At 49.7% G+C, this 71,159-nt stretch overlaps 5 protein-coding genes across 5 annotated transcripts; 3 read left to right on the top strand and 2 right to left on the bottom strand.

Moving 5' to 3' along the window:
• Nucleotides 1-35,598: 35,598 nt before the first annotated feature.
• Nucleotides 35,599-38,239, bottom strand: LOC112588330 (uncharacterized). Its single transcript, XM_025297861.1, has 5 exons — nucleotides 38,133-38,239; nucleotides 37,232-37,688; nucleotides 36,521-37,008; nucleotides 35,972-36,410; nucleotides 35,599-35,823 (listed from the first exon to the last, which is right to left on the bottom strand). The coding sequence occupies exons 1-5, from the start codon at nucleotides 38,237-38,239 to the stop codon at nucleotides 35,599-35,601; spliced, it is 1,716 nt and encodes a 571-aa protein (XP_025153646.1).
• Nucleotides 38,240-38,469: 230 nt separating this feature from the next.
• LOC109503972 (cellular nucleic acid-binding protein-like) lies at nucleotides 38,470-38,940 on the bottom strand. The gene has a single exon (XM_019842034.1). The coding sequence runs from the start codon at nucleotides 38,938-38,940 to the stop codon at nucleotides 38,470-38,472; it is 471 nt and encodes a 156-aa protein (XP_019697593.1).
• A 13,778-nt stretch (nucleotides 38,941-52,718) lies between these two features.
• On the top strand, nucleotides 52,719-53,459 carry LOC105189010 (uncharacterized). The gene has a single exon (XM_011150809.1). The coding sequence runs from the start codon at nucleotides 52,719-52,721 to the stop codon at nucleotides 53,457-53,459; it is 741 nt and encodes a 246-aa protein (XP_011149111.1).
• Nucleotides 53,460-54,299: 840 nt separating this feature from the next.
• Nucleotides 54,300-55,172, top strand: LOC105189009 (uncharacterized). The gene has a single exon (XM_011150807.1). The coding sequence runs from the start codon at nucleotides 54,300-54,302 to the stop codon at nucleotides 55,170-55,172; it is 873 nt and encodes a 290-aa protein (XP_011149109.1).
• Nucleotides 55,173-55,181: 9 nt separating this feature from the next.
• Nucleotides 55,182-56,376, top strand: LOC105189008 (uncharacterized). The gene is made up of 2 exons (XM_011150806.1): nucleotides 55,182-55,541; nucleotides 55,645-56,376. Exons 1-2 carry the CDS (start codon nucleotides 55,182-55,184, stop codon nucleotides 56,374-56,376), a joined length of 1,092 nt encoding a protein of 363 aa, XP_011149108.1.
• Nucleotides 56,377-71,159: the final 14,783 nt, after the last annotated feature.

Here is a 71,159-nt window from a genome sequence, read left to right as displayed (position 1 = left end):
CAGCTGCCGAACACCAGGGTACTCCCTTTCGGACGGATAACCCCCGACTGTGTGCTCCAGATTTCCCGGACACCGGGTGTTGTACCATTGATCGCATGCTGAATGGTGGGTGGTGAACCTCATCCATCCCGCACGCAATTCCGGCACCGTAAATGTCATGCCTTTCGGCATGCGCCAGTCGAACTGCTTCCGGTCGCGGTATCGTGTGTCCGTATACACCCTTTACAGGACCGGTCAAGGCACAGGGACGACCAGCTGCGGGAGTCTCCCAGTCCTGCAGTAGTGCATCCGAGAGGTTTCATCACCGCCACCGATGCCACGCCGCCACTCCACCCGGGCCGGACAACCAGGCGCCAGACCGCCAAGACCCGGAAGGGTCAGCAGTCCGACACCCGCCCAACCCGCCCGCACGGCAGGCGCCGCAGCACCGTCTCTAATGGCGGAATACCTCCACGACCCATACGCCCGTATCAGCCGATCAGCACCTTTTCCATGAGGGCGAGACTGGGACACCGATGAGTGCATCCCCCAAGTTTCCTCAAGGAATGCCCACCCGGCACCCAGAAAAACCCTCCTTCAGAGGTGACCTAAGCTCGTTCATTCGACGCACTTATTCTCTCCGGCACTGTGACGAATGTGACTAGACTAAGATGAGGCCGCCTCCCCGGGTTTGTTCTTTGAAGTTCTTCCCTCCTCTTCGGTGGACTGGGAAATCAGTCTAACGAGTCCGAGCACCCGACCGGTTTGTTCACGAAGTTACCTCTCCGGTTTGGTCGCCCCGGGGCTTGGTGAGTCCCAAGCACCGCCCCGGAACTAACGAGTCCAAACACCCGACCGGTTTTAATCGGAGTTTTCCTTTCCGGTTTAGTTACCATGCTGCTAACGAGCCCAAACTCTCGAGTTTTTACTTTGGATTTTCCTTCCCCTCGTTTGGCGTCTGTTGAACAGACTAACAGGCCCAATCGCCCGGGTTTATTATTCGGGGTTCTTCCTCCCCTAGTATCGGCTGCCTGGACTGCCAGACTCATTAGCCCGAACGCCCGGTTATTCTCAGATTCGCTCTCTGTTGCAGTTGCCCGAAGGCTGTCGAGCCCGCATGCCCGGGTTTTTACATTGGGTTACCTTCCCCTGGTTCGGTTGGCTGACTCCACCAGCGTAACGAGTTCGATGACACGGGTTTAGCATTGGGGTTCTTCCTCACCTAATAATAGGTTGCTTGCCCACGAAGTCAAACTCTCAAGCTCCCGCCCGGGTTTGATATCGGAGTTTCCAATCTCCGGAATAGGTTGCACAAGGCTAACGAGTCCACTAGCCCGGGTTTTTACAGTGGGTGTCCTTCCCATCGTCGGGTTGTTTGGCAACCTCCCAAACTAACGAGTTCGATACCCGGGTTTTCGTGGGTTTTCCATCCCTCGGTTTTTACATTGGGTTTTCCTTCCTCTTGTTCGGATGTCTTGGAAAATTAGACTCACTGGCCTGATCACCCGGGTTTCTTAGTCAGGGTTCTTCCTTCCCTCTTGTTCAGGTGCTAGTCTGCAGACTCGGGCCTGAAGCCCGTTTTTCGAGTTTTTGTCGTTTGATGTCTGCTCCAGACTCACGAGCCGACGCCGTTTGTGCGAGTTTTCTCTCCGTGCTGATCCCTGCTCAGCCCCCCGGTTTTAGTCAGGGTTCTTCCTTCCCTCTTGTTCAGGTGCCTGGATTGCCAGACTTACGAGCCCGAATGCCCGGTTTGTGCGGAGTTTTCTCTCCGGTGCAGATGCCTTCAGGCTGACGAGCTGCACACCCAGGTTTGGTATTGAGGTTCTTCCTCCCCTAATAATAGGTTGCTTGCCCACGTAGTCAAGCCCTCGCCCGGGTTTGATAACGGAGTCGCCAATCTCCGGAATAGATTGCACAAGGCTAACGAGCCCACTAACCCGGGTTTTTACAGTGGGTTTCCTTCCTCTCGTCGGATTGTCTGGCAACTTCCCAGACTAACGAGCCCGATGCACGGGTTTGGTATTGGGGTTCTTCCTCCTCTTCACATAGGTTGCTTGCCCACGAAGTTAAGTTCTCAAGCCCTCGTCCGGGTTTGATAACGGAGTTTCCAATCTCCGGAATAGGTTGCTCAAGGCTGACGAGCCCACTAGCCCGGGTTTTTGCAGTGGTTTTTCCTTCCCCTCGTCGGATTGTCTGGAAACCTCCCAGACTAACGAGTCCGATACCCGGGTTTTTACAATGGGTTTTCCGTCCCCTCGTTGGGTGCCTGGAAAATAGGCTTTTTTTTTTTTATAACGCAGGGGAAACCCATTATGAGTACCCTCCACCCCCTGGGAGGGGCGGAGGGTTATATGAGACTCTTACTCGCTAAAACCCCTGCGGGGCGTCTACCAGTCGGACCGAGATGGGGGGAGTCAGGGGAACTACGCCAGTATTCCCTCCCCGACACCCCGGCCCCAGGGCTCTTAGTCGAGCCCCACGCCCAGTTACCGCGCCCCCCTCCCCTTAGAGGGAAGGTTCGAGGCGCGGCGCCCCAGTCGGCTGTCGCCGACCGGGTTGGCCTTCCGGTGATCTCTCGGGAGAGGGGAGACACCTACCTCACCTCCCCGCTCCCACCCCCTAGAGTTGCCACTTTAGGGGGGAGCGGGGGAGCGAGGCCCTTTCCCAGAGAGCCTCGCTCCCCCCTGTCCCTACCTAACCGACGCGCAAGGGAGTGCGGGAGGAGGTCATTCACCTGCCTCTCCACATCCCTCCCCCGCGCTTCCGAAGCCGACACCGAGGCGGCCGGGGGGGCCGCGGAGCCCGGGTTGCCGGTCTCCGCCGCCTCCTCCCGGCCGGCGCCACCTCGGAGTCACTATCTTCACCTCCCGGGGAGCGCCGTCTTCTCCGACCCCCTGCACTACGCAGTCCGGGTCGGGTCGGCGCTCCCCCTCGGCGGCCTCCTTCTGGGACATTATGTCCTTGCAGAAGGAGGCCGCCGCCTCCCATACCTCCTCGCTACCGCACATGGCTCACACCATGCGCGGGAGCGAGAGGTCTTCCATCCTGCACCCCACCGCCCGGGCCAGGACATGGCGCTGTTCGCTCCACGCCTCACACTCGGTGAGGGTGTGCTGCGCCGTGTCGTTCGGCTCCGGGCAGTGGTGGCACTCGATGGTGTTCTCCTTACCAATCCGGTGCAGGTACCTCCCGAAACAGCCGTGTCCGGTCAGTATCTGCACCAGGTGGAACGATAGTCCACGTCCCCTCCTGCCCACCATTTCCGGTAGGCAGGGGCGGACAGCCTCGGCCGTCTGGCGACCGAATCCTCGTAGGTCGGCTAATTCAGCCGACCACTTATCGAGGACCTGGTCACTAGCCTGGTTTCTCAGGGCCCTCAGGTCCCTGGCCGATGGGCCCTCCTCCCTTTGACAGTGCTCCTTTATTCGTCAATAAAGGAGGCTTCTCTCCTCGGCGAGGAGCTCTACCGGGGGGGAGCCTGCCAGGGAGGCCGTCGCCATGTGGGAGATGGTGCGGTAACCCCGGACCGCCCTGATCAGCACCGCCCGCGTGGCCTGCCTCAGCAGGGCCACATTGCGGGCGGTAGCCAACAAGCGGGGCGCCTATATGGGCGCCCCGTACAGGGCGACCGAGTGTACCACTCCCACGTAAAGGCGGCGTGCCCGCCATCCAGGGCCCCCCTGGGTCCGCATCAGGCCGGCCAGCGCCGTGCCTATTTTGCAGACCCGGGGGGCCAGACTCCTGAAGTGGGCCCCGAAATTCCACTGGCTGTCCAACGTCAGGCCCAGATACTTCATCGTGCGCCCGACGCGGACGCGGACTCCGTCCACAAGGACCCGGGCTTTTCGCGGCCCCCCTCGACCCCGTCTATGGAATAGCATGGACTGGGTCTTCTGGGGGGCCACTCTGAGCCCCAGGTCCTTGATGGTATTCACCACCGAGTGCAAAGCGGCTTCCACCCTAAGGTGAGCCTCCCGCCAAGCCTTCCCCTCGGCTAAGACCAGAGTGTCCTCTGCATAGCAGACGACATGGCAGCCGGGGGGGAGGGGAGTACGCAATACCCGGTCGAACGCGATGTTCCAGAGTAGGGGTCCCAGTACGGACCCCTGTGGAACACCGCGCTCCATTAGGCGCCGGCCTTGGACCCCGCCTCTTCCCGAGTAGGCGAGGTCCCTGTCCCTGAAGTAATCGGCCATTATGCGCCGGAGATAGGCGGGAACACCGTGGCGTTCTAGCGCCCGTCCTATCTCCGGCCAGGGCAGGGTGTTGAAGGCATTCGTTATGTCTAACGAAACCGCCAACAACACTCCGTCCTCGACCTCCACGACGGTACGGGACAGGTCCCGGACGTGCTGGAGTGCATCCAGCGGAGAGCGTCCGGGCCTGAACCCGTACTGGTTGTCGTGGAGGTCCGGCCCCTCCAGGGATGGGTGCCGGACGAGGCGGTCTGCAATGATGCGCTCCAGCATCTTGCCCGCCTCGTCCAGCAGGCAAATCGGCCTGTAGGCCGGCCGCCCGCCGGGTACCCTGCTCTCCTTGGGGAGGAGGGCCAACTTGGCCCTCCTCCACTCTTGGGGGAAGACTCCCTCTCTCAAGCACCCTTCCAAAGCCTCCCGCGTGGCGGCGGACAGGCTTCCGTCGCCAAGTGCGAGAGCCCACGCTCGGCCAGAAATCCCGTCGGGGTCTGGGGCTTTGCCCTTGGCCTCGAGCTTTTTCCTGGACCTGGTGAACTCCTCGGCCGAGATCCCCAGGTCCTCGTCCCAGTCCCCGTCCTGGTCAAGAACGGGGATTCTGGGTGGTCCCCCCTCGGCCCTCGGGAAGAGGGTGTCGTGGAGGTCCCTGAGGTCCCGGGGATCCATGGACTCCGTAGGTGGGGGCGCCCACGGACGGATCTTCCCGACCGTCCGTTTGTATGGGCGCCCCCACGGGTCCTCGTCCAAGGAGTCCACCAGGCGCTCCCATGCTCTCGCCTTGGCGTCGTCAATGGCGGCCTTGAGGGCCTTCCGCGCATTGCGGTAGCCCTTTTGTGTCCCCGCGGCGTCCCCGCCGGTTCGTCGGGCCTGGGCATACGCCCGTCTGGACACAGGAGTCGCGGAGTTCCGCAAGCTCCTGCGTCCACCACGTACGTCCACCAGTACGCTGCCCGACGCCAGCGAGGATGGGACTGGGGCATCGCGACGTCGCAGGCCGACGTCACGATGCCCACTACCTCCTTAGCCCCCTCAAGGGGGGGCAGAGGATTCCTTGTACCTAGCTCCTGATCAAGGTGCCAGGTCGCCGCGAGGACGGTCGCCTGAAACCTGTCCGCGTCCAATTGACCCAAAGCCCATCTTTTGGGGAGGGGACGGTCCCCCTCCCCTGAGCGGCGGTCCAGTCTCCGGAGGGGGGTGGGGAGTCGGAGAGTCTAAGCCACATATCTGTGGTCTGATAAGGACTCTTTCTCCTTCTCCACCACCCACCTTCGGAATAACCTGGCGGCCGAGGGGAAGGCCCACGTCAGGTCAATGACCGACTCGCCTCCCCCCCCCGGCCGCACAAAGGTGCTGGCCCCTGTTTAACAGCACGAGGCCCAAACCCGCCGCCCAGTCGGCTACGGCGTCGCCCCGAGGGTCCTTCTGCCGGGGACTGCACCCCCACTCCTCTGAGTGGGCGTTAAAGTCCTCGGCAACGATCACGGGTCGGGGGTGGCACTGGCATACCACATCCCCGACCCTGTCCAGGACCCTCACAATGCGAGCGAGTTTGCCGAGGCCCGACTTATTGGTCGCGGGGGTAAATATACCCCCAACCGTGATGGGCCCCAGGTCACCCGCCACATACGAGCGTCCCCTCTTCCTGACTTTACAGGTGGGGACGCCCGTTGCGGGTCTAACCACCATGGCCACTGACCCACACTTGCTGTCCAGCCAGTTTTTATTTCTGGCCGGAATATAGTGCGGCTCCGTGACCAAACCTAGGCCTGCGCCCATTTCCGCAAGCCTCTGACACCAGAGGTCTTGCGCACGGGCGCCTCGACCCAGATTGGCCTGTGACACCCGGAGGAGCGTGAAAGCCAGGCCTTCACGCCTCCTCCGGGCGTTCCCCCTCGGTACCACTCGGAGGGATCTCAGGCGGCGATGACGCCGTCCCCGTCTCCTTCGAGCGGTCCTTGGCCATAGTGGCGGCTACTTCTACAGGTGCCTGAATGGTGTCAGCCACTTCCTCCGTTGGTGCGATGGAGGTTCCTACTTTGGAGGTTCCTACCTCCACCTCCCCCTCCTCTCGAGAGTACGAGGGGGGCAGGCTGTCCGGGGGAGTCGGGGGTGGCGCAACCTCCAGCTTTCCATCTAGGGTGGTTAGGGGTGGGATCTCCACCCTTCTTACCTTATCCAACCTTTCTGGCGTCGCAGACTCCTCTCCAGTTGAAGCCTCCGCCATTGAAGCCTTTGGGAGGGCCGCCTCCATTGCCGTCCTCCTTCTTTTCCCCCTCTGCTGTTTCGGCTCCTCCTCCATAGGGGTAGTGGTGTCCAGGCTGCGGCTAGTTGCCGTCACCACCTGCATTTCCTCCTGCGTTGGGGGAGAGACCGGTCTGGTCTCCCCCTTTCCTTGTCTCCACTCTTTCCTGGATCCGGAGGAGTATCGGTCATCCCGGGTCCAGGTTGTCTCCTCCTCTGGGCTTCTCTTCTCCTCCTCTGTCTCCCAGTTAGAGATCTGCACGCCGGACCCCCGGCCTTATAGCCAGCAGATTTTCCCGCATCTGCACATACGGGGCAGTGCACCGTGATCGCCGTGCAATATTTGGCGCGGTGGCCGGGGTTACCGCAGCGATAACAATTATCGCTGCGGTCGACGGCGCTTCTGCACTGCTCGCGCACATGACCCTGTTCCATACATTTGAAACAGAGCTTCGCGCGAGCAGGCAGCGCCGTCACCCCGGCTCGGGTCCAACCTACCAGGACCCGCCCCGCGGCAGCGACCTTGGAGGCCGCCGCCAGCGGGCACCGCACCACAGCTGTGGCTGTCCCTCGCTGGGTAAACCGCAGCTCACCCCCGGACACGTCCGTGGGTGGGCAGCCCCCAGCGAGGGCTACCGCGGCCGTCACGTCTTCGGCCCCGACTGTCGCATCCAGTCCGGTGAGACGCAAAGCTGCAGTCTTCACCGGCCTTTGGATGTTGTAGCCGGGGCCTTTCTCCGCCGCCAACTTGCAGAGTTCTGCGGCAAGCCGGTTAGCGGAGGGCCCCGCGTTGAAGCCAGGCACCTCAATTAGTAGGGCCCCGGTACGGGCCGTCCTGATTTTTAAAGCGCCTGGTATGCCAACATCCGCGGGTTTTATTCGGCACCTGGCTTCAACCATAAACTCCTTATAGGAGTCTTTGGGGCATGTGATCGTGACGGCCGCAGATCTTGGCGGTCGCGATACTACTGCCTCCTTTCTCCTGGCCTTGGCAGGCTGAGGAAGAGGAGGCTTGGGGGTTTTTCCCCTCTTCTCCTCCTTCTTCTGCTTCTTTCTATTCCTCGTACTCCTTACTAGAGTCCATCCTTCCTCTTGCCCTTTTTACTCTGGAAGTGTAGTCCGGAGTTGTCTGGAGGACTGGGCGGCGTTCACTATCGGCTGTCGGCCGCTTCTCCCTTTGTCCTCCATCCCTGCAACTTTCGTTATTTGGGCATACGTCATACCAACCTGTTTACTGGGGGGAGCTGGCCTTGAGTTTATCCGTTCCTCTCCCTCCCCCTCCTGTTTCCTGTTGTTGGCTTCAGCTTTCCTTCTCCTCAACCTCTCCTTCTCCTTCAGCTTCTTCTTCCTCCTTTGGGCCGATGTCCCCCTGGCCTTAGGCGCTTGGTGCCCAACCCCGCCCTACGACCGGTTTGGCTTTCACCTCTCCATTCGGAGAGGGAGTGGGATCCGGGGCAGAGGCCCGCGTCGTCAGCCCGGAAGACACCTTCCCAGGTCCCAATTCCATGATGACCGCTTTTGCTGTTGTTAATCTTCTGATGGACGCAGTGACCGCCCTGTGATCCTCCACCTTCGGGTCCAGTTCAGCCCTGACGTCCACCAGCCTCTCCAGTTCCTGCGTCATCTGGGTGTATTTATCCCTGGCCTCCGGATCCATGTTTTGGAATGCCAGGGATTCGTCCAGATCCTTCTGGACTCCCTTCAATGGGGGTCTTTTGACCGCCACCGGAGCGGTGGCCTCCTCCCGCCTATGGAGGTCTAGGTTGTCGTCATAGACAACAATCGTGTTTGTCTCCACGGAGGAATTGGAGGAAGGCTCCAATATTGGAGCCTTTGTTACTTTCCTTCTCTTCTTTTCCCTCATCCCTCGCTTCGGTATTTCCTTTGTGTCAGCGTCCGAGGCCGAGGAGCTGCCACCTGCAGCCTCTGCAAATGTTTTGCGATGTTGGTGCAGAACGGGCTGAGAGAGGAGCGCGACTGAGGAGGACAGCTTAGCAGCGTTCTTCTCCTCGAGCAGCTTTCCGTTTTCCGATCTTAGCTTTTTGTTCTCCTCCCTCAACCCGTTCATTTCCGCCTCCAGATTGGACCGTTCGTCTGTCCTGCTGTCGGTGGCCGCAAACCTAACCATGAGGGTCTGAAGAATGGCCTCGGAGGAGCCTACCGCCCGGTTCATGAGGGACACGAAGGTCCCCTTGAGGGTATTTGACCTTCGTGCCACTAATCTCAGAACACCGAGCGCACGGCCTGCCTTCGAGGCTAATTCTGACGTGGAGGCCTCCCTGAGGAGGGTAGCGGAGCAGGCATCCTTGAACATCTCCTCCATAGGACTTCTGTCCGCCAGTGACCCCAATATGCTTGTATTAAGGAGGTTCTCAATATCCTTTTCCAGGCATTTATCTCTTTCCAGCCTTTTTCGAGCTGCTTCCGCCTCCCTTTTTTCCCTTAGGCCCACCCCCAGACCGGTGGTGGGCTTCCTACCCCTTGGGTCCCTTTTTCTGTTAAGGACAGGTACCGGGGTGTTCTGCCCTGGTTAAAACCTGGAGGCAGCTGCCCATCCAGGAGTATTATGGACGCTCTTAGTCTGGTCCCTCTGTACAGGCCACCCCGGCATGATAGAACCTGCCAGGGGTCGAAACCCCCGCCGGTACAGCCCTGTACATCATTGGGACACGCAAGCTCCCCCACCACGACAAGGTGGCGTCCACGAGGGAGCCCGGAAAATAGGCTAACGGGCCCTCATCGCAACGGGTTTTTATGGGTGTCCTTCCCCTGTTTGGTTGCCTCCCAAAGGCGAGGCTAACGAGCCCAAACGCCCGCGCTGCAGGGTCCTTCGTGCCGCTCTAGAGCAGCCCTCCAGTCCCTTAAGAGGCAGCTGCCCATCTCGAAGCATGTATTGGTCGCTCTTAGTAGCCATTCTCCTCGGTTCACCCTCGAACTTGGAATCCTGAGATTCCAAGTCGAGTCCATCCCCTTGGGTCATTGTGGCCATCAAGCTTCTGCACCATGACAAGGTGGCGACCATCCGCAGAAGTTTATCACTTAACCTGCAGAGAAATGCATAACATCAAGTGGAAATAGCACAAGCAACAGTAAAATGCATTATTATACACTGTCTACGTACAACCAGATTACAGTTCATCAACGTTATTACTTTATTTGTGGTAAACCAAAATGTATAATTCATTTAAATACAGTGAGCACAAGAAACAACAGTTCACAAATTTCAATGAATTATCACAGTAGAATTCGGAAATAGAATTCAACTAAATGGATCAAACTTCAATTTGAAGACGAAGTCGAAAAAACAGAGAAGTTTCCAGTAAGTTAAGAAGAAGCGTTCAAGACATGTTTTGCAGCATAAATGAGTCTCTATGCTGTTCCAACATCGCTTACTTAGGCATAACATTTGTTAGAAAAGTTTATTTTCTCCCAGGGATGCATTAATATGTGACAAATATACTGAAAAACCGCAGAGAAAAAAATGTTTGATTCATACAATATATACTGCGACGCTCTTCACTAATCGACCAAGGAGATCCGCGCAAGAGTTGCCGTCGTAAGGAATTCCGTCAGTAGCGGGACACGGCGGGTCCGATCCGACCCAAATCATAATTCGCTCAAAATGCCACCAAATTTGTAGGCGCCAGGTACGGAGGCGACCGTACCACCGATCCTCGCCAAAATTCACCAAAGTTACCGTCGGATCGCGATCCCCGCTGCCCGCCCCGTGCGGGACCGACCAGCTCCCGCACGGGGCGGGAGCTGGTTATTTAAGTTGGAGGTGGGCGTGTCCGTAAAATAGTGTTGCGATCACTCTTTAACTAGCAACACTCACACCACGCACTCGAGGAAATAAGAATACTTGTGTAAAAGAAAGGAAGCTTTACTATTTACAGCTTTGTACAGACTCTCGCATAAATAATTCTCCGAATGATAAATCTCGCGTCTGTCTATCTTGACAGCTTTCCAAGAACTCTCCGTCTGCTGTTGTTATTTTTCGTTGCTAGGGACTCTCGATCATAGCAATGTGAACACACCTCGATACTTTGCAAAAGCACGGGCGCAACAATAGAGTATTACTACTAACCCGGTCTCGTCTGTTTGTTTCAATATGCAATATATTTACAAATTAACCGACGCAGCGGGCGAGACAGCTAGCCTCCGCTCGCCCGATCGTTTCGCACACACAAAGAGCTCGTTGGTTCGAGCCGTCGACGACTTCGCCGTCCGACGGACCCCGCCAAGGAACGCCACTGCCACACGGTGATCGACACCAACGTTTCGGCTCGCGATCTCCGGAAGGGAGATCCGGCCACCCTCGCAATAGGCAAACAGGTCGTGTGAGCTTACGCAGCGGCTTCCTCTTGCTGGTCCGGCTCCATGGCAGCGGACGTATCCGGCGCTTCGCCTCTTTCTCGCCTCCCTGCTTGCTCACTCGCCCTCCTTGCTCTCACTCTATCGTCCGTCTGTTCGCTCGTTCGCTCGTTCGCTTGTTCGCTCGGTCGCTCGCTCGCTCGCTCGCTCGCTTGGGATCCCAAAATGGAATAGGACGACTTCTCCCTGTCGTCGCGGGGATATCGGCTCGAAGGCTCCCCACTCGCGGGACCTTCCAAGGAGCCTTGCGCGGTCCTGCCGCCGTGCCCCACCGTCTCGTCGAATCTTTTCCTTGCCGCGACTACTGTCGCGTCTCACCCCGAATTCGCGGACACCCCGCTCGCACGGGCATTCCGCCGCCAATTACCGAATCCAGCTTCGAATACTTGCACCGTAACGGGCGCTCCAAGCTGCCACGTTACAATATGTTATACAAGGTGCCCCTTTTTAAGTGTCCACCACAAACATCTCTCTTATTTCTTTATTTTAGAGAAAAATGGTTCAGACACGTTTAATATAGTTTCGAGGGGGTCATAAGATGGTACCATTGATTTGACTTTCAAAAGTCATTTGAAGGTCAAGTGAAGGTTACCTTAATTTTTAGATGGCACCTCCTATTTTTTATTACATATTCTTGTATATTCTTGTAGCTGACCTCAAAAGCTTCCCAAAACACCATAATCAAATGTTTTTTGGTGAATTATTTTTCGAGTTATAAAGCTCCAAATTTACAAAATTTTGATGAAAATACAAAATATTTCGTAAAACATTCACTTTCCGATAGTCTTATCTTACATGGTCCAACCAGTCAAGGCAAGATCTGAGCATGATCCAACCAGTCAAGGCAAGATCTGAGCATAATCCAGCCAGTCAAGGCAAGATCCGAGCACGATCCAGCCAGTCAAGGCAAGATCCGAACATGATCCAGCCAGTCAAGGCAAGATCCGAGCAAGATCCAGCCAGTCAAGGCAAGATCCGAGCAAGATCCAGCCAGTCAAGGCAAGATTCAAGCATGATCTAGCCAGTCAAGGCAAGATCCGAGCACGATCCATCCAGTCATGGTAAGATCTGAGCCTGAACCAGTCAGTCAAGGCAAGATCCGAGCATGATCCAGCCAGTCAAGGCAAGATCCGAGCATGATTCAGCCAATCAAGGCAAGATCCGAGCATGATCCAGCCAGTCAAGGCAAGATTCGAGCATGATCCAGCCAGTGAAGGCAAGATCCGAGCATGATCCAGCCAGTCAAGGCAAGATCCGAGCATGATCCAGCCAGTCAAGGCAAGATCCGAGCATGATCCAGCCAGTCAAGGCAAGATCCGAGCATGATTCAGCCAATCAAGGCAAGATTCGAGCATGATCCAGCCAGTCAAGGCAAGATCCGAGCATGATCCAGCCAGTCAAGGCAAGATCTGAGCATGATCCAGCCAGTCAAGGCAAGATCCGAGCATGATTCAGCCAATCAAGGCAAGATTCGAACATGATCCAGCCAGTCAAGGCAAGATCCGAGCATAATCCAGCCAGTCAAGGCAAGATCCGAGCATGATCCAACCAGTCAAGGCAAGATCCGAGCATGATCCAGCTAGTCAAAGCAAGATCCGAGCATGACCCAGCCAGTCAAGGCAAGATTCGAGCATGATTCAGCCAATCAAGGCAAGATCCGAGCATGATCCAGCCAGTCAAGGCAAGATCCGAGTATGATCCAACCAGTCAAGGCAAGATCTTCTTTTGTGTACAATTACCTAAAGTGTTCAAAAACTTGGCCATTTACTTGTATGCATAGCTCTAGTCTATGGTGAAAGTCGTCCCTCACTTTTTCAAGAATACCTACATTAATATTTCTGCAAGCCTGTCTGATCCGGTTTTTCATATTTTCAACGGTTGTAGGTTTTTGCGAATAAATTATACCTCTAATATAGCCCCAGAAATAAAAATCTAGGGGTGTCAAGTCGGGTGATCTTGGGGGCCATTCTTAAACTCGGCTGCCCATACCAATCCACCTATTCGGGAATCTATTGTTTAAATATTGTGTAACAGCTCGAGATCTATAAGCCGGTGCTCCATTTTGTTGGGACCACATTCGTCTGAGTAAATCATTGTCGACATGTCTCAAGAGGTTGGGCAGGTCATCTTGATGAAATCTTAGATAGATTGCCGCATTGAGATATTCTTCAAAAAAATATGGACCAACAATAACATCTCCCAGGATGCCTGCCCAAACGTTAATGGGTTAGGTGGATCGGGGATTTTGTTGGATTTGATCTCGAGCCCAGTTACAATACAACAAAAACGTACACGGTGTTGGTCCCTCTCTTCCAATTGCTGAGTTAGATGAATGTGATATGGGTGAAACTTGTTGAGCTTGAGCACACAATTGGCTGTTGATTTAGACATACCGTATTGCCTCTCAATTTGTCTCGTAAAGATTTGAGGATTCAAAGCAACGGCACCTATAACAGTCAATGATGTGACTTCATCAGGGCCCGATTTTCGTCGGTTTCTTCTAAGAATACCCTGTTCAGCTCTGTCGCAGAGTCTTTTTATTACTTTCCTATCAGGATGGCGTCTGTCTGGAAATCTTTCAGCATAAAGCCTTTCTGCTGCCGAGTAATTATTCCTGGCCTCACCCAAAATGCGAATCATGTCCGCAATTTCATTTGGTAGATAAGCAGTCATAATTACAAAGAAAAAAAGCGCCAAAAAACCAAAAATTCCTGTCTTATAATAAAAAAGTCAATGGATAATAATATGCGTCTGTCTGAGACTTCGCCAAAATTCCGACAGTTGCCCAAGTAAGAAATTTGAAACAAGCCTCTTGATATTTGTTTCATTAAAAGAATTGACAATTGCACTTTCACAATTGTTACAGTTCACTGATTATCAGGCAATACAGGATATCGTCTTAACTGGCTGGATCATGCTCGGATCTTGCCTTAACTGATTGGATCATGCTCGGATCTTGCCTTGACTGGTTGGATCATGCTCGGATCTTGCCTTGACTGGTTGGATCATGCTCGGATCTTGCCTTGACTGGTTGGATCATGTAAGATAAGACTATCGGAAAGTGAATGTTTTACGAAATATTTTGTATTTTTATCAAAATTTTGTAAATTTGGAGCTTTATAACTCGAAAAGTACTTCACCTAAAAGCATTTGGTTATAGTGTTTTGGGAAGCCCTCGAGGTCAGCTACAGGAATATGTAATAAAAAATAGACGTGCCGTCTAAAAAAATGGAGGTAACCTTCACGTGACCTTCAAATGACTCTTCAAGGTCAAATCAATTGTACCATCTTATGGCCTCCTCGAAACGATTCAAAACATGTTTGAACCATTTTTCTCTAAAATCAAAAATACGAGAGATATTTGTGGTGGACACTTAAAATGAAACACCTTGTATACGGGTGGTGATTCAGACCACCCGTACAGCCCTTTTATTTCGGAAATAGAACATTTTAAAGAAAAATATTTCAGACAAAAGTTGTATGGCTTCAAGGGTGACATAAGATAGTGTCATTGGTTTGATCTTGAAGAGTTACTTGATGGTCACATGAAGGTCATCTTCAATTTCTTAAATAGAACCTACTATTTCTCATTACATATTCTTATAGCTCATCTCGAGAGCTTTCCAAAACACTATAACAAAATATTTTTTCAATGAGTACTTTTCGAGTTAGGAGGATCAGGTTCATGGTAGGAGTACCATGCAAAAAGGAGGGCGTACTAGGTGGCGACGGGACGCCGAAATTCGGAAGAGAGAAAAATATCGAGAGCACGGTAGTTGCTAGACCGGGAATCGAACCCGAGTCTTTCGCTTGCCGGGCGACTGCTCTAGACCATTGAACTATGTGACGCTCCAGTTTCTGAATCGACTGGGCCGCGCTGTAGTCTAAGCAACTGCAATGCTTTTCCAATCATCTATGACACAGCTCAACAAAATGTGCACGCGACGGCCGATTTTCGACTGTCTCAGCCCACCGCTATTCCCTTTACCTCGTTGCTCCGCGCGCTGCCTACAAGCCGCTCGAGCCTCAGGAGCGTGTTTCCAATAGTTTTCACGTCACCCATGAGGTACTATTGTTGACGCGTTTTTTTTTTAAGTGGTATCCCTAGTAGGCCTCTTCATTTTTCAAAAATGAAGTTTATAAAAAATGAGAAGTGTTCTTCTTTAAGCGACGATTCCTTACCACGTCTTATGCGGCTCGCTACATACAATATCCAAATTGACGTTTCCACTCTTACCAATAAAAGAAGCCGAAAATCGAATTGAATATTCTTCATTTAACATATTTTATTTCGCTTCTGTTTAATTAGTTACGGGTTGTTACAGTCATCAGTGGATTAGGCTTACTGGGAATACCACTTAAAAAGAAAACGCGTCAACAATAGTACTTCATAGGTAACGTGGAAAAATATTGGAAACACGCTCCTGAGACTCGAGCGGCTTGTAGGCAGCGCGCGGAGCGGCGAGGTAAAGGGAATAGCGGTGGGCGGAGATAGTCGAAAATCGGCCGTCGCGTGCACATTTTGCCGAGCTCTGATCTATGATATGTCGAAGCGCTTCCACTCCTCAAATTTCTGTCATTAATAACTCGATAATTATTGAGAATCTCGCAAAACGGTATGGGACTTTTGTTTGTCTTAACCTAATCTACCTTCACTTCGGCTTGGCAGCTAATTAGCGGACACCCTATATATATATTGTATATGTATATAAATATGTGATATGTTATAAAATATATTATACAATATATTATATATGTGTCGTACACATATGCCCGATCTTAATTTTTACGAGGTATGTAAATATGAAACCGGTATTTTTATATAGAAAATACATGTTTATTGTATTAGGAGCGCAAAAAAGTTCTGAGCCTTTTTTTGCAAAATTCAAAATTTATTTAAAAACAAACAAAACTATATTAATCAACGAAATATTCCCCGTTTGCATCAATGATCTTTTGCCATCTTTCGGGCAGCTTGCGAATTCCCTGATGGTAGAAGCTCACCGGCTTCGAGGTGATAAAGTCATCAATGCATTTTCGTATCACTTCAAGTGTCACAAAATGTGTATCAGCCAAGAAATGCTGCAGAGACCGGAATAGGTAGCAATCGGAAGGCACCATGTCTGGGCTATACGCCGCGTGCGGGAGAAGTTCCCAGCCTAACGCAAAGATATGGTCCTGAGTCACTTTCGCAACATGTGGTCGGGCATTGTCATGAAGTATCACTTTACGACGTCCTTTGCCAGTAAATAGCCTCTTTTCTTCAAACGCATCGCTCAAATTGCTCAATTGTTGCTGATAGCGATCTGCCGTTACTGTTTCACCCGGCTGTAACAACTCGTAATACAATACACCTTACCAATCCCACCATATGCAAAGCAAAACCTTCTTGACGTGGATATTGGTCTTTGGCGTCGATGTCGAAGGTTGACCAGGGTCAACCCATGATTTTTTACGCTTCGGATTATCATAAAGTATCCACTTTTCATCACCTGTAATGATTTGGTGCAGAAAATCCTTTTTCCGGAACCTTGAAAGCAAAGTGAATACCGTGTCACGCCGTCGATTTTTGTTGTCTTCGGACAGTGCATGCGGAACCCATCTGCCTTCCTTTTGAACTTTTCCCATTGCATGTAAACGTGTGAAAATGGCTTGTCGCGTAACGCCAAATTGCTCTGCAAGCTCCTTTTCAGTTTGTGCAGAGTTTATATCCAATAATGCTTGCAGTTCGTCCGTTTCAACCTTTTGAGGGCGTCCAGCACGCGGTTCATCTTCAAGACTGAAATCTCCTTGGCGAAATTTTTGATACCACCTTTTACACGTAGCATAACTTACAGCGTTCTCTCCATATGCAACACAGATCATTTCAGTGGCTTCAGCAGCATTTTTCTTCAGATGAAACGCGAAGTGGATGGAAAATCGAATATGCTCTTTTGTTATTGTCATCGTGAACACTGCTGATTTTAAGGTTATGTGCATCAAACGTCAAATCGCACGATGTTTCGAAAGACCAAATGTCACTGCTTTAAAACCGCAAGAGGGCGGGAAAATTAATGCAATTTAAATTTTGGTTTCAGTAGTATGAAATCTAGGGCTCAGAACTTTTTTGCGCCCCTAATATGAAAATGATAAAAAATATTTTATTCGAAGTATTGCCCATCGCTAACTATACATTTTTCCCACCTGTCTGACAATTTGTGGGTGCCACGCCAAGAAAACTGTTGCTCTTTTGAGGCAAACCAGTCATCGAGCCATTTTTGTACATTTTCGTAAGAAGTGAAGCGCTACTCAGCAAGTGCGTGTCCCATCGATGCAAATAAGTAGTAATCGGACGGAGCCAAGTCTGGTGAGTAAGCCGCATGCGAAAGTATTTCCCAACTAAACGCCTCAATCGTTCCCTTGACCAGTTTTGATGTGTGTGATAGTGTTATGAAGCAAAATCACTTTCTGTTGCCTTTTTTGATATTCTGGTCGTTTTATAACGATACATTATATTTCTCGTATCGTTACGCTGGCTGCCATTGAACATCACGCGGCAGTCAGCTGAGCGCGCACTCCCCAATCCGCGCCGTCTCCGCGCCTAACTCAGCGTTCGCCCAAGCCTAGCCGAACACCCGGCAGCGACGCTCGGGAACGATCGGCTGCCGAGCCGAGCTCGCGGCGCCGCCGAAAAAATCCTCGGCGAACGCCGCATAATCACGATTAATTCCGATCAAAATCGGATTAATCACCGACAAATCAACGGAAGGAACCGATGGCCAGAAAATACGGGTATATAATTCCGGCAAAAATTGACAAGGGGACAGTCTTCAGAGTTCCGTCTCAACAGATCGTTCTTCTCCAAAAGGGTCAGAGAATCTACAGAAAAGCTCCTGCAGGTCACGTAAGTAATCTACCAAGCTGCCATCATCGGCGATTACGATTATTTTTCGTCTTTGCGATATAGAGATCGAACGGCGAATTTGTCGTTGCTCCGGTGTGTTTTCCAGAACGATTCTCATTCTTGTGTCGTCTTTGCGATTAGAGATCGAACGGCGAGTTTATCGTTGCTCCGGTGTGTTTTCCGGAACGAATTTCCGTTCTTGTGCCGTCCTTGCAATATCGAGATCGAACGGCGAGTTTGTCGTTACTCCGGTGTATTTTCCGGAACGCTCTCCTAATTATATTTGTTTTCCCCGTATCTACCTCCTATAGGATTCGACTCAGGCGAAGGCCCGACCACCTCAAGCCTTTTCGCCCACCAGCGAGCTCCGGCCATCCGGCGTGGCGGCCGGCGCGGAAGCGCCCGCTACCAACAAACGCACCATGCTTTAGAGATCGAGCGGACAGCAACATTACCAACGTGATTAAGAAAAGGAACAGTAATTACGACATCGACTGGCGTTCAGAACAATCGTCCGGCTCCCTAAAGAAACGCGCCAAATCGTATTGTAATCGGGAAACAATCGCGAGTCTCACACCCTCGGCTCGCGGTCGGGTTCTTATAATACATACGTGCCGTGATAGCTAGAGCGCGACACGACACGATTTTGTACGCGTACTTATAAACAGCTGCCGTAAACCGAGACGAACGCACGGCCTTTAAATCTCGCAAACTCCTTCAACCACACTCGCCCCAAGCTGCCGTTTCGAGGGACCATCCGCAATCACGAATGCGATTATTTGTAACCGAATTATATTAGGTGTAGTAAAAAGAAATCTATTATTTTTGCATGAAATTGAAGGCTTTAATTACCATAGTTAAAATGATCCGATTTAGGTCAAATATGCGCCGTTTTGTTCGATAACTTGTTGCCATTTTGAAGGTAATTTCATTATGCCTCTCTCATAGAAGCCCTCGTCCCTATTGGCAAAGAATTGAGACAGTCGATTTTCACAAGCCTCTCTTGAAGCGAATTTTTCATCAGCAAAATTGTTCGCCATGGACAGGAACAGATGGTAATCACTCGGTGCCAGGTCCGGACTATAAGGTGGATGCATAAGAACCTCCCAACCAAGCTCCCGGAGCTTCTGGCGAGTCACTATCGATGTGTGTGGCCTGGCGTTGTCCTGATGGAACACAATTCCTCTCCTATTGGCCAAAGCTGGCCGCTTCTGGGCGATTGCTTCCTTCAGACGGTCCAATTGTTAACAGTACAGTTCCGAGTTAAGAGTTTTGCCGTAGGGGAGCAGCTCATAGTAGATAATTCCCTGCCAATCCCACCAAACACAGCAACACCTTCCTAGCCGTCAATCCTGGCTTGGCCACCGTTTCCGCCGGCCCACCGCGATTCGACCACGACCGTTTTCGCTTGACGTTGTCGTAAGTGATCCACTTTTCATCACCAGTGACCAACCGCTTCAGAAATGGGTCGATTTTGTTGCGATTCAACAGCGATTCGCAGATGGAAATTCGGTCCATGAGGTTTTTTTCGTTAACTCATGTGGCACCCATACATCGAGCTTCTTTTTGTATCCAGCCTTATTCAAATGGTTCCAAACGGTTTTTGTGCAATCTTTAGCTCTTGAGCAATCGAAACAGTGCTTACATGACGGTCGGACTCGACAATGTCCATGATTTTATCGATATTTTCGACAATTGGCCTTCCAGTGAATGGTGCATCTTTGACATCGAAATTACCGGAACGGAATCGACGAAACCAGAATTGCGCGTGATTGGCTGTTACAGTATCAGGACCATAAACACTATTCACATTTTCAGCCGCCTGGCTTGCGTTTTCGCCTTTATCGAAGAAAAACTGTAAAATATAGCGTATTTTCTCTTTGCTAGTATCCATCTTTGACGCGCGCTCAAACAAAACTGAGTCAACTAATCACAAAACTGTCAAAAAAGTTTTTTTAGTACGAAATCTCATCTTTCTAACGCCATCTAGTGGAACCCGATCGGACTTATACAACACGAGATACAGATAACTAAAGCCATCTATTGGAAAAATAATGGATTTCTTTTTACTACACCTGATATGTGAATTGTGTCCCAACTCATTGCGTCATAGACGCCTGACACGCTGTCGCGCCTATAAAACTCGTTAATCTTCCAGCTGGCGAATTACCTACTCGCGTATGCGAACGCGTTTATACACCGCGACAAAAGCGAGACAAAGCCGTGCGACAAAAACAACACCCAAACATTGGGACACCGCGCAATAACACGCGGTCCCTACGTGCGCCGAGAGAAGACGAATAAAGATTCATTACCTACACACACGTCGACACTGTTATTGACACATACACCTTCTCCTAAAATCTTTCCTGCGCTCGAATCGCAGCAAATGACCCGACGCGCAGGGGCGGATCGACTAAAAAATCAAACCCGGAGGCGCGACCATTATATAGCGATCCTGCCAGGATCCGGCAAATAGGAGAAGGTGCGAGAAATTCAATAAGTGTAATCCTCACCGGAAAAAAAAAAAGGAAAAGAACCCCGAAGAGAAGAAACCAGACTCAAAATGGGTACCGCACCCAGAGCCTGGATACAAGAACTAAATAAAGCTGAGATCAGCCAGCAACTCGGCCAATATGACCTGGACACGAGCGGCACCATTGACGACCTCCGACGTCGCCTTCGCCGCTTCGTGACAGAGAACCCAGGTCTATTTATTACCCAACCTACCGACCGCCGGGTGTTTAGCCCACCCCGAATACCAAGTGCCGCTAGCAGTGATGACGATCCGATACCAGTCTGGAATCCTGCTATCAAAGCACCCACTGACGCCGAAGCGATACACGAAATTCACAAATGGGATTGTAAATTTACGGGAAAGGATCCCCTTAACTTTCTGGAGCGAATTGATGTTTCTGTGTCTGCTACGGACTCACTACACGGCAATTGTTCTGGAAGATCCCGGAGATGCTCCGGAGGGATACTCTCTTATGGTATCGAAACTATTGACCCAGTTAGCGGAACTGAGACGATTTCTGCGCTGCCTTTCGCGAGCAGTACTTACCGCCTCAATACCGCGAGGAAATGCGACGCCAGATCACCGAACGACGGCAACGGCCCCACGAATCATACCGAGAATACGAGAATGCGCTACTCACCCTGATCCGACGCAGTGGCGATAGCGAGGAAATTGATAACACGCTGGGCCGCCTCCACGATAATTTGGACCCGGGGTATAAAATGTTCTTAGGAGCTTATGAAATACGAGATATTGTTTATCTCAGCCGATTAGCTCGGAAATACGAGGAGCTAGTCCGGCAACAGCGAGCTCAGGGGAAACCGATCCGACTGAGCAGACCCACCGTAGCCACTATGGCTTATGACCGCGAGGCATGTTGTTGGCGATGCAAGCAGCCGGGGCATCAGCGATAAGGATGCGATCAACCCGCTCTCAAGTTTTGTTCACGATGCGGGAAGGAAGGGGTACTCACGAAAAACTGCCACCTGCAGCCGGGAAACGCAAACCTTACCGGAGATGGAGCGGACCCTTGCCGGTCCCACGAATAACGTATACACCGCGCCCCATAATCACCATGCGCTACCGAAATCGTCCTTTCTGGGCACTAATTGACTCTGGGGCCGAGACCTCTCTGATAAGTGCCGAATATTTAAGGCCCGAGGATCGACCCATTGGACCCACCACAAAGATAACCTTGGCCAATGGCACTCCGGTTGCCACCCGCGGACATACTCACCTGATGTTTTGGGTGGGAAAACGACAATTCCATCACCGCTTCACGGTTATGGACAATTTGACAACACCGATTATCATTGGCATAGATTTGTGGGCCCGACTCGACTTAACTCTACAACCACCGCCGCCACCTACCGCCACTCATACATAGAATTGCGGAAGTCAAAGAAGTCAGACAATCACCTGTCATGAGTGAGGACGAACAATTGCAAATCTTTCTGCGCCAGGAACTGGGAAAATTCAACACCGTTCCAGTACCTATAGATGGGGGTAGTGTCCCGGCCCCCCTGCGTCGTCATCCAGCGACGGGCAGGCACAGGGGTTTACCGCGGGCCCCTGTGTTGAATTGGTGACCGCGAAGCGTCGTGGCAGGGGCATGATCCTGACCTCTGGCACGTCGTCAACTAATGACAAGCCAACCTCCAACATATGCTCCGATAGGGGCAGAAGTCGGAGCAGAGGCGGGAGTAGTGATTACTACGACCCGCTTTCCGACAAGGACCCAGATTACCTAGGATCATCCTCTGAGCGTAGGCGCCAGAGAGACCGCTCCCATCGGGGAGTGAGTAAGGCGGACCCTCGGTCGAAGAAAGGGCAGCCGCGCAACGTGGGAGTGAGAACCCCGATTAACATCGGCCGGAAGGACGGTCCCTACCGTGGGTAGCCGTGGGCGCCTGGTGAGCTCACGGATCAAGAATGAGCGGCCACCTCATGAGGGAGAAGAACCCCCGTCGATTGACGGGAAGCACTCCCTCTACCGGGGGGGAGTGAGGCAGGCTCCCGGGGAGAAGAGGAGCCTCTGCTCAACGAGGGACAGGAGGTGGCCCAGGGGGCAGCACCAGACCCAGCCCCGACGCTTGAGCTTGATAGGCCGGGCCCCCTCAGTAGCAAGAGGGGGGTCACCCGAGCAATGGGGGGTAACGCGGACGCGATCGCGAGTAGGAAAGCTACTGGGAAGCCAGTGATCGTGGAAGATGTGGTCCTTTTCCAGAGATCGAAGGTCCGGGTGAACAGGGACTCGAGGACCGGGAGGTTCATTCCCGCAGGAACGGCAGCCACCGAAGGCAAAGCAGCTAGCAGCTAGGTGACCGTCGGCCAGGTGACCTCGGTGAACAAGGCCAGCACTAGCAAGGCTAGCGATGGCGGAGGGAGCGGTACTATCTCGACGGCGACGGGTAAGAAAGAAGGAGGAAGGATGAGCCTGGGCTCAGACTCCGCGGCTGAAAAGAGAGCGAAGGAGTCTCCCCCGAACTTGGTCTCGGATAGGGACCCGCGGGGGAGGAAACCCACGCATGGCCTGTATGTGAACATCAGGCAAAAGAGGGAGGCGGAAGCCATAAGGAAGAGATGGGAGGCGGAAGCTCGCCTCGAGGCGGAGGTTGCGGACTTCCTCGATAAGGGTGTCCTTCGGTCTTTGAAGGACACGCGCCCTGCTGAGGAGGTCTATAGGGACGCCGCCACAAGGGCGTTACTGAGAGAGGCCAAAACGGCGGAGTTGGTCTCGGAGGTGGGCCGCGCTCTCGGCGCGGTCAGGTTGGTGGCACGGAGGTCCAGGACCTTGAAGAGGACCTTCGTGTCGCTTCTAAATCGCGTCGTGGCCACCTCCGAGGCCACCATCACGACTTTGATTGCGAGGCTTGCGACGCAGAACGGGGAGGAGGAGGCCGTCTCTGCGTCCAATAAGGAGACGGAGGAGCTCCGCGAGGAGGCGAGAAACCTCAGGGTCAGAATCCGGAGCCTCGAAGAGGAGGCGAGGGCCAGAAGCATAGCGACGGGCCCGGCACTAGCGCCGCAGATAGTTGCGACGTACGCGTAGGCCGTGAAAAGCGGCGGAGAATCGGCGGCGGAGGGAAAAAAGCACCCGCATCCAGGACCATCGAGGCCCAAGAAGAAGAGGTCCAGAAGAGGAGTCATTGACAGCTCCTCGAGCTCTTCTGAGGAGATGGGGGGGACCCCGCGGACGGGATTCCGTCTTTTGACGATAATCTGCCGGAGGATGCCCCCACCCGCTCTAAAACCTCCAATCAAGGGGGTCCAAAAGGAACTCGAGGACGATTTGGCCCGTCTAAATGGGAAACCGGGCCAGAAGGAGGCGGTAGAGACCTGCACTCGATGGATCAATTACTTCATCGATAGGAGGGGTGAGGTCATGGAAGACAGGGTATCTAGGATCCCAGGAAGGGAGCTGGCGAGTTCGACCCCCGTTCATCCCCCCGCCCTGGCCTCCCCGACCGGTAAGGCGATTGCCAACCCGGCTGGGGATAGGGGTGGGGATAGGGGCGTGGGGGTGAAGGGAAGAAAAACAAGGAAAGGTCTGCTGCTTAGGAGAGGAGAGAAAGAAGGGAGAGGCAGAAGGCAAAGGAGAGGGAAAAGCAGCAGAGGAGGATGACGGAGGCTCAGGAGCGGGCAGTCCCAACACCGGACCGGGAAGAGGACAAGGCGGTTACTTTCTAAGCCGCGGCGGTCCCCTTCCAAGTCGCGAACAGGGCCCAGTCCAAACCAACAGGAGGGAAGGGGCTCGGACGGGAACGAGGGGACGCAGGAGCGAACCCGGGCAGCGGGAGAGCCAGAGGGGGGAAAGAGAAGGATGGCAGACCAGTAGGCCAAGAACCTGGGATCCCAAAGGCAACCCAGGTGACCTCCCCCCAAGTCTTAAATGTTCTAGGGTCAGTGACGTGGAGCAAGGTAGTAGGAAGGAAGGAGAAGAGGAGGGAGAAGAAGCAGGAGGAGGAGAAAAAGAGGATGGGAACAGCCCCTCCTCAGCCGGCAGCCGGCCCAAAGAGGGGACTAGCAGCTGCGGCGGTGATACCGAGGCCACCAAGATCGGCGGCCATTACCATCACCTGCCCAAAGGACGCCTAGGCCAAAGGAGTTCATGGTTCAGGCCAGACGCCGGATCAAGCCGGCGGACGTAGGCATACCCGGGACCCTCAGGATTCGCACAGCCCGCACCTGCTGATCGAGGTGCTTAGCCTCAACGCCGGGGCCTCCGCCGACCGGCTTGCCGAGGAGCTCGATAAGCTGGCGGCGGAGAAGGGCCCTGACTATCGCATCCAGAGGCCGGTGAAGACTGCAGTGCTGCGGTCTGCTCACCGGTCTGGACGCGACGATCGAGGCCGAGGTGATGGCCGCCGTGGCCCTCGCTACGGGATGCCCGCCGGCGGAGATTTCCGGAGGCGAGGCACGACTCTCCCAGCGGGGGACGGCCACGGCTATGGTGCGGTGCCCGTTGGCGGCGGCCGCCAAGGTCGCTGCCGCGGGGCGGGTCCAGGTGGGCTGGACCCGAGCCGAGGTGACGGCGCTGCCCGCTCGCGCGGCGCTTTGCTACCGATGTTTGGAGCAAGGCCATGTGCGCGAGCGTTGCAAGAGCGCCGTCGACCGCAGCGATTGCTATCGCTGTGGTACCCCCGGCCACCGCGCCAAGCAATGCGAGGCAGCCGTGGCGCACTGCCCAGTATACGCGGACGCAGGCAGAGAAGCTGGACACAAGACTGGCGGACCTGCCTGCAAGCCCCTCACGGGCCGGCAGAGAAGGAGGAAGAAGGCCAAGCTGAAGAAGAGGCAGCCCGGATCCAATCCTGAGGGGGAGAAGGTGAACGCCTCCCCCCTCCAGTGAAGGACGAAGGAGGGGTCGGGCCGGCCCGCCCATTGATGGCCGGAACGAAGGATAGAGGGGAGGTCGAGCCGGCCTCCCCTCCCACGAGGGAGGAGGAAAGCATGGCGGTGGAGGCGGATGAAGACCTCGTCCTGGACCCCACCACGCCCATGGAGATTTCGGAGGAGCCAAGGCCCCAACGGGAGAAGCGGAAGAAGGGAGCCTTGGAGGCGGTGACCCCAGTGACTAAACCGGAGGAGAGGACGGCAGCAGAAGAGAAGGAAAAGGAGCCATCCCCCCTGAAGGTGACGAAGGGAAAGGTGAGGAGGGTGGAGGTCGCAGAGACTCCACCCCCAACAACCGTAGAAGGGGAGTCGGCGGACGCGCCATCCCCGAATTCCCCGTTAGGCGTCCCCTCCCTCATACTCCCGAGAGGTGGAGGAGACGCAGGTAGGGACCCCCCAAGCAGTCTCCGAAGAGGCGCCCGAGGAGGCGTTCGAGCAAGACGCCACCACGGAAGCACCCGATTTGGAAGCCATCACCACGGCCGACGTTCCCCCCGGGGAGGCTGAGACGGCACTTTCGTCGCCTGAGGTCCCCCTGGGGGGAACGGAGGAGGAAAGCCCGGAGGAGGCGTGAAAGCATCGCTTTCACGCTCTTCCGGGTATCCCAAGCCAACCTCGGCCGCGGTGCCCGGGCCCAAGACGTGTGGGTGCACGGGCTTGCGGAACTGGGCGCCGAGCTGGAGTTGGCCACCGAGCCACACTTCATCCCGGCTAGTAACCCCAACTGGCTGGGTAGCAAGTGTGGCTTAGTAGCCGTGGTGACCAATCCCTCAACTGGCTCCCCCCCCCTGTAAAATCAGGAAGAGGAGGAGTTTGTATGTGGCAGCCGACTGTGGGCCCGTCACTGTGGTGGGGGTCTATCTCCCCCACTGCAAGAATAAGAAGGGCCGCGGCGAGATTGCCCGCATTATGAAAGTCCTGGACAGGGTCGGGGACATGGTACGGCAGTGCCATCCCCGACCCGTAGTCGTTGCCGGGGACTTTAATGCCCACTCGGACGAGTGGGGCTGCAGTCCCCGGCAGAGGGACTCTCGGGGCAAGGCCATGGCTGACTGGGCGGCGGGATTGAACCTCGTGCTGATGAACACGGGGTCCACCAGCACCTGCGTGCGGCCGGGGTGGGTGAGTCAGTCATAGACCTGACGTGGGCCGGCCCCACGGCTGCCCGGAATTTCTGGGAGTGGGTGGTGGAGGAGGAGAGAGAGTCGCTATCGGACCATCGGTATATGACGTGGTCTCTCCGACTCCCCACCCCTCACGAGGTGCTGGACCGCCGCCCAGGGGAGGGGAATTTTCCCCTCCCCAAAAGAAGGGCCCTCGGTCGACTTGACGCGGATAGGTTTCAGGCGGCCGTCCTCGTGGCTACCTGGCATCTCGATCAGAAGCCAGGTGAGTAGGACCCCGTCCCCCTCTTGACGGGGCTAGGGAGGTGGTGGGCATCGTGGCGACGGTTTACGACGCCGCGATGCCCCGGTCCCACCCTCGCCGTCACCGGGCTGCGTACTGGTGGACGCCGGAGCTCGCGGATATCCGCGACTCCTGCGTCCATGCCAGGAAGTTGTATACCCGGGCCTGGCAAGACGGCGGGGATGTCGCGGGGACGAATGAGGGCTACCTCCAAGCGAGGGAAGCCCTCAAAGCCGCTACGCCGAAGCAAAGGAGGGAACCTGGGAGCGCCTGGTGAGCTCCCTGGACGAGGACCCGTCGGGGTGCCCGTACAAGCGGACTGCCGCCAAGATACGTCCGTGGGCGCCCCCGCCGAGTCCATGGACCCCCAGGACCTCAGGGAGCTCCTAGACACCCTCTTCCCTAGGGCGGAGGGCCCTCCGGATCCCCGTTCCTGAAATTCAGGAGGGGAACAGGGACGAGGACCTGGGGGTTTTACCAAAGGAGTTCGCCAGGGCCAGAAAGAAGCTCGGGGCCAAGGACAAAGCCCCTGGCCCCGACGGGATTCCTGGCCACGCCTGGGCTCTCGCCCTCGGCGATGGAAGCCTATCCGCAGCCACGCGGGAGGTGATGGAAAGGTGCCTCAGGGAGGGAGTCTTTCCCCAGGAGTGGAGGAGGGCCAAATTGGTCCTCCTCCCGAAGGAGAGCAAGACGCCCAGTGGGGCGCCGGCTTACAGGGCTATATGCCTGCTGGACGAGGCGGGCAAGATGCTAGAACGCATCATTGCCGACCGCCTCGTCCAGCATCTGTCTCTGGAGGGGCGGAACCTCCACGGCAATCAGTACGGGTTCAGGCCAGGATGGTCGATGCTGGACGCGATCCAGCATGTCCGGAACCTGACCCGTACCGCCGTGGAGGAGGGGGGCGAGGTGTTACTCGCGGTGTCACTAGGCATCACCAATGCGTTTAACACCCTGCCCTGGCCGAAGATTGGACGGGCGCTCGAGTATCACGGGGTGCCCGTCTCTCCGGCGTATCCTGTCGACATACTTCAGAGACAGGGACCTCGCCTACTCTGGGAGAGACGGCGTCCAAGGCTGGCGCAACATGGAGCGCGGTGTTCCGCAGTCCGTCTTGGGCCCCATGCTATGGAACATCGCGTTCGACCGGGTGTTACGCTTTCCCCTCCCCCTCGGCTGCCACGTAATCTGCTATGCAGATTACGTGTTAGTACTGGCCGAGGGGGGGAATTGGGAGAGGCTCGCCTCCGAGTGGAGGCGGCGCTCGATTCGGTGGTGGCTCGGGTCGGTGGTGGGCACCATCAAGGATCTCGGGCTCAAAGTGGCCCCCCAGAAGACCCAGGCCATGTTGTTTCATGGCCGGGGTCGAAGGAGGCCACAGCGAGCCCGGGTCCTCGTGGATGGTCTCAACGTCCACGTCAAGCCCTCGATTAAGTATCTGGGCTTGACGTTGGACAGCTAATGGGGATTTGGGCCTCACTTCAAGCAACTGGCTCCCTGGGTCCGTAAGGTAGACACAGCGTTGGCTGACCTTATGCGGAAGCAGGGGGGTCCAGGTTGGCGGGTTCGCCGCCTGTACACTGGTGTCGTGCTCTCGGTCGCCCTATACGGGGCGCCCATATGGGCGCCCCGACTCCTGGCGACGGGCTACAATAAGGGCCTGATGCGGCAGGCGACGCGGCCTGTGCTGCTGAGGGCGATCCGGGGGTACGACACCGTCTCGTACATGGCGGCGACTATCCTAGCCGGCTCCCCCAAGTAGAGCTCCTTGCTGAGGAAAGATATCTTCTATACTGGCGCATAAAGGAGCTCCGCGGAGGGGGGGAGGAATTAACGGCCGGGGACCTGAAGACCCAGGCCAAAGCCCGGGTCCTCGACAAGTGGTCGGCCGAATTGGCCGACCCGCGAGGATTTGGGCTTCAGACGGCCGAGGCTGTCCGCCCCTGCCTGCCGGAAATGGCGGGCAGGAGAGGGCGCGGACTGTTCTTCCACTTAGTGCAGGTACTAACGGTACACGGTTATTTCGGAAAGTACCTGCACCGATTAAGGAAGGAACCCACCACCGAGTGTCACCACTGCCCGGAGCCCGTGGACTCGGCGCACTATACGCTGACTGCATGCCCAGGATGGAGTCAGCAACGCCGAGTCCTGGCCCGGGCAGTGGAGTGCCAGGTGGAGGAACTCTCGCTCCCGCGCATGGTCCAGGCCATGTGCGGTAGCGAGGAGGCGTGAGGGGCGGCAGCCTCCTTCTGTAGAGACTTCTGTAGAGTTATGTCGCAGAAGAAGGCCGCCGAATGGAGGCGCCGCCCTGGCCGCCGTCGGAAAAGACGGCGGAGGGGGCGGCGCTCCCAGGGATTAGCCAGTGGGCCCGAAATGGTGCCGGCCGAGGAGCCGCCCCCAATTGATCGGGGGCCTCCTCAGGCCCGACTTCGGACGCGCGGTGGAGGGGCGTCGGGAACGGTGTGAGAATCCCGCCCGTCTTCCCCGCGCGTCAGGTATAAATAGGAAAGGGGGGGAGTGAAGACCCTCTGGGAAAGAGCCTCACTCCTCCGCCCCCTGTGGAGCAGCATACTCCAGGGAGGGGGCGGGGAGGGAGGATAGGCATGTTCCCTCTCTCCCGGAAGCGGAACCAAAAGGCCAACCCGATCGGTCTAACCGATCGGGGCGTCGCGCCCTGACCTGATCCTCGCGGAGAAGGGCTTGGGGGCGCGGCACTTGGGCGTGGGGCTCTCTGTTTGAGCCCTGGGACCAGGGTGTCGGGGAGGGAATGCTGGCGCAGTTCCCCTGACTCCCTCCATCTCGGTCCGACTGGTAGACATCCCGCAGAGGTTTTAGTCGGTAGGAGTCCGACATTACCCTGTGCCCCTCTCAGGGGGCGGGGGTATCCATAAAGAGTTTTCTCTGCGTAAAAAAAAAAAAGAAAGGACACACGTGGCTACTTACCCTACAAGATCGTTTCACAAGATAGCTGGAGGTGAGAGCACTCCGAGTAGCAACCGCATCGGCGGTCATAACCAGCATCGTCGATACCATTATTTACCGACACGGATGTCCCGACATCATCATCTCCGATAACGGCCGCCAGTTTTGTGCAAAGGAATTATGTGAGAATTTTGAAATCCGCTACCGCATGACGCCTATCTACACTCCGCAGTGCAATCCAATGGAGCGCACGAATCGCACAATACAAATTATGCTCGCTCAGTATGTCGAGAAACGACATCGCCGCTGGGACGAGCACTTAGCTGCCCTGCGATTTGCATATAATACCGCTCAACACGACGTTACCCGATTCAGCCCGGCCTTCCTTAATCACGGCCGAGAACTGGCCCGACCACACTGAAAAGACCGGAGGGATAAATTCCCAGCTCCACCAGCCACCACCGTAGCAAAAATATTAGAAGAAACCTACGGGCTAGTAGAAATGCATTTGGCCCAAGCCTTCCAAAAACAAGAACCACATTACAATTTGCGAAGAAGAGCCTGGCGGCTCCAGCTCGGAGAACTCGTGTAGAAAAAGGAGCACCCGCAATCCGATAAAAACAAAGCATTCAACGCTAAATTAGCGCCGAAATACATCGGGCCTCTGACCGTAAAGAAGATACACTCTCCCGTGATCGTCGATTTGAAAGAATCGAAGAAAGAAGACGAACGAGTTAAATATTACCGAAATATTCACGTGCACGACTTGCGCATCATATCCGACAACAAAGGTAAAGCAATCAACAGTGTCACGACCACAATAACAGACAAAAGAAGCCAAACAACAGGAGGACTGACGTGTCTTTCTGAACAAAGAAGTGGCATCCGAACCAGCTGCCCGTACAAGGACCGGCCCTACCACCACCGGTGCCCATCCTCCTGCCGACCGGGGAGCTCTGGCACGTGCCGTACTTCTCCGTTAGGGTATCCCGGAAATTCCGCCTCCGCACCCCCGGAGGGCGATGGAGGCTGCGGTTCACCCGTAATGGACGTCTTCGCAGTGCCAACCGCATCGCCGGGTAAGACATTGCACGTCCAAAAAGGGAGAGGATGATGTAAAGATACATTATATTTTTTGTATCGTTACGCTGGCTGCCACTGAACATCACGTGGCAGTCAACTGAGCACCCCCAACCCGCGCCGTCTCCGCGCCTAACTCAGCGCTCGCCCGAGCCTAGCCGAACACCCGGCAGCGACGCTCGGGAACGATCGGCCGCCGAGCCGAGCCCGCGGCGCCGCCGAAAAAATCCTCGGCGAGCGCCGCATAATCATGATTAATTCCGATCAGAATCGGATTAATCACCGACAAATCAACGGAAGGAACCGAAGGCCAGAAAATATGAGTATATAATCCCGGCAAAAATTGATGAGGGGACAGTCTTCAGAGTTCCATCTCAACAGATCGTTCTTCCCCATAAGAGTCAGAGAATCTACAGAGAAGCTCCTGCAGATCACGTAAGTAATCTACCGGACTGCCATCATCGACGATTACGATTAGTTTTCACTTTTGCGATATAGAGATCGAATGGCGAATTTGTCGTTGCTCCGGTGGATTTTCCAGAACGATCACCCGTTCTAGTGCCGTCTTTTGCGATATAGAGATCGAACGGCGAGATTGTCGTTGCTCCGGTGGGTTTTTCGGAACGATCTCCCGTTCTTGTGCCGCCTGTTGCGATATAGAGATCGAACGACGAGTTTGTCGTTGCTCCGGTGGGTTTTCCGGAACGATCTCCCGTTCTTGTGCCGTCTGTTGCGATATAGAGGTCGAACGGCGAGTTTGTCGTTGGTCCGGTGTGTTTTCCGGAACGATCTCCCGTTCTTGTACCATTGTTGCGATATCGAGATCGAACGGCGGGTTTGTCGTTGCTTCGGTGGGTTTTCCGGAACGATCTCCCGTTCTTGTACCGTTGTTGCGATATCGAGATCGAACGGCGGGTTTGTCGTTGCTCCAATGGGTTTTCCGGAACGATCCCCCGTTTTTGTGCCGTCTTTGCGATTCGAGATCGAACGACGAGTTTGTCGTTGCTCCGGTGTGTTTTCCGGAACGATTCTCATTCTTGTGTCGTCTTTGTTATTAGAGATCGAACGGCGAGTTTATCGTTGCTCCGGTGTGTTTTCCGGAACGAACTTCCGTTTTTGTGCCGTCCTTGCAATATCAAGATCGAACGGCGAGTTTGTCGTTACTCCGGTGTGTTTTCCGGAACGCTCTCCTAATTATATTTGTTTCTCCCTATCTACTTCCTATAGGATTCGGCTCAGGCGAAGGCCCGGTCACCTCCAGCCTTTTCGCCTACCAACGAGCTCCGGCCATCCGGCGCGGCGGCCAGCGCGGAAGCGCCCGCTACCAATATACGCACCGTGCTGTAGAGATTGAGCAGACAGCAACATTACCAACGTGATTAAGAAAAGGAACTAATTGCGACATCGACTGGCGTTCAGAACAATCGTCCGGCTCCCTAAAGAAACGCGCCAAATCGTATTGTAATTGGGAAACAATCGCGAGTCTCATGCCTCGGCTCGCGGTCGGGTTCTTACATACGTGCCGCGATAGCGAGAGCGCGACGCGACACGTTTTTGTACGCGTACTTATAAACAGCTGCCGTAAACCGAGACGAACGCACGGCCTTTAAATCTCGCAAACTCCTTCAACCACACTCCCAAGCTGCCGTTTCGAGGGACCATCCGCAATCACAAATGCGATTATTTGTCTACCAAATTATATGTGAATTGTGTCCCAACTCATTGCGTCATAGACGCCTGACACGCTGTCGCGCCTATAAAACTCGTTAATCTTCCAGCTGGCGAATTACCCACTCGCGTATGTGAACGCGCTTATATACCGAGACAAAAGCGAAACAAAGTCGTGCGACAAAACCAACACCGAAACATTGGGACACTGCGCAATAACACGCGGTCCCTACGTGCGCCGAGAGAAGACGAATAAAGATTCATTTTCTACACATACACCGACACTATTATTGACACACACACCTTCTCCTAAAATCTTTCCTGCGCTCGAACCGCAGCAAACGATCTGACGCGCAGGGGCGGATCGACTAGAAAACCGAACCCGGAGGCGTGACCGTTACAGTTTTTCGCGCAAAGCTTGATTCAAATCGGTCATTTATTGTCGGTAGCGTTCAGTATTAACGGTTCCAGGTTTTAGCAGCTCATAATAGATCACATCCTTCTGATCCCACCAAACACAGAGCATTGTCTTCCGTCCATAGCGATTTAGTCTTGCAGTCGATGTCGATGGTTCGCCTGGAGTTACCCATGACCTTTTACGCTTAGGATTCTCAAAATATATCCACTTTTCATCGCCAGTCACAATTCGATGGAGAAATGACTTTCTTTTGTACCTGGAGAGCAGCATTTCGCAAGTGGTTTTTTCGGTTTTCCTGCTGTCTTTCATTCAGTTCATGTGGAACCCATTTTCCCATCTTCTGGATCTTTCCCATGGCTTTCAAACGTATGGAGACGGCTTCTCGTGTCACATTTAATTGATCCGCGAATTGTTGTTGCGTTTGAGCGTCATCCTCATTCAACAATGCTTGCAATTCGCTGTCTTCAAACTTTTTCGGTGGTCTTCCACGTTCTTCGTTTCTCACGTCAAAATCGCTGTTTGAATTTTTTAAACCACTCAAAGCACTGTGCTTTACCAAGAACATGCTCACCGTAAGCTTCGACAAGCATTCGATGCAATTCTGCAGCAGTTTTCTTCAAATAGTATCAGAAAATCGATGCTGTCCGCAAATCGTAACTTCCAGGCACAAAATTCGACATGTTCAACGCTATTACAAACTATGCTGTTGTATGAAACTTGTATTGTTGTGAGTTGAAAATCTTTGTCAGATGTCAACAAATGGAAATGGCGCCAATAACGCGGTTTGACGGTAACTACATTGACAGCTAGGACGATCTATGGGCAAATTCCGGGTTCATATTTAAAGACCTGGTATATGTTATTTGTCACTTGTGAGGTTGCGATTGGTACGTACGGCATATATGCGACATACGACAACGTCTTCAAACTGATTGTGAACGCAGCCTAATAAGCGTGCGATCGAGAGAACAAATACGAAACAGTTTCAACCACTAATCTTTTTATTAGCTGCACAGATTGCAAAATCCTTTTGCACAATTAAAGTACTTATAATAACGTAGTCTAGAAAGCAGAGTTTTATGTAAAATGCGAAAAAAAATTAACAACTACTAGTTTCATTGTCATAATATTACTCTACGCATGAAACAGACAAGGATAGTACGATTATGTTTGCCTGCAGCTCCATCGATCATGATTATGCGGAACTAAGCTACTGTTCTGTTTCACTCCAAAGCGTAGCAAACACATTCCGCACACACATCCAAGACATTTTTTCTCAAATACTATTCTTTTTACACTGATTTCTGAGCTCATTTCTGTTACTTTAGTATTATTCTTTCATATTATGGTTAGTATGGAAGCGAAAGCTTTTGTACGGATAAACTGCAGAATTGTTATAATTAATAAGTAAAGTTACGTGCTGACGCAGAACATGATAACTAAACTGCTATTTTTTAATTTTTCATTGAATTTTACATTAAACTCTGCTTTCCAGACTTCATTATTATAAGTACTTTCATTGGGCAAAAGGATTTTTCAATCTGTGCAGCTAATAAAAAGATTAGTGTTTGAAAAGATTGAAATCAATATATCGGTAAAACAGACGGCTTCAGGATCCCCTTAATTACGAGGGTAGTCCCAGAAGTACCTTTTTTTTGGTAACGCAGGGGAAATTCATCATGGATACCCCCGACTCTTTGGGGGGTCGGGGGTTATGTCAAACTCTTACTGACTAAAACCCCTGCGGGATGACCATTCGGACTGTTGTGAGGGGAGTTAGGGGAACTGCTCCCGCATTCCCTCCCTAACATCCCGGCCCCAGGACTCTCCAGGAGCCCCACGCCATTGTGTACCGCGCCCTGTCCCGCAAAGGAAGTCCAGGGCGCGGTCCCCCGGCCGGTTTCCCGACCGGATTGACACTCCGGTGATTACTTGGAGGAAGGGGACATCCACCCTTCCTCCGCGCCCCCCTATTTATCTCCCTTCCAAAGGAGGGGGTGGCGGGGGAGTGGAGCCCAGCCCCAACTAGGCTTCCACTCCCTCTCGTCTACGCTATCTGTCGCTGAGGGGGGAGGTAGGCGGGCATTGCGAGCCCCTCGTCGTTCCCTCCCCTCGCGCGGCCGAAGACGAGCCCAAGGCGGCCGGGGAGGCGGCCTCCGTCTAGCCGGTGGCCTTTCCTCCTCCCCTGCCGGCACCCCCTCGGGCCCGCTGCTGCTACTCAACCCCGGGGAGCGCCGCCCTCCTCGTCGCTGTCTGCGGCGGTCTCCGGGGTGACGCTCCCACTCGGCGGCCTCCTTCCGCGTCAACACGCTGCGAGAGAAGAAGGCCGCCTCTCCCCAAATCTCTTCGCTCCCGCACATGGCTCTTGCCATGCGCGGGAGCGTCGCCTCGTTCTCCCTGCACCTCACCGCCCGGGCCAGGACACCGCGCTCCCTGTCCCATGTCGGGAATTCGGACAGGGTGTGGTGCGCGGTGTCATCCGGCTCCAGACAGTGGTGGTACCCGGTGGTGGGCTCTTTCTTTATCCGGTGCAGGTAATGACCGAAACATCCATCACCTGCACCAGATGATAAGTGAGTCCGCGCCCCCTCCTGCCTGCGAATTCCGCCAGACAGGGGCGGACAGCCGTCATCGTTAGCTGCCCGAACTCTCGCGGGTCGGACATTGCATCCTCCCACTTCTGCAGTGTCCGGGCAACCACCTGAGACTTCAGGGCCGAAAGTTCCCTCGCTGTTGCCTCCTCCCTTTCGCGGAGCTCCTTGATTCTCCAATAAAGAGTACACCTTTCCTCCGCAAGGAGCTCCACTGGGGGAGAACCGACCAGGATCGTCGCCGCCATGTATGCTATGGAGCAGAACCCCCGAACCGCTCTCACAGCCACCGCCCTCAGCGCCTGGCGCATAAGGCATTTGCCTTGGGCTGTGGCCAACAATTGGGGCTCCCAAATTGGCGCCCCATAAAGGGCGATCGAGAGAACCACTCCCACATACAGGCGGCGAGCGTGCCAGCCAGGGCACCCCTAGGTCTGCACCAAACTGACGAGAGCCAGGCCTGCCTTTCTGACCTGGGAGTCCAGGTCCCTAAAGTGGGCCCTCAAGTCCCACCGGCCGTCCAACATCAGGCCTAGATACTTTATCGTGGACCCGACGCGGACGCGGACTCCGTCCACCAAGACCCGGGTTTCTGGCGGCGCCCCACGGCTACCGTCGTGAAAGAAGACGACCTCCGTCTTGTGGGGCGCCACCTTTAGAACCAGGTCACTAATTGTGTCCACCACCGTTGCAAGGGCCACTTCCGCGTTAAAGCTGGCTTCCCCCCAGCCCGGCTACCACTAGAGTGTCATCTGCGTAGCAGGTGACGTGGCAGTCGAGGGGGAGGGGCGAGCGTAACACCCTGTCGAACGCGATGTCCCATAGCATGGGGCCCAAGACAGACCCCTGCGGGACACCGCGTTCCATCAGACGCTGACCCTGGACCCCGCCCTGAACCGGGTAGGCGAGGTCCCTGTTCCCAAAATAGGCCGCGAGGATGCGCCGGAGATAGGCAGACATTCGATGATGCTCAAGCGCCCGCCCGATATCCGGCCATAGCAGGGTGTTGAAAGCGTTGGTTATATCCAAGGATACCGCCAACAACACCCCGCCCCTCTCCTCCACGACGGCACGGGTCAGATACCGGACGTGCTGAATCGTGTCCAGCGTCGATCGTCCGGGCCTGAACCCGTATTGCCTGTCGTGGAAGTCCGGCCCATTTGAGGACAAATGCTGGACGAGGCGGTCCGCGATGATGCGTTCGAGCATCTTGCCCACCTCATCCAGCAGGCAAATCGGCCTGTAAGCCGGCGGTCCATCGGGTGTTTTACTCACCTTCGGGAGGAGGACCAATTTGCCCCTCCTCCATTCTGGGGGGAAAACCCCGTCCCTGAGGCACCCGTTCAACACACCCCTCGTGGCTTCGGATATGTTCCGATCGCCGAGGGCGAAAGCCCAGGTGCAGCCAGGAATGCCGTCGGGGCCAGGAGCTTTGCCCCTGCCCCCAGCCTTTTCCTGGCGCTGGCGAGCTCCTCCGGACTGACCCCCAGGTCCTCGGTCCACTCCTCATACCGTGGGGCAGGGATCCACAGGTGGCCCCCCTCCGCCCTCGAGAAGAGGGTATTGAAGAGCCCCTCCAGGTCCTGGGGGTCTAGCGACTTCGTTGGCGGGAGCGCCCACTGACGTATCTTCCCGACCGTCCGCTTATAGGGGCGCCCCCACGGGTCTTCGTCCAGGGAGCTCACCAATTGCTCCCAGGCCCCCGCCTTTGCTTCGGCTATGGCGGCCTTGAGGGCATCTCGCGCCTGGCGATAGCCCTCCTTTTCCCTCACGGCCTTCCCGTCTTTCCGCCGGGCCCAGGTGTACACCCGTCTGGCCTGGGCGGCGGCCTCGCAGTTCTGCGATAGCCGCCGTCCCCCAATAGGCAGCCCAGCGCCGACGGGGGTGGGACCGGGACATCGCTACGTCGCAGGCCGACGTCACGATGCCCACCAGTTGCCTAGCCTCATCCAGATGCCAGGTGGCCGCGAGGATGGCCGCCCGAAACATGTCCGAGTCCAGTTGACTGAGTGCTCATCTCGGGGGGAGCCTGGTTCCCCCCCTTGGGCGGCAGCCCAGCACCTGCGGAAGGGCTTGGGAACCGAGGGCCCAGACAATGTACCTGTGGTCAGACAGGTTGTCGCCCTCGGTCTCCACTACCCATTCCTGGAAGATCCGGGCGGCCGACGAGGAGGCCCAGGTCAAGTCAATGACCAACTTCCCGTTCGGCCGCACATAGGTGCTGGTCGACCCCCTGTTCATCAACAGGAGGCCGAGTCCCGCCGCCCAGCCGATCACAGCGTCGCCCCTTCGGGGATCCCTCTGCCGGGGACTGCAAGCCCACTCCTTGGAGTGGGCGTTGAAGTCCTCGGCAACCACGACTGGCCGAGGTTGGCACTGCCGCACCCCGACCTCGTCCAGGATCCCCGTTACATGGAGCAGTTCGCCGAGACCAGCCTTGTTTTTGCGGGGGTACAGATACACCCCCACAATAGTAACGGGCCCCCAGTCAACCGCCACGTACGAGTCCCCTTCTTTCCTGCATTTGCAGGGAGGGGAACCCGTGGTGGGGTGTGCCACAATGACCACCTTGCCGTTCTGGCTCCCAATCCAGACAGGGCTGGATATCGGGATCTAGAACGGCTCGGTGACCAGCCCCAGCCCAGCCTCCAGTTCCTCAACCCGTGGGCAAAGAGATCCTGGACACGTTAGCTGCGGTTGAGGTTGGCTTGCAGGATCCGGAGAAGGGGCATGAAAGCTAAGCTTTCGGCCCCTCCTCCGGGCTACCCACCTCTGCCCCCACAGGAGGAGCCTCCCGCAACAATGTCGCGTCGGCTCCGTCTGGGGGGGGGGCTTCGGCCATGGCGGCTTCTTCTACAGGTACCTCCAGCATTGATGTCTCCGCGGAGGCGCAGGGAGTCCCTACCTCTATTTCCCCCTCCTCTGAGGAGTATGAGGAGGGGTCAATACCATGAAGAGTCACAGGGGCGCATCCTCCAACTCCTCTTCACCTAGAGTCGTTGGGGGTGAGCCTCTCGTCATCACCCTCCTCACCTTTTCGGCCTCCAGTGGTCCGGCCTGTCCTACCATTCCCAGGTCCGCTGGCTCCTCTGTATCGTCCTTTGCGGCCCCTCACTTCCTCGTGGTCCTCTGCTGCAGCGGTTCTTCTGGCTCCGTATCCCTATGGACCATTGCGTGGACCACCACCGTCCACGGGTCCAGATCCATGGGGGAGGGGGTGGAAGCCCTTCCCTTCTCCCCCGACTCCTGCAGCGAGTCTCTCGGTGAGGGAGAGGGTGTGGAGACCCGTCTCTCCCCCCTTACTTCCGCACCGGGTCCTTCAGTGGAGGGGAGACCGGCCTGGTCTCCTCTTTTCTTCCCTGAGAGTCTTTTGCTGTAGCAGGGGTGGAGGCTCCGGTCCCTTCCCTGGTCCTCTCTTCCCCAGCGTTCCTCCTCTTTCCCTTCCACCCCAGATTCCTCGGAGGCTTACAGGCTAGCCCGCCGACCTTATGGTCGGACGGGCCTCCCCTCTCGGCGCACACCGCGCATTTAGCCGAGACCGCCCTGCAATCCCTGGCACGGTGACCGGGGTTACCGCAGCGATAGCAGGTATCACTGCGGTCGGCGATGTTCCTGCACCGCTCGCGCACATGACCATGTTCCAGACATCTGAAGCATAAGTCCGCGCGAGCGGGCAGCACCACCTCCCCGGCGCGGGTCCAGCCTATCTGAACCCGCTCCGCAGTGGCGACCTTGGAGGCCGCCGCCTGCGGACACCGCACCAGAGCCATCCCTCGCTCGGGTACACGAATCCTACCCACCTCCGCAGGCAGGCACCCCCCAGCGAGGGCTACCGCCTCCGCCACCTCCTGCGCCCCGATCATCAGGTCCAGGCCGGTGAGCCGCAGCGTCGCGGTCCTCACCGGTCTCTGGACCCGATACTCGAGGCCCTTCTCAGCCGCCAGCTTGCGGAGCTACTCCGCAAGCCGGTCGGCTAGTGCCCCGGCGTTGAGGCCAGGCACCTCTACAAGCAAGGCCCTCGTGAGGGTCCGGTGGACCCTGAGGGATTCCGGAATCCCCAGGTCCGTCAGCTTAATTCGGCGCCTGGCCTCTGCCATAAATTGGCTGTATTCGCCGTCGGGGTATTTGAGAGTGACGGCGGCTGATCTAAGCGGCCTCAGCTTGACCTGACCCCCCTTCTTAGCCCCCGAGGTGGGCCAGGGAGGAGGCTTAGTGGGAGAGTACTTCTCTTCTCCTCCTTCTTCCTCTTCTCTCTCTCCTTCCTGCTCAGCACCGTGGTCCATCTTTCATCCTGCCCCTCCTTCGGCTGGGACCTATTGGTGGTGGTGGGTCCTCTTGTAGGTCCCACCTTCCTCTCCTCTCCTCCGGTCACCTGCGCATATGACTTCTTTCCCTGAATAGGAGGGATCCCCGGTCCCTATATCACAGGGTCCCTTCCGCCCCCCGGATGGCAGCTACTTGTCTCCTTTTCTCCCTCTGCCTCCTCCTTTGCTCCTTTTTCTTTTGGGTTATGGTCCTCGGGATTCTGGGCGCCGGTCTTTCAGCTCCCTTCCCCCCCGATCGGGTTGGCTATTGCCTCCCCCCTCGGGAGCAGGGTAGTGTCGGGAGCCCCAGCCCGCGCCTCTGTCCCCGAGGATCTGCCCTTTGGCCTGTCTTCCATGAGGCCCTTCTTCATTAGCGAGGGACGCTCTGTCTCCTGCGTGAGGCGAGCGTGCTCCTCACTCTCCGGGTCAAAAAGCTCCCTCTCCTCCACGCACTCCAACAGCCTCCTCGTCCACTTCTGGTACAACTCCCTGGTCCCCGCGTCCAGTCCACTAATCGCCAGGGAATCCTCCAGTTCCTTTCTCTGCCCCAGTACCTCCGGTCTACGGACCGGAGGCATCGGGGCAGTGGCCTCATCTCTCCTGAAGAAATCGAGGTTGTCGTTATAGACTTTGACCCCGTCTCCGTCCACCTCTATTTCCTCCACGGACGTGGAGTCCTCCCGGATGGGGGACTTCACGACCTTCCTCCTCTTCTGCTTCGTTTTTCTGCGTCCGGATACTAGTGCCCCCTCCCTTTCAATCGTCGAGGAGCCATCGCCCGACACCACGTCGGCGTACGTCCTCCTCTGTGCTGTCGTCGAGTGAGCGGGGGCAGGGGAAGAACAGCTCGCAGCCGCCCTGGCCGCATCTAACTCCTCCTCCAGCTCCCTGTTCTTCACCTTCACTTCTCTCAGCTCCTTCATCTCCCTCCAGATCCCGATCGCATCCCTATCTTCCTCTCCATGGTGCGCCGCGACTCTCGCTATAAGAGTCGACAGAACCACCTCGGAGATGGTCACGGCACGGCCCAACAGCGACACATAGATCCCCTTCAGGGTTTTGGACCTATGTGCCACCAGTCGGACGACGCCGAGTGCGCGACCAACCTCCGAGACCAGTTCCGCCGACCCAGCCTCCTTCAGAAGCCCCTTTGTTGCGGAGTCTTTAAAAACCTCCTCAGTGAGGCACTTTTCGTTCAAGATACGCATCACCCCCGCGCTGAGGAGGTTCTCCATCTCCCTTTCTAACTCTTTCTCCGCCACCTTTTTACGGATGGCCTCCGTCTCCTTCTTCTCACGGAGTCCGACTCCAGCCCCAGTAGTGGCCTTCCTTCCCCTGGGGTCCCTTGGCCTGATCTGAGCGCTGGCACGCTTCCTTATCTCCCTCTCGATTGAGGAACATGAGCCCCCGCTGGACTCCTCCTTCTTTCTTTTTTCGGATCCAAACCCAATGTACTCCCCCCCCAGCCGTCACAGCATCACCAGCAGTGCTGGTGGTGGTCGTGTCAGCCTTTGTTGCCGATTTCTCCATCTGGCTCAGGTCCTTCGTACCCACAGTGGTCGTGGGTTTCTTCAGGAATTTCCCCGTTTTGGGGTCCCTCTCTCTGTCGTTGATTCGAATCCTGGAGTTCTGACTTAAGACGACATCAGATAGGACCACCGGTTTACTGGTGGTCCTCTTTTCCCCCTTACTCGCGTCCGCGCTCGCGCAACCCCCCTCAGTCCGGGTGCCCCTCTTACTACTAAGAGGGCCCGGTCTGTTGAGTCTACTCGTCGGGGTTGAGGTCTCAGTCCCTATCCCTTTGGCCATCTCCTTTCCCTCGTTGGGCCCAGACTCCACCTTGCCTGACGAGCTGGCCTCACTCCCTCCTCGGTAGGAGATGTGCTTCCCGTCACTAGGCGGAGGTTCAACTCCCCCGTTGGGTGGCCGCTCCTTCTTGGTCCGGGAGCTCACCAGACGAGTCCCTCGGTAGGGACCGTCCTTCCGGCAGATGTTGGCCGGGGTTCGTCCCTCGGTGCGCGGTTGCCCTTCCTTCAGATCCGCAGGGCCCGCACTACACACTCCTCGGCGGGAGCGGTCTCTCCGGCGCACACGCTTGGAGGAGGACCCGTGATAATCAGGGTCCACGTCGGACTGCGGGTCGTAACTCGCGCTACTCCCGCTTGTGTCTCGACTTCTGCTCCGTATAACGGAGCATACCTGAAAAGATGGCCTGCCGTCAGTTGACGACGTGCTGAGGGACAGGACCATTCCCCTACCACGATGCTTCGCGGTAATCGTATCCGCACAGGAGCCCGCGGTCAACTCTTGTGCCTGCCAGTCGCTCGATGACGACGCAGGGAGGGCCGGGACACTACCCTTATCCTTACACCGGTTCTCAGGTCCGAATCCTGAGACGATATTAGCCTTAGTCGTCATTATAAGTCCATCCAGTGTCGGATTGTTATGAGCCCGACCCACTCGGGTTTGAATTCGGGGTTTTCCTTCCCCTAGACCGGCTGCCTTCACCAAGCTGACGAGCCCGCTCTACCCGCGCTGTAGGGATCTTTGGATCGTACGAGTACGGTCCTCCAGTCCCTGGGTAAAACCTGGAGGCAGCTGCCCATCCAAGAGTGTTATGGACGCTCTTAGTCTGGTCTCTCCGTACAGGCCACCCCGGCATGGTAGAACCTGCCTGGGGTCGGAACCCCCGCCGGTACAGTCCTGTACGTCATCGGGACACACAAGCTCCCCCACCACGGCAAGGTAGGGTCCACGGGGGAGTCCCAAAAGTACCCGACCTAACAAAGAAAGAAAAAAAATTTGGGAAAATATATCTTTATTTCTCTACATAGTCTCCTTTTAGCTCAAGACACTTTTCCTGGCGATGTTCAATAGCTTCGATACCCTGTTTATAGTGGGAATCGTCGAACTCCTCAAAATAGCCATCAAGCCACTTTGGTCCATTGTTTTGACTGTTCCTTTGTCTCAGGTATGATGTGATGGACCCATATTTCACCCATGGTTATGAATCGACGCAAAAACTCGGCTTTATTGCTGCGAAACTTCACCAAACACTCGATTGAAACATCCTTACGACGCTGATTTTGTTCCTATCGCGGCACCTATCTTGCGCATAGCTTTCTCATGTCCAAATTTTCAGTCAATATGCGATGTACGACACTTTTTGAAATGCCTACCATGTCTGCTAACTCGTGCACTTTCAGTCGACGGTCATCCAATACCATTTTGTGGATTTTCTTCACCATTTCTGGCGTAATCACCTCATTTGGTCGACCACTGCGATGTTCGTCTTGGCAGCCCTTACGGCCTCGTTTAAACTCTACCATCCAATATTTTACTATTGTAAACGAAAGAACAGACTTCCCCAGAGTACAATCCAGCTCCGCTTTGATATTGCTTGGACTGAGGCCTTTCAAATGAAAGTATTGTATCACATAACGATGATCAATTTTTTCCATGTTTACAAATTCACTGAGAGCGTTCACTATTGATGGCTGCCAAACAAATACTAAACAACGTAGCGTCGTCAAACTGCAAACTTAAGCTTTATAAGGCTTGTACTTTCTACCATAGTCATCCTTTTCAAACAACAACCACTATCTATACGTCAGGTCAGGTACTTCTGGGACTACCCTCGTATATTGGCGGAGTGCTATACAAAGCACATCCGCTTGCGCCGCACATGCTGCAAGCTCGGCATTACGCCACACAGCGGAAATGTCCAAAACAGGCAATAGGCAAATAATGCACTATCCGCATGGACGAAGGTCGCAAATAGCACGATGTTTTCGCAAAGATTGTAGATTCCTTCAGCGACGAGCCTAGATAATCTGATTGCCGTCGCCGAAGGAACGGCCAGAGCTTAACTACCGGCCGACCGAACCGGACGCACATCTATCTCTAAGACTACATCTGTAGCGCGCTAGCAAGAGGGTCAAGTCAATAGGACTCCTTTCTTAAATAAAACTGTTTTTATTGAAACCTTCACCACTGTCTCGTTGAACGATCCCATAACAATATTTATTACTTATTTTAAGAGAAGAAATTTGTCCCGATTTTTATGAGAGCACAGTTCTATACAATAGAATTCGCTATATTAAGTCCACCATTTATGTTATGTGAAGTATATATTATTAAATATAGTTTTATAAATTTAATTTATATTATATTATAATTTTAAAAACTATAATTATATTATAGTTTATAATTCTGATGACCTTGAAATACACGACTCACGAACAATTAATAAATGTACACGAACTTTCGAAAAATATGATATTCTTCAAATATCGATGTGCCATATCGAATCCGCCATTTTGAAAGTCTCAAATTTTCTGATGAATTTGGATTTGGTAACATAAAAACAGCTGATGTGTTCCTCAAGAAACATTATTTTCTCAAATATTTCATGATATTGAGCATTTATATATAGGACAAGAAAGCGAAAAAATTGACATTTTAGCGGTGGTTTTTACCCTTAAAATGCTTTATGGGCCGATATAAAAAAATACGTGTCTAATATTTTTTGATGCTCTATACGCATGCAAAATTTCATCAAAATCGAAGTGGAGCACTTAGGTAGGTCAGAAATAAAGCAAATATCTACTCTTTCATTTCTCAAAAATCTTTCTAATTCTGAGATATATTATATTCGTCCGTTTGCATTCCAGATAGCAATACGTAGTGTGCGGTTTATTTTTCTTTGGCGCAGACTCTGTAAATTTCTTAGTGTTTCTATCTATTATGTCTATTTTTTCTATTAGTATTTTAATCTTATTCTGCTCATCCAATCGCTCAAAGATAGGTACTGAGATATCTTTATTCAAATCACTTTTTTTCTCCTTCTATTCTTAACAATTTAAATGTAAGATTTGCTGAGACTTACTTATCTAGGCTCAACATTTGATTTCTTTATATCTATTTATTGGTTATTTTTATCCACAGGAAATATCCTTCTAAGTCCTTGAGGCCTGGTATTTAAGTTTTTATTTCTTCTTTCTTGTTGTTCCTTAGTAATTGAGCATCTTCTTACTACGTGCTCACCTCGGCAATTTATGCACTTAGATTTTTGGTCTTTTCTCTGCATTTTTCAGTGGAGTGCTTATCGGCGCATTTTATACAAGCAAACTCCCTTCTACAATAATTCTGCGTATGTCCGAAAGCCTGACAGCTCTTATATTGCGGAATTATATTATTATTTTTCCTTAGTGTTTTCCTTACCTCTATTTTGATACCTAATCCCATTATAGACTTAATGGTGTGAATTTTTTCAATGCTTTCTTCATTATGGAATGTGAGGCATGTGAAGCATAAAAAGTTGTAAACTTCTTTTTTGTGACGATTGTTCTCCTTGCTTGTTTATAATTGTTCCTTTTTTTATTATATCTTTTGCTTCAAAAATATTGAAATCTTTATTAGTTATTGATAGATCTAAATATAGATCTAAAATAATTTCATTTTCTTCACATCATGGGTGCCGACCTTTGGCCACTACTTTAATGGGTTTTGTAATTTTATCTTCATATGTGTGCCATTATATCTTACTTCTAACAGTTTTTCAGTAACTCCTCTATAAATTTCACTATCTGGTATATTTATTTTCCAGACATTATTATGAAATATGTATTGGGGACTTGAATAAGTTCTCGCTGTTTTTTCGTGAAAACGAATGCTTTATTTAAAAAAATTAGTAAAGAATATGTCATTGAAAGTATTGTCCATCGCTAGCCACTACTTTCTCTCATCTTTCTGGCAGCATACAAATATCATGTCGAAAGAACAACTTATCTTTTGAGGTTATCCACGAATCGACCTATTTTTTGGCATCTTCATAAGAATGGAAGTTCTGCTCAACCAGGCCATGAGTCATCGATCGGAACAAATAGTAATCGGAAGGAGCAATGTCCGGTGAATACGGCGCACAGTGTTGCGCAGGGCCCACTTTTATGGACAAAAATCGGCATTTGAAATCTATTTAAGATATCGACCTACAATTTTACACACATATATTACATATTAAAAGTAATGTTTTACATATAGTCGCACACCAGAATTTGAGACGATAAAAGCAGTAAGAGGGGAGAGATATATCAATTAAAAAGAAGTTATATTTTTGTTGTTCTTATTACTATTTATTTTGTTCTTTACTTCTTATTATCGTATTTTTATTATTATATTACAATATTATATAATATTATTATACATAATTATTATATTTTACGTAACTGACTAAGCTCTGAGTTCTGGAAAAGTGAATGAAGTAAATCTTCATTGGTTTTAGACTTTTTTTAATGTTAAATTCGCTAATTGAAAAAAAATTTTTTTTAATATAATTTAGATCTTCGATTTAGATTAAAGTTTTTTTTTAGAAATATTAAAAGATATTGACTGAGTCAAACTAGAGATTTTGATTTTTATTTAAAAAAATAATAAATATTTATAATTAATTAAGCTATTTATTAAACTAATAATAAATATCCAAATTATTCATATACAATAATATTATTGGGTGAGTGCAAAAGTTCGTGCGGAGTTTCAATAGATGGAGTTATAAGCGTCGTAAAGTGTTGTCATTAATACTTCCAACTACATATTATATAACGTTGGAAAGGTGACGTCTTCAGCTGTTATTAAAAAAAAAATCATTTGTTTTCATACAAACTGCTTCGAGAAATATCACTTTAAAAATGAGTATTGATAAGGTGCATTTACGGCATGTTATGCTTTACGAGTTTCGGAAGGGAATAAACGTTGCCGCAGCCGTAAAAACATTCAGGATGTTTATCAGGATGAAGCACCAGCTAAACGAACTGTGGAATAATGGTTTGCTAAATTTCGGCGCGGAGAATTTAACCTTGAAGACGAGCCACGCTCTGGTCGACCTTCTGACATTGATGACGATGTTTTACGTACTTTAGTGCTCAATAATCCGCGAATTTCAACAGAAGAAGTTGCTACAGCACTAAACGTTGACCGATCAACCGCTTTTCGGCGTTTAAAAAAGATGGGATTCGATTTGAAGCTCGATATATGGGTGCCCCATTTGCTGACCGAGAAGAACAAAATCAAGCGAATTTCTGCAGCCGTTTCTTTACTCGGGCGGCTCAATAACGAGTCGTTTTTGGATCGACTAGTGACGGGCGATGAGAAATGGGTCCTCTACAACAATGTTCAGCGCAAACGGACATGGAAATAATCAGGTGAGCATGGTGACGCAATGCTAAAGGCCAGTTTGCACCCGATGAAGGTGATGCTCTCTGTTTGGTGGAATTGCAAGGGCATAATCTATTTCGAGCTTCTCCCCTCTGGCGAAACGATTGATTCGGACAAGTACTGTCGCCAATTAACCAATCTGAATCGAGAAATAAAAGAGAAACGTCCGATTTTGTCAAATCGCAAGGGAGTCGTCTTTCATCACGACAACGCCAGACCACACGTTTCGAAAAAGACGCTGCGCAAACTGAAGAGCCTGAAATGGGATGTCTTAACGCATCCACCGTATTCTCCTGATATCGCACCATCTGACTATCACTTGTTCCGGTCATTGCAAAATTATTTAAATGGAAAAAACTTTGGCTCTTTGGAGGCCTTAAAAAACGGCGTCTCTTCGTTCTTCGAATCTAAACCACGCAGTTTTTATGATCGAGGCATCCGTATGCTGCCAGAACGTTGGGAAAAGAATTATAGAAAACGATGGAGAATATATTATTGATTGAATAAAGATTTTTGTTTGCCTAATCACTGTGTGACTTTTACTCACAAACTCCGCACGAACTTTTGCACTCACCCAATATATGTTATTGTAATATTGGTAACAAAAATGTGACAATAAGAAAATTAAATAATGATAAAAAGCAACAAGTATGACTGTTTTGAGAAGGTCTTAAAAAGAGCTACAAGAATATGCAATAAAATAGGGAGTTTATTTAAAAAAAATTAACCTCTATATGACCTTGGCACGTACACCCAAGTCAAACCAATGGCATCATTTTATGTTCCTCTTGAAATCATAAAACATTTGTATGAGACATTTTTTTATATAACTGAGTTTTCGAAAAAAATCATTGTCGTCACTTAAAATGACTCACCCTATATGTGTATAAAATTTTAAACACCCTTATTTTATTTTAATTATATTTGTCATACGATGGAAATCCGCTCACTTAACACACAAACGTAAATGAATAAGTTGAGCCGTTAAAACAGTCATGTTCGGCATACATTCTGCCTGTAGTTTTTTGCTTCGAAATCGCTTAGGCGCATACGCATTTTGCACAGTATGTCCAATTCTTCTCATGTAAATAACACTTATAACTCATGTTATATATAATATAAAAATGGACACAATGGAATACAATGGACGTGATTTATCTCAATATTTCTGTTCTTTTATAAGAACTTTGTCACTAATTTGAATTATGGTGCGTGCATAAATAATATCGAAACATACTGTAACGAAGGAGAATCTTGTGACGGATCCTCCTCCGTTACTATCGGGTCGGCGACCGTCGAGCCGTCGTCGCCCGAGGGACCTAGTCGTGACCCCCCTCAATTAGCCCGACGATCCGGGCAGCGGCAAGCCGCCGAAGCGGCCCGAAAAACCGGCCGTAGGCGTTCGGGAAAATCCCCCCAGACGGTCTGCCGAATTATCGGGACGCGAATCGCGCGCGATTACGCGGAATCTGGGGGGTGAGTCGACCCCCCCGATTACGAGAGATTAGGTATAAATTCCGCGCTCTCGCCGAAATCGGGAGATTGTGGCTAGTCGTCTTCGACCAGCAGCACAAAGTGAACGAGCAGACGAGTAAGTGATTCACAAGGAAGCACCGAGCCCAGGAGACCGAACGAAGGAAGTCGAGAGAACAAGAAGACGACCGACGAGGAGAACGTCCGAGTGAGCAAGTTCAGTAAATGCGCGAGTTCCTCAATTCCGATACCGACCGACGCAGGCAGCTAGGGAACTCGCTACTAGAGCCGAACACTCACCTATCGGTCCGCAATCAATCAATAAAGTTATCGGAATCACCGCAACCCGAAGTGTGTTCGTCAAGATCCTCTCGTTTCGACGACGTCTTCGTCGCCAACGAGGGATTCCTAGGATAATCTGTGTTCCGGCCACCGGTCGTTCCATTCCTGTGATTAGCATCAATGTGTTCGTCAAGATTCGCTCGTTTCGACGACGTCTCGTCATCAACGAGGGATCAAGTTCGACTCGGAGACGCTTCCGCCCTGAGCGGACGATAAGTGCCCGTCCGTCTTTACATATTTAAATTGCGAGGCTCTAACGGAGCGCGGCGCTCGGCGCCATAGAATCACAAGAACCGTGCTTAGAATAAGTCGCCTTAGAACAATCTTTACGCCATGTACATAAACTTATTATCGGACTGAATAAATGTACAACAGAAAATATAATAAACTGTAAGGCAGCCGGCGGCAATTTATCGGACGAATTACGAGCAAAGATTCGAGACACAAAACCTTCCTCTCCCAGCCAGTCGCCACTGTCGACACGCACGACCGAGCGTTCACCGACGACGGGGCGCGCCGATCAATCGCACGAAGCGAACGAAAACGACGCGAGGAGGATGCGCGTCCGAGCCAGCTCGCCCAACGCCCGCAAGCCGGCGAGCGCTCGCGAGCGGCCATCGCGAGAGAGCGAGGACGACGCGCGCCGGGGAAGAGAGGTCACGGTGTAACAATACGAGTACCATTATTAGTTTATTAAAAGAGCAGTATATAGTTAATTTTTAATTTATAAATTCAACTCTCTAATATTTAGTTATGTTAAGAATATGAGCTTTTAATATATGTACAATTCTACTCATAAAATAATTCTTTTTATGCGGTTATGTTTCTAGAACTCTCAGGCCACTATTTGATCAGAAATTCGTGTTCTTTATGTTTTCTTATACTTCAGACTCTATAGTTTTAATTTCTGTAAAAAGAAATTTACTGTTTTATATTTCATAAAATGCCTTTTGTCTATGAAAACGGGCGATGCGACACACTGTGCGGCGGGTAGAGTAGGACTTCCCATTTGAGTGTTTCCAAGTAGGTTTTGACCAATTTTGCAACATGTAGCCAAGAGTTGTCATGCTGCAAAATTACTTTGTTGTGTCTCTCCTCGTATTGTGGCCGTTTTTCCTTCAATGTTCGGCTCAAACGCATCAATTGTAATCAATAATGATCTCCCGTGATGGTTTCGTTGGGTTTGAGGAGCTCATAATATACTACATCCAGCTGATCCCACGAAATACAGAGCATGAGCTTGGAACCATGGATATTTGCCGTCGATGTTGATGCATGGCCAGGCTTACCCCACGTTTTTCTACGCTTCGGGTTATTGTAGTATATTCACTTTTCATCGCCAGTCACAATACGATGCAAAAAATCTTTCCTTTTCTGCCGTTGGAGCAGCTGTTCACACGTGAAAAAACGCCGTTCGACGTCTCTCGGCTTCAATTCGTACGGCACCCAATTTACTTGCTTTCGAATCATTCCTAATGCTTTTAAACGTTTGGCAACTGTTGTGTGATCAACTCCTAATGATTCTACAAGTTCATTTTGCGTCTAACATGGGTCTTCATCGAGTAATGCTTCCAATTCTTCGTTTTCAAACTTTTTCGGTGCGCCAGAGCGTTCTTTATCTTCAACATCAAAATCATTATTTTTAAAGCGTCTAAACCAATCTCTGCATGTTGTTTCCGACAGAGCATAGTCGCCGTAAGTCTTCACAAAAATTCTATGTCCTTCAGCTGTAGATTTTTTTTGAAAAATGTAATGCAGTAAAATTCCCCGCAAATACTCTTTTTGGCACGAAATTCGACATGTTTAACACTATGAAAAAATATATTGTTTACGCTTTGGCGGAATAACATATACGAAGGTAGTCCCAGAAGTACCTGATCTGAAGTATAGATAGCGGTTGTTGTTTGAAAAGAATGACTATGGTAGAAAGTACCAACCTTATAAAGCTTAAGTTTAAAGTTTGACGACACTATGTTGTTTAATATTTGTTTAGCAGCCATCAGTAGTGAATGCTCTCAGTGAATTTGTAAACATGGAAAAAATTGGTCATCGTTATGTGATACAATACTTTCATTTGAAAGGCCTCAGTCGAACCAATAGTAGAATGAAAACGGAGCTATATTCTACTCTGGGGGAGTCTGCTCTTTCGTTTACAACAGTAAAATATTGGGTAGAGTTTAAACGAGGCCGTACGAGCTGCCAAGATGAACATCGCAGTGGTCGACCAAATGAAGTGACTACGCCAGAAATGGTGAAGAAAATCCACAAAATGGTATTGGATGACCGTCGACTGAAAGTGCACGAGTTAGCAGACATGGTAGGCATTTCAAAAAGTGCCGTACATCGCATATTGACTGAAAATTTGGACATGAGAAAGCTGTGCGCAAGATGGGTGCCGCGATTGGAGCAAAAACAGCGTCGTGAGGATGTTTCAATCAAGCGTTTGGCGAAGTTTCGCAACAATAAAGCCGAGTTTTTGCGTCGATTCATAACCATGGATGAAACACGGGTTTTGCGTCGATTCATAATCATGGATGAAACATGGGTTTTGCGTCGATTTATAACCATGGATGAAACATGGGTCCATCACATCATACCTGAGACAAAGGACAGTCAAAACAATGGACCAAAGTGGCTTGATGGCTATTTTGAGGAGTTCGACGATTCCCACTATAAACAGGGTATCGAAGCTATTGAACATCGCCAGGAAAAGTGTCTTGAGCTAAAAGGAGACTATGTAGAGTAATAAAGATATTTTTCCCCAAATTTTTTGTGTTTTTTTTAGGTCAAGTACTTCTGGGACTACCCTCGTACTGTCACCTTAAGCCCGTTCAGGAATGCAGCCGATCCTGCATGGCGGGCGGTCTGGCTTCCCGGCGCCGGCGTTCTCGCGATCGGCGAGGCGCACGGTCTCTCGCAGGCGAGTGCGTGATCGTCCCGCCGGTCGCCCGCGCTTAGCGAGTAGCTCGCCCTGACGCCGCTACGAGGCACGCCTCACGAGTCCGCGACCCGCGGGCAAGAATCCGCCGGCCGGGTATATCACCCAGCGCAACGGCCGGCGCGGCGCCTTCGCATGACCCAACGCCGATTGTGGCAATATCTGGTGTCTGGTCTGTGCGACTTGTAACGCCCGTCTTTACCGACGTTCTCTCTAGGCCTTCCTAGAGTAGTTTTTGTGCATAATCGAGATTCAAACCAACGCACTCTACACTCTGCTGAGTTGACTGCGGTGCTAATATACCCTGCTGGGTTGAGGCTTTATGGTGAGAATCGACTTTAGCTTTGAGTTCGCCTCGTTGCCACAATTCAGGAGCGAATTCGATTGCCTCCGTGTGGAGCGAGTAACTCTCTTTCCGAGCGTCCGTCGAAGACCTCGGCTATTAGGAACGGCGTTGCCGTCTCCTTGAGAGATTTGCGAACTCTCTCTTGCCAAGTATCCGTCTAGGCTCTTGGTGCGTTCAAAAGCGACGTGGTCGCTTCTTCGAGAACTCTGAGCTCTCTGTCCAAGTGTCCTCAAGGCCTTGGCTAGTCGCCCCGGAGCAATTGAGTCGCCTCTCGCGTGACACGAGCTCAGCGCTTTCTCTTGTGCATCTCCATGCTTCTCAGGAACGTGGCAGCTTGCAGGCCGTTTAGTCCGGAGGGGCAGGCCATCCAAAACGACAGAGATCGTTTCATTCCAACGCTCGTGGACGTATCTGTTACGATTGTTCCTCGGGTTTCTCGGCTCGGATTTACGACCCGAATAGGCCGCATGAGACCTGATTCTATTATCGTCCTTGAAAAAACACCGAAGGGCGAATATTTCCAAGTTCTGTGCGGACTTCGACGTTCAAGCAGCTTGATCGCTGCTTATATCGCCACCGCGCGATCAATTCTACGTCCATCATGGACTTCATCGGTAGAGTGACTTGGTCGTCTTGAACCTATTGAGTTCCGTGCGGACGATCGACTTGATAGCGCCTCGATATCATCTTCGAGCCTACGACTACGCATTTGTCGTGACATCGCGTTCCGAAAGGGACGTCTCTTTTCCCCGCGCGGAGGCGTAGGGCGCAAAGGCACGGATTTACGACCCGTGCAATGACAACTTCATATCCGATCTTTCAGATAAGGGTGAACTGGCCCTTCACGGCGTACTCAATTAAACGAGTGCGCCCCGCAACATTTTGGTCCTTCGAGCCGGATCGGAGTCGAAGTAATTGCGCCTGTGCACAATGGCCAGTATCGAGGGACTGCTTGCTCAACAAAAGCACGTTATGAACACCATTCATCGAGCGTTGCCTAATCTTAAAAAATTAGGTAAGGCCAAATGGACGATACCGGTTGTCCGCCAACGCCTCGCCTCGCTCAAGGAAACATTTACTAAATGTCAAGAACTCGATATCAAGCTCAATAGTGCAACAGAAGCGCAAAAAGCCAATAGCAACTACTTTTCCTCCAAGCTCTTCTACCAATGTGAGGACTATTATAATGAAGCTACCGACTTCATGGCGGAAACGTTGGGGACGATCGAGACCTCTCAGCCCTCCGCCATTCACAAAGTCTCACAGGACCCCGTTCGACCATCCTCTCATCTGCCGCGCCTTGATCTCCCAACTTTTGATGGAACGCCGCGCCAATGGGAAAGTTACAGGGACAGATTTCGGTCGCTTATCCACCAGGATAGAACACTCTCCGATGTCGAACGCCTCCACTACTTGTTGTCTACCTTAAAGGGGGAGGCGCTAACCGCTTTAGGCCACCTAGCCTTGACCGACGCTAACTTTGATATGGCTTGGAAGATTTTAGTGTCCCGCTATGAAAACAAACGACGGCTCATCACGGAACACTTGACCACTTTATTCAAGCTTCCAGCGCTTACCACGGAGAATCCAGTTGGACTTCGAAAGTTACGAGACCTCACCAACTCAGCAATTCAAGCACTCAAGAATCTGGAACGTCCAGTCGATTATTAGGACGATATCCTAGTCCTCCTCGTCTCCCAAAATCTCGATCGGAGCACGTGAAAGGCGTGGGAGCTTCGACTCGGAAACTCAGTGGATTATCCCACTTACAACGAGCTCTATAAGTTTCTCGAGGCACGCATCCGAGCATTGGATTCCATGAAACCGTTAGTGCCGAACCGCAACCGTGAACTCGAGTCAGCCGGGACGATCAGAACCCGACCAGTGGTGTCGCATGCGCTCTCGGAAGACCGCCCAGCAAGCGCAACAAAAAAAAAGGTCAAAGGCACGACTAAATAACCCTGTCGCTACCGGCAGGCCGGCGTGCCCACTGTGTCATGCTAATCATGCGCTCTATCATTGTCCGAAGTTCCTCGTACAATCTCCATGTCAACGACTCGACGCGGTTGCCCCGTTATGGCGGTGCTTTAACTCTCTGGGAGTCACCGGACGGACGAGTGTCTGAGCCAACGCCGATGTCGACTGTGTGCAAGGACGCACCACACGCTCTTGCACCAAACAAGTGAGGCTGATGGTGCGAGAAACGCACATCCTCCCGCCGTTGAGGGCTCACCTCTCAGCACCGCTCATCCTGTGACGTCACATACATTGGCGCAGCCTACCGCTTCTGTGCTCCTCGCCACGGCGCACGTCCGTTTGAGCACACCACAGGGCCAGACTACGATACGAGTGTTACTGAATCAAGGGTCCGCTGCAACTCTCCTATCAAACCGAATAGCATAATTGCTCCGAGTCAACAGGAATTCTTCGCCCCTTTGGATCGCAGAGATTGATGGGACGCGAACAAAAACTCGCGGTACCACCATAATCCAAATCAGTCCTTGTGGAAAGATGGAGCCGGCCTACACCACCACGGCACACATTCTCTCGTCCTTGATGCAATATAGACCAGATCACATGCCATGTTCGACGGAGTGGAGGCATATTCGAGGGTTGCAGCTCGCTGATCCTGACCCGTTCGGTTCCGATCCGATTGATTTAATCATCGGCGCTGATCTCTACGGTCGAATCCTCAGCGACGGACGACGAATTGGAGGGGGCGATGAATCGACAGCTCAGAACACGGTCTTCGGGTGGATCCTTTCGGGACGGGTCTCTTCCGGGAGAGTCGAATCGGTCATTTCCACCTTCCACACCACGCTCGAAACACTTGACCAGCGATTACGACAATTCTGGGAAATAGAGGAGATCCCAATCAGTCGTCAACTTAGCCCGGACGATAAGGAGTGCGAGGACCACTTTAAAACCACCCACACAAGGACGAGAGGAGGTCGCTACATTGTTACGTTGCGTCTTCCCTTCAAGTCCGCCGAACCGGTGGAACTTGGCAACTCTCGCTCAATGGCGACAGCTAGTCTCTTGCGACTGGAACGCAGGCTAAGTTCAGACGTCGAGAAACAAACCGCTTATACCGCCTTCATGAAGGAATATGAAGACCTCGAGCACATGACACGAAAGGATCAGGATGACGCTGCTTCCATCGGTCAACGCTATTACATACCATACCATGTGGTCTTTCGGCAGAGCAGCGTCACTACCAAACTCCGTGTGGTATTCAGCGCATCAGCCGTAACCACCACCGGTTACTCGCTCAACCATTTTCTATCGGCCGGTCCCAAATTGCAAACCGACCTGTTCACGATACTATTAGCTTGGCGACAACATCGAGTCGTCCTGACAACGGATATTGAGAAAATGTATTGACAGATAAGGATGGACGACCGGGACATCGACATTCAGCGGATCCTTTGGAGACCAACCATGGCCGAACCCACTGCCGAATATCAGCTCCGCACCGTCACGTATGGGACCACCGCTGCTCCGTTCCTCGCGCTTCGCGTTCCTCAACAGCTAACGGAGGATGAAGGAGCTCGCTATCCATTAGCGGTCCCAGTGTTGCGCCATAATACGTACGTAGATGATTGTATATTCGGTGCGGACACACTAGAATTAGCGGCAAAAATCCGGAATCAATTAACGGCCTTGCTAAGCTGCGGAGGATTCATCTTAAGAAAATGGGCGAGCAATCGTCTTCAATTATTGGACGGAGTGGATCCGGAGAACCACGGGCTGGCAGGTGGAAAGAATTTTCTTCCGGACGATACCCTCTAAGTACTTGGAATCTGTTGGCACTCCGGGCGGGATGTCTTGCAGTTTAGGACGGCGCTTCCACTAGAGCCCGGAACCACTAAACTCCAGATCTTGTCCAAAGTTCACAATATCAAGGTTCTATGATCCTCTGGGCTTAGCTACTCCGGTGTTGGTGAAAGCCAAAATGCTTATGCAACATCTCTGGGCACTCAAGTGCGGGTGGGACGAGACCATTCCGGAGTCGGTTAAAACCGAATGGGCCTGCATACATGCGGACCTGCCTGCCTTGGAAGAGTTGATAGTTCCTCGATGGACTGGTTTCCGTCCGGGCCCACGCAGTTACAAGCTGCATGCCTTCGCAGATGCCTCCACGCGGGCTTATGCGGCGACTATATATCTCCGCGCAATTCCGCAATTGGATTCGTCGGCAGTCACGCTCCTGATTGCAAAATCCAGAGTTGCTCCGCTTAAAACGATTAGTGTACCCAGACTGGAACTATGCACCGCCGTCCTGTCAGCGAGGCTGCTTCGACTGGTGACGACAACTCTCAAACTCGAAGCCAGCCCGACTTACTGTTGGACGGACTCTACCATCGTACTGGCGTTGCTCGCTCAGCCACCAAGTCGCTGGAAGACCTTCGTTGTGAACCGAGTTGCTTACATTCAAGCCTTGACAGCCGGAACACGTTGGCGACACGTTCCCACGTGTGATAACCTGGCCGACTGTGCGTCTCGCGGCCTATCCTCGACAGCAATTAAAGCGCACCAGCTGTGGTGGTCCGGACCTCGATGGCTCCAAAACCATTCCGACGATTAGCCAGAGATGTGGGTCGCGAACGAGGATGAAGCACAACGCGACGAAAAGCCGATCACTTGTACGCACATCGTCAGCAACACGGAGACATGGGACCTACAATCACGCTTCTCATCCCAAGCTCCTACGCGTCACGGCTTTTGTGATGAGATTTATCAACGCAATGCGGACACCCATCCGATCGCGCTTGATCGGTCTGACCCGGCGTCCGTGGCATCTCCGTTCTGTTTACAAGCAAAGGAGATTGAATATGCCAAGCATTACTGGTTACGGAGGATGCAGCAGGACGCCTTCGGTGCAGAGTTCGACTCTCTCCGTCATAGAAAACCAGTCGCTTCATCCAGTCCGATCTCGAGTCTGCACCCCTATCTCGACTCGAATGGGCTTATAAGAGTCGGGGGAAGATTGGACAACGCACCATTGACTGACGGAGGCAAACACCCAGTGCTGCTGAGAGTTCGCTGCTCACTCGAGTGATCGAGCACCATTACCTTCGAACTTTGCACGCGGGACCACAGCGCACTTTGGCATCGTTGCGCAACGAATACTGGATCCTCCGGGCGCGCGTTGTAGTTCGAGCTGTCAGCAAAGCCATCTATTGGAAAAATAATGGATTTCTTTTTACTACACCTGATATAATGAAAAATTGGGCTTTCTATTTAAAAAAATTAAGTTGACTTTCAAAATGCCCTCCAAATAAAAAACTGATAATGCCATTCTCTTTCCCCTTCGAAATCATGAAACACATATTTTAGCTCTTTTTATACCTTTCATAGTTTTCAAGATTTTTACCTGTTACGTTTAAAATTTAACACCCTGTATAGTGCCAACAACGTGCCTACAACTTTGTACAAAATGCTTCAGTATGCTTACAAATATCAGGTGTAGTAAAAAGAAATCCATTATTTTTCCAATAGATGGCTTTAGTTATCTGTATCTCGCATATTGTATAAGTCCGATCGGGTTCCACTAGATGGCGTTAGAAAGATGAGATTTCATACTAAAAAAACTTTTGTGACAGTTTTGTGATTAGTTGACTCAGTTTTGTTTGAGCACGCGTCAAAGATGGACACTAGCAAAGAGAAAATACGCTATATTTTACAGTTTTTCTTCGATAAAGGCGAAAACGCAAGCCAGGCGGCTGAAAATGTAAATAGTGTTTATGGTCCTGATACTGTAACAGCCAATCACGCGTAATTTTGGTTTCATCGATTCCGTTCCGGTAATTTCGATGTCAAAGATGCACCACGCACTGGAAGGCCAATTGTCGAAAATATCGATAAAATCATGGACATTGTCGAGTCCGACCGTCATGTAAGCACTGTTTCGATTGCCCAAGAGCTAAAGATTGCACAAAAAACCGTTTGAAACCATTTGAATAAGGCTGGATACAAAAAGAAGCTCGATGTATGGGTGCCACACGAGTTAACGAAAAAAAACCTCATGGACCGAATTTCCATCTGCGAATCGCTGCTGAATCGCAACAAAATCGACCCATTTCTGAAACGGTTGGTCACTGGTGATGAAAAGTGGATCATTTACGACAACGTCAAGCGAAAACGGTCGTGGTCGAATCGCAGTGAGCCGGCGGAAACGGTGACCAAGCCAGGATTGACGGCCAGGAAGGTTTTGCTGTGTATTTGGTGGGATTGGCAGGGAATTATCTACTACAGTGCCCGGAATTACTTGCACGATCAGGCCGATTTCTGAGAGCTACGCCTCCTTACTTCCCCTTACCGCTCCAGCCCGCACGGCGGACCTAGAAACTGACAGCCGCGAGGCGCTGTCTCAAGCACGTCACATGAGACAGTCATATGAGACGCTTCATAGTTTAACATAGCTGAAACAAATTTATTTATTAAAACACCTCCATAGGCATTTTTTATAGTTTACTAATATAAAATAGTCTTAATATTAATATAAATATATATTAATAGAAATATTAATATAAGTAATATTCTTAATATAACTATAATATACACTGTATATTATAGTTATATTAAGAATATTACAGTGTATACAGTGTATATTATAGTTATATTAAGAATATTACTTATATTAATATTTCTATTAATATATATTTATATTAATATTAAGACTATATTATATTAGTAAACTATAAAAAATACCTATGGAGTTGTTTTAATAAATAAATTTGTTTCAGCTATGTTAAACTGTGAAGCGTCTCATATGACTGTCTCATGTGACGTGCCTGAGACAGCGCCTCGCGACTGTCAGTTTCTAGGTCCGCCGTGCGGGCTGGAGCGGTAAGGGGAAGTAAAGAGGCGTAGCTCTCAGAAATCGGCCCGATCGTGCAAGTAATTCCGGGCACTGATCTACTATGAGCTGCTCCCCTACGGCAAAACTCTTAACTCGGAACTGTACTGTCAACAATTGGACCGTCTGAAGGAAGCAATCGCCCAGAAGCGGCCAGCTTTGGCCAATAGGAGAGGAATTGTGTTCCATCAGGACAACGCCAGGCCACACATATCGATAGTGACTCGCCAGAAGCTCCGGGAGCTTGGTTGGGAGGTTCTTATGCATCCACCTTATAGTCCGGACCTGGCACCAAGTGATTACCATCTGTTCCTGTCCATGGCGAACAATTTTGTTGGTGAAAAATTCGCTTCAAGAGAGGCTTGTGAAAATCGACTGTCTCAATTTTTTGCCAATTGGGACGAGGGCTTCTATGAGAGAGGCATAATGAAATTACCTTCAAAATGGCAACAAGTTATCGAACAAAACGGCGCATATTTGATCTAAATCGGATCATTCTAACTATGGTAATTAAAGCTTTCAATTTCATGCAAAAATAATGGATTTCTTTTTACTACACCTGATATAATTATATAGAGGTCCCTTATAGTTTTTGAGATATTTGATTTTAAAGTTTTATAATTGTACGTTGAAGTATATTTGAAGTAGACAAGCAGTTTTCATTTACTTTAAATATAGGAAACAGTACATATAAGCGAGAGAGGGGTTCTGCTCGGTATTTCAAATTCGATAATCTTATTTACAATTCTATCGAATAATTATTTTGCTCATCATATCTTGACTGTTATACATACTGAAAGAAAACTGATAAAGATCTTAGTTCATAACTATTATATAACACATGTGTTATATAACAGTTATATTGTTAAGTAGGAAATTACAACTAACATGCACGTTACATGTAATATTAGGCCTGTTCGTTTTGTCTGCATTGCTGAACTGGTGCATTAAGTTAAAGTGAGACAAACGTAGGTTTTCTCACTTCAACTTGTTGCAGCAGTTCAGCAGTGCAGACAAAACGAACAGGCCTACTGGCCCATATTCAGAACGCGCTAACAAAGATATTAGCATGGTAACAAGTCGAGATATCAGCGTTCTTATTAGCACACATATTCTCAATGCGATGATAGCAGCATTTTATTAGGACATATCGATAATCACGCGTGTTTAGAGCAAAATCCCTATTCAGAACCACGAATAAGTCGTAACAGCGCACTAACATATCGATATCTTAGCAGCGTGCGATAAAAGTGGTCAGGGTCATGTATAAGCGCACTAACAGCTCCTGTCACATTTAAAGAAATAATAATAATAATTTAAATAATAATAATAATTTAAATAATAATAATAATTTAAATAATAATAATGATTTAAATAATAATAATAATTTAAATAATAATAATAATTTAAATAATAATAATAATTTAAATCAATTATTGTTTTCTTTTCTTCGGCAGAAAATTTTCCCTTCTCTTGTCGCTCATCTATAAAGATACGAACATGTATATTTATTAAAATTATCCGTTATTAAGAGCAAGCAATGAATAATAAATAAGCAATGTAACAAAATTATTAGAATGAAATGTAAAATAATATAATAAATAAACTTACTATACACAATTTGACAATATATCAGAGCACTCCATTTCGCAAAAATCGTCAACGGACATTTGAATATCGCTGGACGACGCGCATCTCGTACTCTTGCTACATCCACATTACGCGATATGAAAAGGACCAATAGCTACATACTGCTCGAAAACGAGCACTCTTATTGGTTGTCATTGCGTCTTTAGGTAATAGTGCTCTGTTCTTACATTCTGCATACGAGCGCTAACAAACGCACCTACATCTCGCGTATTTAGAAGCGTATATGTTAGCACGTTCTGAATATGGGCCATTGTATTTGCTGGGTTGATTCCTCCTGATGATATATATATAATTTTTACTATATTCTGTGTAGTAGCTCAGATATGAACCAAACTATCACAGACACACTTCGTTACCGAGTGACATCGATGTAGTTGACGTGTATTTTTCAGGGGGCGCGTCGAATTCATAAAAATTTCTGAATCTTCGTTAATGGCCGCTCTCAGGTTTCTCTCTGACAGCAGAGAGAAGCCTGAGAGCGGGCATGGCTGCATTTACAGCGTTATGGAAAAGTTGGCTGATCCGCAGCGCCAACTGGGTCCATTTTTCATGGACATGAACTGCTAAGCCAATGTCCACGATTTGTTGGTACTATTCCGTTCTATGTCCATAATTATTTGGTTCTGTTCTGTGCTATGTTCACGAGCGAGCTAGATTAGTTAGATAAAAACGAAGAATCGGTCTTTGTCTCACCACCAGCGAATAGACAATCGCGACGAAGCGAGCCAGCAGCGATGTTATCGTAAGGCAGACGTCGCCATCTCCCCTTTCACCCCCTTATTTTCCTTTCCACATTGTTTTATATTCATAATTCGAGAAGAAAATAATTTCGAGAGTTCGGACGATTTCTAGCAATGATGCGATAGAGATAACACGCGGCCACATTAATTTGTCATGATTTGAATATTACTTATAATTACATAACCGCCCATATATGCAACTTATAGATAATTATTGCGCGTATGTTTTAATATTGTACAATATGGTATATAATAACAACAACTTCATTTCTTGCAGTAATTTTTTTAAGATCTTCGTTGAGGTCGTGAATTAATTTTTTTCTTCATCAATCAGTTTTCTGCAAAAATTACGATTTTTTAAATAAAATATAAAATGTTTCTCTTCTCTTCTCTCCGAAGAGTTAATTAAAAAATGTATACTCCATAGAGTCAACTAACAAATGTATAGTCAGAAGAGTCAATTCAAAAGTGTACTCCGAAAAGTCAATTTAATAGCGTATTCCGAAGAGTCAATTTGAAAGCGTACTCTGAAAAATCAAATTAATATTGTAATCCGAAAAGTTAATTTATAATAGAATATTTACTTCGATCATTCAGTTGAAGAAAAAAACATTTATTTATTATTATATTCAGAGAATAATATTTAATTTATTATTTATTTATGCTTATCTTACTTATGCTTACCCTACATATGCTTCTTTGAATGAAAAATTTAATTTGTTCACTGATTCAGATTCAGATTTGTTAAAATATCTCTTATGCGCAACTCTTGAACAGGTAGGTAGTAAAATAATTTTTTTTCTTTACGAATTTTATAAACTTTTCACGAACATAAAAATTGAAAGATTCTCAGAGGACAAATAACTTTTCTTGAACATTTAAACCAAAGGAAAATATTTTCCCATTAATAAAGAATGAATAATTAATATCTCACACAAGAGGAATCTTCATCCTTGAAATCACCGCGCGATTTTGCTTTTAGAAAAGTATAATATTGATGTAATAGTAACAAATGCTATCCAAAAACGGTACAAATCTTAAACGTTTTTAAGAAATGTAGTTTGAAGTTTAGTCTTTTCTGTTAATGTCGTTATAGCAAAAGAATTACCAATTTGCTTCAGTAGCGCAGTGGATCAGGCTTTGTGATATGAGCGTAGAGGTTAGTCAAGTGTGTCATTTTTACTATCACAGGGAGAACTATGTAGAATGTATAATAATACGCAGACAAATTCTTTACATAGTCATACTTATTTCTTTTAGCATGAATAAAAATGATCAATGCTAACGTGATAAGTGTATATCGCAATTGTACGTGTACGCAATTGTACACATACAAACACATATACGAGGGCGGTCCAATAAGTGCTTAGCCTCACCGCCCGATGGCGCCACTATCGCAAGAGAAATTTACTATCGTGTAGTACATTCTCGTAGACGGCTACTGTCGAAATTTCAGCCGAATCGGACTCGTAGTTTTGTTTTGACCGCGTGTGGAAGCGGGCGTGTCCGCGGATTTTAGAAAAATGGAAAAAGAACAATATCGGTCGGTGATTCGATTCTTGTTTTTGGAAGTGAAATCGCGCAGCGAAATCAAAGAGCGCTTGGATGCTGTGTACGGTGACTCTTCTCCTTCGATGGCGACCGTCAAAAATTGGTTTAACGAGTTTCAACGTGGTCGCACGTCGGTTTTTGATGAGCCACGCCCAGGTGCCCCGAAAACGGCTACCACGGAGAATAACATGACAAAAATCCACGATTTCGTATTGGCAGACCGCCGATTGAAGGTGCGCGAGATAGCTGAGACAGTAGGCATCTCAAAAGACCGCGTGGGTCATATCCTGCATGAAATTTTGGGCATGAGAAAGCTGTCGGCGCGATGGGTGCCGCGTTTGCTCACTCCGGACTACAAGCGCAACCGTGAGACCACTTCAGAGCAGTGTTTGACGCTGTTTAAGCGCAATCCGAAGGAGTTTCTGCGTCGTTTCGTGACCGTCGACGAAACATGGATCCACTGGTACACACCAGAGACCAAGGAACAGTCGAAACAGTAGACTTCACCCGGCGAACGTGCTCCGAAGAAGGCGAAGACTGTCCTATCGGCCGGAAAGGTGATGGCCACCGTTTTCTGGGATTCACAAGGTGTGATCTACATCGACTACCTGGAGAAGGGCAAAACGGTCACAGGGCTGTACTATGTCGAATTATTGGGCCGATTCGACGCCGAATTGCAGAAAAAACGGCCCCATTTGGCGAAAAAAAAAATGCTCTTCCACCATGACAACGCACCGGGTCACACCTCCGCCCTCGCCACGGTCAAATTGGTCGAATTGGGCTACGAACTGCTGCCCCATCCACCGTATTCTCCAGATTTGGCCCCGTGCGACTTCTTTTTGTTTCCAAACTTGAAAAAGTCACTCGCCGGGCAGAAATTTGAGTCGAATGAGGAGGTCATCGCCGCCACGGAGGCCTACTTTGCAGACCTCGAGAAAACGTATTTTTCAGACGGGTTAAAGAAGTTGGAGCATCGCTGGGTCAAGTGTATTGAGCTAAAAGGAGACTATGTTGAGAAATAAATCGCCACTTTTCCAAAATTTTCATTTTTCTTTTGTAGGCTAAGTACTTATCGGACCACCCTCGTACACACGTATACCAATGATGTCAAAACCGAACAATTCGTGAAAATTTTTTATTGATCGCAATTGTACGCAAAGATGAAAGAGAAGTACACGGGTCTCCGCGGGTATCTCGTCATATTAATTGTCTATGAGCTGATAAATAATTGATCTCCGGTATTTACAAGTTACGCTTGTCCGCAGCTTGTTCGGTTTTGACATCATTGGTATCAGTGATGCGAATTTGGTGATGGGCTTGCACGAGGATTCTCCTCCCTCCCACCCATATACGCACATAGCCAGCTCGGCCAATCCGTGTGAGCCACGCGATCGGCAATTGTCGACGCGCCGAGCGAGCGAGAGAGAGAGAGAATATCATTCCCTCCTTGTCGCTCTCGAGCCCTTGTTCTCGCTCAGCGAGCGAGCCTAATTCTTTCTTACCCATAATCTGAATCGCGGGCGCGACTGTCTCTCTCTCCTTTCCTCTTTATGACAATACTGAAAGTTTTGCCTACTCGGCACATCGAAATTATTACAAATAATATTTTATTATTAATAATATTATTATTTGTAATATATATTATTTGTAATATTATTATTTGTAATTTTATTTGTAATTGTATAATAATGTTACAAATAATACAAATGTTTACAAATTTTATTATTTGTATAAATTTATATCATTTGTAATATTATTTGTAATAGTATTAATAATATTCGGCGCCAAGGAAATGAAATATATTTAATTAATTATTTTGCGGAGTCGGGCAGGTTCACAGATTTGATTATTGGATTGTTTAATAATATTTTAAGAATAATTTTAAGTTATACAAGGATGTAGTATGAAATATAAAAGAATATTGTGTTACGTCCTAGAGGAGGAACGCAACCCTTTCGTTCGCGAGTAAGGCGAACCTCGTTCGTACACGCGTGTCAGTGAACGGGTCAGGGACCCGACGGGTCCCTTTACTCGGGCACCGACGTACGACGAGTGGTCCGTTTTTCGGTCAGGGACGCGAATCCCTTTACCGGGGATAGGACCATGAGTTGACTGTTGGAAGGGTATATGTGATTTTGAAATCAATTGGAAAAAGAATGAAATATAAACAGATTTATTAAAATAACAAAATGAATTACGGCGCGGTTCAATACAGTTGAGGAATGACTGTGTATGTGTATGTGTGTATGTATGAGAAGTGAAAGAAGGAGGAAATAATAAAAAAAAGGTAGGAATATGAGTAAAGAATTAGTCGGGTGAGGGGGAGCGTGAGTGGTCGGGTGAATTTAAGGGAGTGGATAGTTCGGAAAACGTGGTGGAGGGTTATCCCTATGTTGTTATAATGACCCACTAAAACGGATTTCAATAATATGGGGAATTAATAAGATGGTGGTAGAAAAGGTAGAAGCAAAAAAAAAACAGAACTTACTGCTGACTCCTGTTATCCTGAAGGTGAGCAAAAATAAAATTGATGTTTGGTAGCTCCTGCTCGATAGGTCACGTTGTGCTCGTCCACTCCCTTCCAATTGTCCAATTATGGCACAATAGCAGTGATTCAAACTTTTTATTTTTTTTGGGTCCCAAAAATAAAAAAATAAGACAGAGGACGTAAAAGAATATGTAGTACCGAAACAAAACCGAAGACGAATTTGAGTCTAAGGACGTGTTTTTACAAGTCTGATTTTTGAAACTAGAATCTATGTGAATCTGTTCTTTCTGTCTCTCAGAATAGAAGTAACGGTAGAAGTTGAAGTAGAAGTGCCCGCGGAGGCGGATTACCGCGGTTTTTATAGTAATAATCGGAGGCAGAAGCTATCAGGATGGGTAGAGAGATGGCCTTTGAGGAAGGGGTGGATTGGTCTTAGTGGGAAAAAGTCTCAGCCATTAGCAAAGTTAAAAGACATCGTGGGAGGAGACAGTTAGTTTTTGGAGATATGAATATGGAAGGGCTAAAGGGTGGAGCGTGAGTGTCTCATAGTTTTAGGTGGATATATGATTGGCTGAATGAGTTAGGCGCGACAAGCGTAGAGGTGGTGGGTTCTTGAGATAGAGAAATGTATACAAGTGGACGGCTGGAAAAATCAAAATGCCGTAAATCAAAGGCTGGGATCAGATTTTACGACTATCAGTGAAGTAGGCTTTGTTGGTTGACTGATTGGGCACATATGGTTTTGGATTGGGAAGATGTGAGTTTCAAGTTTTAGAGCAGGGATGCTCTGAGTTGCTTTGTTTCACTGAAGGTTTATTAGCGCGGAGTTTCAAGTTTTTATAACTGGGACGACGGACACACTTGGCGAACACTACCCAGGTATAGGTTTTTACAACAGGGCATTGTTTCCTGTTATGGAATTTTCCCGAATCGCTTTTCATTTGGCGCGACGGCTGTTCGCCAGATGGGTCTGTTTCCTAATTTATATTTATATATGTATATATTCCTATTATAGTTATATTAGGAGAATATAAATCTGCGAGAGGAAAGAATTTTTACTAATTAAATCTACAGGACGTAACACCCCCTGCCTTAGACAAATGTTGGGGCCGCCAACATTTGCCTACGTAGTGTATTGTTAAAATCGTATTAATTGTGTGTAATTGAGTGTAGATTGTAATATAGTCGATTCGATTTTCGCAATTAAAATACTCATTTGTAGCTGATATGGTCCTTGAGTTTTTACAGATGTGTTGTTTTATTGCCAGGCAGCGCAAGGTGGCAGGCTTCGGATCCTCTTTCCTTTTTAGTCTGGTAGTTCGTGTTTCGGGTTGCAATATGGTTATCCTGTTTTGCGGTTAAAACCTGCTAGGTTGTCTGCTTAAATATGTTATAAAATAATCTGGAAAAAATACTTCGAGGAGATTGACGCAATTATTCGTAAATCATCTGATAAATATAATTAGAAAGAGCTTAATTATAATAATTCGTGTTTGTTTAGAAGGAGGAAAGAGAAGGCGACCACCAAAACCCCTTCCTTCCTTTTTTTCGTCCTTCTATATATATGTATGTATAGAGAAAAAAGAAAATAATATTGAAATAGTATCTTATAAAGAAAAGGGAAATTCAGTGTTATACTTTGTATCATCATTATAAATTATTATAAATATTTTCTTTTCTCTCCTTTTTTTTATTATTTTTATTACAAAATTTTTATTTTATATATATATTTATTAAATTATATATATATATTTTTTTTGTGTATGATGTATAATACGATATGTAGTATAAATGCATGTGGTACGTAATACAGTATATATGTAACATGTAAGAATATGTGTTAGTGTATAAAAGCATAAAAGTATGTAAAGTGTGTGAGTATATAAAAGTATAAAAGTATATAAGCATATAAGAGTATATAAAAAATATATATATATGAATATATAAAAAAAAAAGATATATAAAAGAAAGATATATATATGAAAGTATATAATAGGTGTTATTATAAAAGTATATATTCCTTATATTGAGGGAAATGGCCTGTAATTTTTGTTTGTTTCTATAGCGAGGTTTATCGCTATTAGGTCCCTTTTCAAGTCCGCGAGTCCTATTTGTCCGGGCCGTTCTAAATAGAGGTCAATGTCTGTTTTCTCTGCAGGTCGCTTGATCACCATGTAACCTATTTCGTTTTCGGCAAGTAGTTTGGTAATCTCTATTGTCTTTTTAGGCCAGCGGGCCGCCGATTCTACGGATCTAACCCCGTGTAGTCCACAGCCTATAGCCTGCCATGCCGTTAAGTGGTATCGTTGCGGTAGGTTGTACAATTGTGTAATTGGTTTTTTAATGATGCGTCCCCAATCACCCAGGGTGATTTACGGCAGTAGAACCACCGACATGGGTAATGGTTCCGCGATACCACTCGCCGCAATCTTTTACTGCCACGACGAGTCCAGTTTTGACTGCGTGCGGAAACATGTGGTACTTCTTCGCGTGTCGTTCCATCTTCCATTTGATCTCGGCTTGTAATTCCGAGACTTCTTCCCGGTTGAACTGGAGTTGTACCCAGAAGAGTGTGGGAGATTCCACGTGGGTGACATATACTGGAAGTCGCCCACGGCACAATTTCTCCGTGTTGATATGTTCTATTGCCATTTCTGCTAAATTGATAACAGGTGAAAAAGAAATAATGAGGCTTGCAACGATTGACCTTTATGGTTTGAGAGTGAGAGAGTAAGTAGTAGTCTCCTTTTGAGGGAGTGAAGGGACGAAGACTATGATATCCAGTGCTAGTGGTAGGATGTGGTTCGGTGGTAATAGGAGGATTACTAGATCCACCATTGAGTTCTTGTAACTCGGTGAAATCTTTATTGATTTTGGTGGTCTTCTTCCCGCCGATTAGAATTAATAATTGTGTAAGAGAGTCCCAGAGAGCTCCTATTAAATAACAGGAACACCCATATATTGAGTGTAGTGCTAAACCATGTAAAATGGTGTCCAGTAATAGTTTAATAAACCGAAAAATAAGGAAGATTCCCATTATTCCAGCACTAATGTTGCCGAAAATCAAAAATCGTCCCCAGATTTTGTTCCAAGTTGAAGTGGCTAGTTTTTCTAATGAAGCTTCGTCTAGAAGGTTTGTAAATGATCCTCCATGGATCGTAGCGCTGTGGCCCATCATTGCTCGAGCCATTGTATTGAGAACGGCAGGTCGTTCTGCTGGGAATAAGATGTGATCTTTGAATTCGTCGAGATCCGATTGGCTGTAAATGCCGCTGGTGGCCAGTGCTCCAGGACTGGTGTATTTCCATTCTGGTTTAGTCATAGGTTTCAAAGTTGTTGGCGGAATGGATTTTATCGGATTTGGCATCATTTTGTACCAATCTTCTCCTAATTGGTACATCACAGGTGCCAAGGGGTTGCAGTTGACCTGTGTTCCTTGGCGAAGCAGTAAGTGAGTTTGTGGTGCTAAATAATATGTTTCATTTTCTCTTATTACCGGAAGTTGAGTATAGCAGTTGGGCGTTCGAGCTACTTGAACTTCCACTGGTACACATTTAATGATGTGTATTACTTCTCCGGCTAATATCGAAGTATAACCTGATGCTTTCATGAAATGATATGCAAATATATCTGGAGATTGAGTTGCTATCGCCAGTGCGTTCTGTAGCATTTTCTGCTCGAGATAGCATTGCTGATATAACATATTCCTGTAAAGCTGATTTAATTGTGCTCGGAAATGTTTTTCTACATACACGAATTTGGAGTTCATATATGTAAAGATATCTGTGTTTGCCGGGTTGTGTATCTTTTTGAAGATACTCAGGTCAGTGAAGGTTTCAAAGATAAACAGTTTCGGGTGCTCCGTTTTTACTAAGGGGTAACCGCAGGCCTTTACCTCGCCTCTACTTGCTAGAGCGAAGGTAGTATCCTGTGTAGTAATAGAATATACCGTTTGGGATCCGGCATCAGTGCTGTCTTGCATTTTGATAGCGTATCCGTCGAATAAAACTCCATAACTGCTCCCTTTGCATGAATCATCTGGTATGGTATCCCAATAAGTATTTCCTCCTTCGATATCGACGCAATGTGCGGCTTTTAATTCGCAATAAACCCCTGATCTGAGCACCACTTGATTGGCGTTAAGTTTTACCGTTGCACTGTATTCTTGTAATGTAATCTTTACATTCGCTAATACTACAACGCTTGTCCAGCTTCCATAATCGTCGGTGAAAGCGCTTCCATAACATGTACCGTCATTTTCAACTTTTCCCGCCAAAGTTACTGGCCTACTTATAGTTTGATTAATTTTTAGTCCTGATATATATGTGGTTCCTAGTCTAGCTGTGCTATGCCAGTGCATACGTAAGCATTCTTGACGAGACGTTTCCTGAATATATGCGTATTTGCCATTTGCTACGTCCATAGTATGAGAGTGCATTCCACATCTTCTTACAATACGATCTATTTCCACCTTGCATTGTCTTACCATTACAGAATGGAAATCGTTGGCTTGCAATAATTGCAATTTTAATTTGGTGGAGTTGACCTTCTGTGGCGGTATGTCGCATTCTTCGATAGTGAGAAGCGATACGGTGGTTATATTGGATGAAGCTGAACCGCAATCATATCCGATTATTCCCTTGATAGGGAAGATATAAGGTGAGAATAAGCAGAATGATCCCACGATGCATCTGAAATTGTGATTATCCTAATCATTAAACTTTATTCTTGTTTACTGGAATGATGTAAGATATCCGAAGTCTATTAGGATGAACGATACGGCTGTTCTTTTGCAATTTGATTCTGACATTATTTCTGTTTATTATCTCTAGTACTTCGTGTGGCCCAGTGTATTGATCTCCGAATTTTCCGGGTTTAGGTCCCTTTAATAAGAAGACATAATCTCCCGGTTTAAAAGTCTGAGGATTAATTTTTTTATCGTAATAGCCCTTAGATTTACTTTAGCGTCAGTCAAATTGTCATTTGCTTGTAATTGCATTTTGTGTAATCGAGTAAATAGTTGTATCAAGTAATCATCATATGTTTTTATTTTGTCGTCTTCGAGTAATGGTTCGTTTGACGGCATTCTCGCGGGTCTACCGAAAACTAATTCTGGTGTGTTTAGTGCCTTCATGTATGCAAGTATTGTAATTTTGTATCGCTAAGTCTACCCATTCATCCCATTCCTTTTCATTGGTTGCGTATTGTTTCAAATATTCTCCTAGGTGCGTGTGAGATCTTTCCAAGGAACCATTTGATTGTGGATGGAAGGCAGTTGTACGAAACCTTCGTATTCTGTAGTATTTTGCTACTTTCCTTATTAGATCGCTGATGAAATTTCTTCCTTGGTCGGTGAGCACAGCTTTAGATGGTCCAAAAATAGCGATAAATCTCTTCACAAATTTATCGGCTATTGTTGCAGCAGTTTGATCCGGTAATGGTACGGCTAAGCTGAATTTACTTAGTTGATCTTGCATTGTGAGAATATATTCGTTACCATTTTTAGTACGTGGTAATGGTCCTACTATATCCATGGCAATTTTATCGAATGTCCATCCTGGAGTATCCGTTATTACCATAGGTTGTTTAGTTTTTACTCGGACCAATTTCTTTAACTGGCATTGCAGACATTGTCGAATATGACGTCGGACATCTGATTTCAGATTTTCCCAATAATAATTCTGACGAATTCTGTTGTATGTTTTAGTTACTCCTCTGTGACCTCCTACTGGAGTGCAATGCATTTCCTGAAGTATTGCTTCGCGTATATCTCCTGGTGGATATTTGATCAAGCCTTTGCAAATAATTATTCGTATGGCTGAATCCAAGAATCCTGTCTGAAATTTAGTTTTGATATCTCCATGGTACATTCAGAATATATTCGCTCTTGGCTACACTTATACTTGCGAGATTCATACTCTCAGCAGTCTGTCGCAAATTGATTATTGCTTGTGTTATATTTTTTAATATCATAGTTGGGCCTTCCTTCTGATCTTCGCTAATCGGTAATATAATGTGATACCTCTTGTTTCTTTTTATAAATTTTGCGATGCTTATTGATAGATTTGTAACTTTCGCAT

This window comes from Harpegnathos saltator, unplaced genomic scaffold, assembly GCF_003227715.2.
Source record: "Harpegnathos saltator strain DR-91 unplaced genomic scaffold, Hsal_v8.6 scaffold19, whole genome shotgun sequence".
NCBI classification, from domain to species: Eukaryota; Metazoa; Arthropoda; class Insecta; order Hymenoptera; family Formicidae; genus Harpegnathos; species Harpegnathos saltator.
Note: the sequence above shows the minus strand (reverse complement) of the source record. Positions and strands in the feature narration are given on the sequence as shown.

Bases quoted from the DNA above. Each gene is read 5' to 3' on its own strand.
- LOC109503972 (XM_019842034.1), bottom strand. From the start codon at position 38,940: ATGGCTCTGGTGCGGTGTCCGCAGGCGGCGGCCTCCAAGGTCGCCACT.
- LOC105189010 (XM_011150809.1), top strand. From the start codon at position 52,719: ATGGCCAGTATCGAGGGACTGCTTGCTCAACAAAAGCACGTTATGAAC.
- LOC105189009 (XM_011150807.1), top strand. From the start codon at position 54,300: ATGGAGCCGGCCTACACCACCACGGCACACATTCTCTCGTCCTTGATG.
- LOC105189008 (XM_011150806.1), top strand. From the start codon at position 55,182: ATGGACGACCGGGACATCGACATTCAGCGGATCCTTTGGAGACCAACC. The intron at 55,542-55,644 runs GCAGGTGGAAAG...CGCTTCCACTAG, and splicing joins ATCCGGAGAACCACGGGCTG to AGCCCGGAACCACTAAACTC.
- LOC112588330 (XM_025297861.1), bottom strand. From the start codon at position 38,239: ATGGTAGGACAGGCCGGACCACTGGAGGCCGAAAAGGTGAGGAGGGTG. The intron at 37,009-37,231 runs GTGCTGGGCTGC...CGGCTATCGCAG, and splicing joins GTTCCCAAGCCCTTCCGCAG to AACTGCGAGGCCGCCGCCCA. The intron at 36,411-36,520 runs GTGTTGAACGGG...GCCGGCTTACAG, and splicing joins TATCCGAAGCCACGAGGGGT to GCCGATTTGCCTGCTGGATG.